General features: G+C 37.5%; 1 protein-coding gene and 1 non-coding gene across 2 annotated transcripts; both read left to right on the top strand.

Annotated features, from left to right (window-relative positions):
* The first annotated feature begins 26,230 nt into the window (after positions 1-26,230).
* Positions 26,231-27,836, top strand: LOC109003967 (protein PLANT CADMIUM RESISTANCE 2-like). The gene is made up of 4 exons (XM_018982310.2): positions 26,231-26,568; positions 26,686-26,757; positions 26,885-27,097; positions 27,401-27,836. Exons 1-4 carry the CDS (start codon positions 26,472-26,474, stop codon positions 27,475-27,477), a joined length of 459 nt encoding a protein of 152 aa, XP_018837855.1. The 5' UTR covers positions 26,231-26,471; the 3' UTR covers positions 27,478-27,836.
* Positions 27,837-55,359: 27,523 nt separating this feature from the next.
* On the top strand, positions 55,360-55,467 carry LOC118344390. The gene has a single exon (XR_004798162.1). It is a non-coding gene; the product is annotated as a small nucleolar RNA R71 (small nucleolar RNA).
* Positions 55,468-72,089: the final 16,622 nt, after the last annotated feature.

The following is a 72,089-nucleotide window of genomic DNA, read 5'->3' as shown; positions in this document are numbered from 1 at the left end:
TTTAAAAGCTTTGTAATTTTACTAAACTTTATGTTTATATGAAATCATAGTTGCATTTCTCTACTTTGTTTACGCATACATGCATATGGTCGGTTTAACCGCCTGTATAAAATTGTGCATACTCTGATCAGCCTATCTTATTCTTCTCTTCTTCTTCTTCAGTCTTGTTTCATTTCCATTGTTTTGGTATCAGAGTTAAATCATTTGTCATTTTACAACACGAGACACAATCTTGACTCCCTATCTGTCACTTTATGCCAAAAAGCAGCCACTCTCAGACAGCTGAAAGACATAAAGATGATGACAACTGAGCCTGTGCCTAAACAGTCCCTACTACTCTTCACTCACGGATTTACTTTTACTGTTTTACTTTAATCATTGTAAATAGGAATTCCTTGTGTTATAAAAGGAGAATCTTTGTTTAGAATTAGGGTAGCTATGATGAATAGGAGCAACAGGAGCAACCATATTTGAAGCTGTAGGTGATAAAGATGAATTTTCTTCTTCTTTATCTGCTTCTTCCTGTATGGGTTTACCACTAGAGGATTCACCCTCTTTGGTAGAATAATAAGCAGGAGTAACCTGAGAGGATGTAGAAAATCCTTTCAGTTTTAAAACAGGATTAACATGTTGGGCTGTTTGGACTGAATCTTCCAAACATTATTTGAGATGTTGGTCTCGTCTTATTGGATTTTCATAAACAGAACCAACAAAAGAAGATCTAAAGATAAGCCAAAGAAAAATTTGAAAATCATTGAAAAATCTTTGATTATTTTACCAGACAGTCGGCCAAAAATTGATTTTAAGGACTCACAGGCCAAGACACTGGATAAAATAGATCAAATGCTTGCTGATCTTAAAAAAGAACAACCATCTACCAATGCCTTAACTAGAATGAAAAGGAGATTGTTCTTGAAGAAACCTCAGAAGAATCATCTGATGATAATTCATCTGCTGAAAAGGGTTTTGATTTACTTGAAAGAAATTTTTAAGATTTTGATTTAAAACCTGAAATTGCTAGATTTTCTTCAAAAGGACCCAAACCAATGAAACAAGACTGAAGAAGAAGAGAAGAATAAGAGAGGCTGATAAGAGTTTTCATAATTTTATGCAGGCGGTTAAACCGACCATATGCATGTATGCATAAACAAAGTAGATAAATGCAAATATGGTTTCATATAAACATAAAGCTTAGTAAAATTACAAAGCTTTTAAAGCAGGTAGTGTAGTTTTGCACTTACAGAGATATGTGAGGAATAGGTTGAGAGCAGAATATGAGAAGAAGGGATAGAACGTAGAATTAGCTCTGCCCTAATTCTGAACAAAGGTTCTCCTTTTATAACACAAGGAGTTCCTATTTACAATGATTAAAGTAAAACAGTAAAAGTAAATTTGTGAGTGAACAGTAGTAGGGACTGTTTAGGCACGGGCTCAGTTGTCATCATCTTTATGTCTTTTAGCTGTTTGAGAGTGGCTGCTTTTTGGCATAAAGTGACAGATAGGGAGTCATGATTGTGTCTCTAGCATGGCATGGGTACGAGGGATTATGAATTATGGACTTTGAGTTAGGTGCAGCAAATTTTGAGGAAAATAATTTTTGAAAGGGGAGGGGATGTAACACTTAGGCCCAGCACTTGGCCCAAACCAAGCATGAGTTCTATAAATTTCTTTTTAGGTTAATATTTATTGAAAGCCCATTTGAGATCTATCAAAATTTTTTAATAGGCCACGGTCCCAAAATTTTATTATGATGAAATATAGATTTTTTTATTGGGCTTGAAAATTAGGTTAAAGCCATTTATTGTTTTATGGACTAAGTGGAATCGTTTTATTTGATAATTGGCCCAAAAATTTTATGTGATGAGTTGGGTTTTTTTTTTTAAAAAAAAAAAAATTGAGAAGAGGCCATTGGAAATTTTGGGAACTTGGCCCCTAAAAATATGGGCAAGATCGAGAGATTCTTAAATCAGTTAAAATGACCCAACTCCTTTCGAAACCCATAGACCCAGGAAAAGGCCCCAAGTCCAGTTACTCAACATCCAAATCTTTTTTCCTCTAGGGTTTTCAACTACATATATATTATATCCTTCTCACGCATGTAGAAATTTCACTGGGTTGCGGCAAATCACAAAATTTCATCAGGTTCCTTCCTCCTAATATCTCTCCTACGTACAAGCTCACGTGTTGAAAACTACCATTAACTTGTTAAGTAGTGGCAAACCACCCACAACCAACCACCACCCACGTAGGAAGCAAGCTTTAGCCCATTGATTAACCATGGCCCTAGAACCATGGTTTCAACTCTCTGTCCCTTTAACACCGCAACGAGTTAGGGCATACCAAATGTGAAGATCATTGCACCAACCCTATTCCATCGGGAAAGACTACGGACTAAAGCAGTCTTGTTTGTCCTCCACCATGAGCGAAGCCGCACCGAGAACCACCAAGCATGAAGCCAAGCCGTGTTCAACCAAAATAACTACGGCAAAATCTAGTCCATAGCCCCGTTGATCTCCTCACCGAAAAACCCGAACAGTAGCCCCTAACAATCACCATAGATGCATTACCGTAAACCCCATGAGTGATATCAAAGACCAATCCCTCACCCCACATTTGAGGACTCTCTCCCACGTCGAAAACTCCCCCCAACCACAACCACCAGCCTCCATCACATGAAAACACCTCCCCATGCAAACAACAACCACAACTTTTCCATGCACAACATAAACCACCATCATCGAGGCCCTGTGCTAAGCAAGAAAAACAGAGCAATGTTTCCCCCACCGTGAGCCACCCTCCTGTGCAGGTAGCCCCTCAATAAACCATGGAGACCGCCCTTGTTTTCCTTTGTTCGATTACTGGAAGAGAAGGTATTAATTGTGTGCATATTCCAATTAATTAATGAAATTAACTTCTAATAATTAGGTACATATTCAGAAATTTATTAGTTGATCCTATGGTTTTTTTTGTTATTGGCTGTTGTAGCGGGAGAGTGTGACAAATCTGGTTGATTTTTATAAAGAGAGTCGATGGTCGTGGAAGAAGGGAAAGTTCATGACAAATGTGACTGAAGATATCTATGTGAGTAACATTAAACAAACTGCCTCCAACATCGTTATATTGGATTCTAATTAACTAAGTCAGCCCAGATTTGTACTGGTTTTATATAATGAATGGTGATTAATACATTATCTTTGATTATTGTGAAAGAACAAAATGGTGGAGAAGCTGAATGTAATGGATCTAGAAGCTCGAACTAAGGAGGCAGCGGCAGTTGTCTTCAAGGAGGTGATGGGCAAATCACTTGGATATGTAAGGGATTTGGGTGGGACGGTTGTGTTAGAAACATCAGGAACAAAGGGAAATGGTGAAAGTGCAAGTGCATTGTCACATGATGCTCAGTTTTATAAGGACCAACTTGAAGCACTAAAAGCAAATGTTCAAGGAATTCTATTAAAACAAGACGAGTTCGAAAAATTCATGAGGTATTCAATGTCACAGCAGCAATCGGAAGGAGAGTCGCCAAGGGAGACTCAGTTTGCTGCCTAACTTTGGTTATGTTCCAATTTTTGGATTTTTTGAATTTTGGCAAACAACATATGGCAATATTTTGGTGGTCGGGTAGATGAAGAATGTTAGTGGCTTTGTTTTGGTCATGGATGGGTTTGTCTCAAGATTTTGAAAGATAATTGGTGGATTGTCAGAATTTTGTGATTCAGAATGTGAAGACAGACAAATATGGTTGCAATGGGCAGTTTTTGAATGTCATTGTACTAGCCATGGAGAATAGCTAAGTTGACAGCATTTGGCATACTTGTTGGGTAGCTACATGCCTTTTGAAAGTTGTGGGGCCACTCAAGATAAACAAGTACCTATTCAAATCTAATGTGTTCGTTGGAAATATAATATTTTGGGCTAGTTGGAATTAAAAATATTGTTATGTATTGTTGGTTGTTTATTATTGAATACTATTTTGAGTACTAACTACTCTTTCTAAATATATGTACTGCTGGCTGTTTATTATAACATAAGTTGAACATTTAGAGTAGCTTAAACATTTGCTCTTGTGATGGTACAAAAAAGTTACCTTTGATCCCTTTAATTACTTTTTTAACACGAGCCAATTCCATCGTAGCTAAGCAAATTTCATGCATGCATCTACTTTAGCATGTACTATAATCAAGCTTGAAGCTGTAAATCATGTAACATCTACGACCAAGTTTATTATGTTTTTAATTTTTGATCGGTCCTGAAAGTCATGCCATTTTAGATCTCCATTTGGTAACACAAACTAGAGAACATGCATGCCCTATAAATCACGTATAGGGGCATCAAAGTGATTAAATTCTTTTGTCATATGTTTTTTACCTTTTTTGTTTTTATTTTTCTCTTTGACTTCATAGTGCACACATACGTTTGTGATTACTAGCTAGTCCTATGATTTCTTGGGTTTGACAATATTCATTACCAAACAAAAATTCGCATGTATATAATGTAGAGAATGTCATAAAATTATACATGATTTAGTGTACATTGCAAAATTCTTGTGGCATATATCTGGCAATCTTTAATTTTCTATAGTAGGAGTGCACTACTGATCTTTATTAAACTGGAGGAATGGAAGAAATGACTTTAATTTTGCAACATCTAGATCTGGAGAAGTTAGATTTGGATTAAAAAGTTTGGATATAGAGGATCAAACCTTGATACTGTTGGGAAACCATGTAAATAACAGATGTATAAAATAGTAGTGGTACTGGTGGTATGGTGATAGTGTAGACGAAGACAGAGAAAAAGAAGAAAGGTATAGATGAATAGTTTAAGTAAAATGGTGGTTGGCGAACAAGGTGAATAAAATAGTCTTTAAATGTCCTTTTAATATTTCTCAATTTATTTAATTGTAAGAAAAAATCATGTATGCAGAAATTTTTTTTCTACCAATCACAAAGATGATGGATGATCGAGAAGACATTGGAGCCAAGCTTCTTGGGCAAAATCTGACTATGCTTCCATCAAGAACATTGTAAGAAGTTCTTCTAGTTTGCCACATATATAGCGTGCATAGCACATATTGAAGTTGCTTGCCAAATATGTAGTAGTAAACTTGTGTGTAAGAACATTGTAATTAAGAAGTTGCTTGACTTATGTTGTTTAGCTAGGCACATTATATGTAATATATGTCTATACTTTAGTTCACTCATCATGAGCACTAAGGGAAAAAAACACTACTCAATAGCTTTCTATGCATATATAGATGAAATGAACTCTAAGTGAAAGCAGTTTTATATTTCTAGTTCATATGGAATCTGTGTACATATTTTGATTTTTTTACTTGGCAAGCCAGTAGGATGTAATGATTGGTAATTGGACTTTTGAGTTTCCATGTAAACATATTTACATGTATCTGGAATGATTTTTTTATTTGAAAATCTTTTAAAAAAAATCATTTCAGGTTAATTAATTGAATTTTTTGTATAAATTCAAGGGAAACATTAATGTTTATTTAATCTATTTTATGGATTTAAAGTTCCTTCCTACAGTAAACATTTCCAGCATATTTATCAACGACCAAAAATTTAAATATTCTTATTTAAAAAAAAAAATATGCTATCTCACTAATAATTTATTTGCGGCCAAACCACATAATTTTAGCATCCAAAATATACTGCAGATAAACAGATTTTTGTATCCATTTCGAACCATTTATTTCATTACCGTGCAAAGAATGTGTGACACCAACGCAAATAACTTTTTGCTGCACTCTTTCTCAAATTTGCGACAACTTATATACTTGTTAAAATTCCTTTTGCGACCATACACATGTGCCGGTAATAAGATTTGAATTTTTTACGACACCATAACATCGTCGCAAAAATAGGGTTTTCTACCCTTTTTCTTTTTACGGAATAGGGTTTTCTTGAAAGGTTTCTTGGCCTTCACGTGAGGCTGCATGGCAGCCATAGATGGTGGCACCGGTCGGCCTTCCTTTGCCAACCTAGTGGCTGCCGTCCCTCAACCCATACCTAAGATGATGCTTGCGCCTAGACCTCCGAAGATGGTGGAAGGAGAGCTTTATTTTCAATTTACCAAAGAGGAGATCGCATGTTCAGCGGAGCCGTTCCGCTATTCAATCGTGCTAAAGTTTCTGAGGCAACGCCCATCGTTGGACTCCGTGTGTGCATTCATCCATAGTTGTTGGGGGCTTACAGCCACTCTAGTAGTATCTTCCATGAGGAGACCTAGTAACGTATTTGTTTGCATGACTAATGAAGTCGACTTTGCCAAGGCATTGTCACGGGAGGTCTGTGAAATTAATGGGATCTTTTATCGTGCATTTAGATGGTCACTAGAGTTTAATGAGGATGAAGAGTCTTCAAGGGTTCCGGTATGGGTTTCTTTACTGGGTCTCCCTCCAAACTTTTATCAAGAAGCTTTCTTGAATATCCTTATGGCACCTATTGGGATGTTCATTCATCGTGATAATCCGACTCATTGCACTACGAGAACGGATGGAGCAAGATTATGTGTGGAAGTTGATGTTACAAAACCCCCCAGACTCATTTTTGGATTGGGCCGCCGGGATTGCCTTTGAGTCACAAGAAAGAGATCGTCTATGAAACGCTCCCTGCATATTGTTCTTCTTGTAACATGTAGGGTCATAACTCGCAGACGTGTAAACTTGGGCAAGCGGCAAAGAATGGGAAACATTGAGCTGGTAAGAAAGGCCATTTGGAGACAAAGAAACTAGTTGAAGATCAGGGCATAGAGCCGAGTGCGTCTAATGTTGAATTCCCCCTCCTGTTGCTGTGGAAAATATTGCTATTGTGGAAAATATTATGAGAATAGGCATGGAAACAGGGGATGCAAGGGAGGAGGTGATGACTGAATTAATTTTTCATCGACATATCCTGTGGTGCAGGGGGTTTCTGAGAAGGCAGGTCATTCGATGCAGTTGGTAGACCATGTGGTGCAGTTGGAAGCTAAGAAGGAAGATCATTCGGTGCAGGTGATGTCTGACTTAATTTCTCCGGAACTAGAACACCATCCATAGGTTTTTTCCCAGGATAAAGAATGTCTTATAGAGTCTGAGGTGAATGAAGGTAAAAAGAGGTATAAGAAAAAGATGTTTATTAAAATGCGAAGCTCTTCTCGAGTTCTTGCCCGAAACTCTAATCTTGCGCAATGATTGATTCCATCTTGGTATGGAATATTAGAGGGGTTGGGACCTCTTAAAGTAGATAAAGATATTGGTTGGAAGATTGAAACCGAAAGTTGTTGTTTTATTAGAACCATTTCAGAATTTAGAGGGAGCTCATAAATTGGCAAGATCTCTAAATTTTGATAATTTTATTTCAAATGAGGTGGAAGGGGGAAAAATCCAGATTTTCTGGAGTAGTAATTATAAGGTGCAAGTTGCCAAGTTGGGAATGCAATTTATTTCTGTTATTGAAGGTGATGGTGCAGAGAAGTTCTTGCTATCTGTGATTTATGCCAACTGTTCATGGGCAGAAAGGCGTTACCTGTGGGAAGATCTTAGCATTAATAATTTGGGTTCAGAACCTTGTGTATGTGTGGGTGATTTATTATCTGGAATGATTTAGAAAGGAGAAGAGGTAGACCTCGGCCTAATGTTGCTATGGATGATTTTAATGATTGGGTTCATCAAGGGGGTCTTATGGAAGTGGCTACGAAAGGGAGTGTGTTCACTTGGTGTAATGGGCAGTCAAGTTTGGCATGCTCGTGGGCACGGCTTGATCGTGCTCTAATGGATAGTTCTTTCATTAATTTGTTTCCTAATGCTAATTATTCTTATTTGTCGCACTCCACTTCGGATCATGCCCCCATGTTCATTGAGCTAAAAAAAGATCCTTTCTCTTATGGGCTGGCTCCATTTCATTTCCAACAAATGTGGGTGGATCATCTTGGTTTCCTTGGATTATGTTCGGTTTGCTTGGAATTTATGGGTGGAAGGTTCTCCGTTACAAATCTAAGTAGGAAATTAAAAAAAACAAAGGTAATGCTTCGGGAATGGAGCAAAAGGGTATTTGGCCGCATTTTGGGTCGTATTGATGCCCTTGAAAAACAGGTTGAGGTGATTGAACAACAACTTCAAACGAATTGGGAGGTTAATTTGGAGAGAGAGCTACTTGAGGCAGTCTCAACTCTGGTTGGTTGGAGGCGTCGGGAAGAGATGAGATTGGCACAAAGGGCTAAGTTAAAATGGAAGGCGGAGGGCGATCGTAACTCAAAGTTTTTTCATGCATGTCTTGCTAACAAGAGAAGGAAAAGTTTGATGGAAATGAGATCAAATGGGGTGTTCCATGAGAGTCCGGAAAGCATACACCAAGGGGCGGTGGAGTTTTTTCAAACTTCACTTCAAGGGAATCCACCTGTTGAGCAACCTAGACTGGAAGGGATCATTGATTTGGTCAAACTAGTGGAGGAAAATGTCACCCTACTTCACCTGCCTACACTAGAGGAAGTTTTTAAGGCCTTGTCATCCATTCCGAATCACAGTACTCCGGGTCCTTATGGGTTTGGCTCAGGTTTTTATAAAAGTAGTTGGGAGGTGGTTAAAGTTGATGTGTGGAAGGCAGTATTGGAATTCTTTACAGTTAAGCACCTTCCTAAATTTTTTACTGCCTCATATTTGGTTCTTATACTAAAGATGGAGTCGCCCACAGGTTTTGATAAGTTCCATCCTATCAGTCTTTTTTCTGTGTTTTATAAATTTTGCACCAAGATTAGTGTCTCTCGATTAACATGTTTATTGCCTCGCCTAATTTCTTCAGAGCAAGGAGCCTTTATTCCTAGAAGGATTATTTTTGAGAACATTAGTCTCAGCCAAGAATTGGTGCATTCTATTAATAAAAGGATCCACGGGGGTAATTTTATGCTGAAAGTGGATATGGCGAAAGCTTATGATCGGGTGGATTGGAGGTTTTTGATTGCGGTCTTACGAAGGTTTGGTTTTTCCCCTCAATTTTGTGATTTGATTTATTCATGTATTTCTAGCCCTTGGTATTCGGTCATGATGAATGGTACCGTTAAGGGTTTCTTTCCGGGTGGTCGTGGTCTTCGTCAAGGTGATCCTCTGTCTCCATATTTGTTTATCATTTAACAAGAGGTCCTTTCTAGATTGATCCATAGGAGCATAAGAGAGAGTCAGTTTGGCCTTTTCTCTCTGGCTCGAGGTATGCCTATTGTCTCTCATTTAATGTTTGCTGATGATGTCATGATTTTTTTCTAATGGAAGTCAGAGGTACGTGCAGGTCTTGCAACAAATTCTGAGTCAATATGAGAAATGGTCGGGACAAACTATCAATGTTCAGAAATCTGCTTTGTATTGTTCAGATAAAATTCCTAATAGGCGCAAGCAACGGCTTTTACGTCAGACTGGATTTGTGGAGGGAAATTTTCCTTTCAAATATCTTGGAGTGCCGATAATTCGGGGGAGATTGAAATAGGCTCACTTAGAAGACATGGTGAATAAAGTGAGGCAAAAGATTAGTGGCTGGAAGATGAGACTACTCTCTACAGGAGGAAAACTTGTTCTTTTGAGGCATATTATATCCAGTATGACTATTCACCTATTTTCTATTTTACAGGTCCCTCAAGTTACTATTTCCAAGATTCAGAGATTGATGAGCTCATTCTTTTGGGGGGAAGCCAATGGGCGTGAGAAAAATAAATGGGTGTCCTGGAATCATATTTGTAAACCTATGGAAGAAGGGGGGCTTGGTGTACGGAGTCTTCAAGACACTCAGAAAGCCTTATAAATGCGTTTTGCTTGGAACCTTATTCAAGGTAATTCTTTATGAGCCAATTTTTTCAAAGCAAAATATTTGGATTGAAGCCGTGGTCTCTCATAGATACTAATAAAGGATCTAGATTTTGGAGAATGGTTGTTAATTGTATTCCGTTGTTGTTAAATAATTCTAAGTGGTAGCTTAGAGAGGGCGAGATCCTTTTTTGGCATGATAATTGGAGGGAGAGTGGCCTCTTGATTAATGATATGCCTTTAGTGGGTTCACCTTTGTTGAAAATTAAAGATTGCAGGTTGTCAGGTAGTTGGGATGTGGAGTTCATAGAGAATTTAGTAGGGCAAGATAAGGTGGATGAGATTGTAATCGCTTTATTTGGGCCGAATTATGGGAAGGATGTTTTGATTTGGACTCCTATAGATACATGTATTTTCTCTACAAAATCTGCATGGTATTCGTATCGGAGGTACTCCTATGGATTGGCATGCATGGATTTGGCATATTAGTCTTCCATTAAAAATGTCTATTCATTGTTGGAGGGCGTGGCATATGGCCTTAAGTGTGGATGATAGATTACGTCGTATTGGTATTCCTTTTGTTTCTAAATGTGATTGTTGTAATAATGGTCATATTGAAGACAAAAACCATATGCTTTTTTAGGGTGAATTTTCACAAAGAGTTTGGTCATTTTTTGGCAATCTTTTTGGTATCCCTCTTGGTAGATCTTGGAAACAGAATGCTGGGACTTGGTTTAGGCGTGCTAACTCCTCTTCGCAGGTGGGCATTATTGTTGGCATCATCCTAGTTATTGTTACTTGGCATTTATGGAGGAGGAAGTGTCTAGCTCGGATGGAAGGTATTCTGAAAACTCATAACTTTGTTCTTCATTCTATTTGTGTGTGGTTAGGATCTCTTTGATTGGCGGCTAAGCAATTCAAGAGTCTATCCCGTAGAGATGGCATGATCCTTGAGGCCCTGAGGATAAATCCGGTGGTTCCGAAAGTTCCACGCTGCAAAGTGGTAAAGTGTTTTAAACTGCTGTTGGGGTGGTATAAATTGAACTCGGATGGTAGTAGTATTGGTAATCCAGGTTCCTGTGGCATTGGCGGGGTTATTTGGGATGATTCAGGTGGGCTTGTCCAGGCTTACGCGTCTCATATTGGTTTTGATTCTAACAACAACGCGGAACTCATGGCACTCCTTCACGGCCCGAGAATTTGCAAATTGTTGAACATATTGAATGTGATAGTTGAAATGGATTCTATGGTGGTTATCTCTTGGTGGCTTAGAGGGAGATGTGGTGTGTGGTACCTAGAGGATTTCTGGATGGAAATTGTTGATTTATCCAGCACAATTTATTGTTGTTTCTAGCTGTTTTTCAAGAAAGTAATAGGGTGGCGGATTGGTTAGCCAAGGAAGGGGCATCATGTAATGAATTGGAATGTTTTGTTTTTTTGTTTTTTTTTTTTGTTTTGTTTTGTTTTGTTTTGTTTTTGTTTTTGTTTTTTTTGTTTTTTTTGTTTTTTTTGAATGTTTTGATGGTTGCTATTTCTTTGTTCCTTTCTAGCAACTAAATGGACAGAAACTCAAAATAAAAATGCATATTAAGTCCAATGAATCATCTATTTTATGGTTTTTTTTTACTCTCTTCTCCACATGGTTTTTTATTGGTGGTCAAGGAACATGTAGACTTTGATTTAAAAAATTAAATAAATAGAGTTTGAATGCTGTATCAACATTTTTTTAATGAAAAGATATTCATAACATGTATGCTTTGATTTAAAAAAAAAAGGGTGCAACTCGGAATTTGGGATCTGGGATCCGGGTTTTTAAGAACCGGTTTTAATCCGGGTTTCGGCCCTGTTTTGAAATCCTAGTTCCAGTCCAGATATACCCGAATTCCTGAGCTGGAACCCAGATGAACGGTTCTTAATTCACTTAAAAAACTCAACTAATTAAAAGTTGAAAACATTCACTTTTATTGCTTATATCTACATTTATTAGTGTTTATTTCTTTAAAACTATTTATTTTATGGCCCCACCTGCGCATGACTCTAATTACTTGACTATCAATTTTGTATTACTATTCATGAAGTGTGGGGATTACACCCTTTCGTTATTGTCAATGCATAAGATGGTTGATCGGGCCCTTTTCTATAGAGAAATTACAATTAGAATGATTATAATGAATACATTATACGGTTAGAAGTACTAATATGCAATAATGTTATACCACCTATACTTGTCGTGGAACTTCAATAAATAATTTTAAAAAATGAAACGAGAATTATTAAACTTTTTTATTTCCTTCCGAGGATATAAGAGATTCCATAGTTAAAAAAAACCTATTATATAAATTTAAAAGAGAGTTTGCAGCGGAATTCATTTAATTAAAATATATAGTCCTTTTACCAAATATTCTTTCATACATTACATAAACATGCCTAGGCTTTTGTAACCCTACCCTTGGGTCATATCTGTCCTAACACTTCATCCTCATTTTTTTCTTGGGAGGGGGAGAGACATACATAAAAATAAAATGAATCAAATACTCAGTAAGCATTACTTCATACAATAAAAATATTTTAATATAGGTTTTCTGATAGGTCCCTTATAATTGTAGATGACAAAACTCAAGTATATGTCCTCTTCGGGTGAGGATGTACCACAATTATTTGCTGGAATAATTTTTCTGCCCTTTCATTGATAACCCAAGGCTGCTTAAATAGCAGTCCATGTTCATAAAACTGAAAATACAAACTAAAAACAGAGTTGTCGAAAACAGAGAAATCACCTAGGGACACTACTAGTGACTGACGCCTAACCAATGAAATAATGAAATTTGACTCCACGTTCTAACGGAAATAGAAATGCAACAACAGAAAGATAACATTAACAGAAAATAGAAACTGACTTCAACAGCTACGACTGAGTCCATGCACGCATGCATGCCACTCCATGCACTACGTCCTTACTTCTGTTAGCCTTCGCACGTCTAACCTCCTCCCATATACTTGGGATTTGGTTTTAGGCCCCTCCCCGAACTTCATGGCCTATCATTTTCATTAATGCATTTAGCATTCCTCTACATAATTTACATAAAGCATTTATTTCCTTTTAAAACATTACAAGGTGGGGTTTTTCTTTAAAAAAATTTTCCTTCTTGCTAAACAATTTCCCACACCTTGTACACTCATTCATAAAGAAACTAAATCATTTATACATTCAATTGCTTTTATAACTTTTTCTCTAGCCAGTACACATTGTTACGCCCCATGTGTTAGGGTTAGTGATCTTTTGGACCCGGATTATGCTTGTGGTCACAAGTTGTGAATCATTTTCAGTTGGGGGGGAGTACTATGTGCACTACTAGTACTACTTATCCGACATTGCAATCTACCATGGCCATTGGTACCATCATTCATTCAATCATGACCGTTATGTGGCTTTATATATTAAATCATTCATTCATTTCCTTTCCTTTCAGTCATTTACTTTAGTCATTTACTTTCATTTCTTTCTTTCATTCATCATTCCATTACATTACATAAACATCACTTCATAGCATAAGCGTAAACATCATCAATAAATATCATTTCATAGCATCCTTTAAATATCGTTTCATAGCATCCTTTAAATATCGTTTCATAGCATCATTTAAACATCATTTCATAGTGACATTTAAACACCTTTCATAGCCTCGGTCATAAACATCATCATTTCATTTTCTTTCATTACATAAAAATAACATTTTTCATAAAAGCTTTCCATTTTCATATCATTAGAAAACTCTAAAAGAGTATGAACATAATATTTACCTGGACTCCAGGCCATTTTCATTTCATGCAAGCCATTCATATGTGTGTTATATGACAACTTACATGTATTCATAACTTAACGTCATTTTCTTTTCAACTGCGTAAGCAACTTAAACTCAAAACTTACATGAAACTACCGTTGAGTTAGACTTCCTTCACTTAAGCCCATTCAAGTCACACTTCCAATAAATGATATTCAACTTCATGTCCTTATACCTTAAAGTGAAGCACGAAACTTTAAAGGTTCAAGCACAATCCCATCAACTCCATCACCCCCTTCCTCCATTCATGCATAATTAACCAACACTTCATCATAATCCAAACCAAGAATAATATACAGTTTTAAGCCAACTTTGAGGCTTAAACATTGTATATTCATACTTAAGACAGACTATCCATTATATATGGTAAATTTGTCCATACATGCATGTGACGCCCTCAGATTCCGCTTGGGATCGGACGAACATGTGAAGCGTTAGGATATGCAGCCCAAGGTTACCTGCCCCCATTCATGACAAATAAATATGCAATGAATTGAGCATGCTTATAATAGTATATAATATTTGCAGTAGATAATTTTTTTTGAGCAATACTATGCACCAAACTAAAGATATCTCAAATACTTAAAACATAATCCATACCATGATTACAACACGAGTCCAAAAGGTCTGTAATCATAAGAGTACTAAATATCAAGCTCCTCAAGTACAAGCAGAAACTAAAGTAACTATTAGGTTAATCCTTTGAGTAGTTCATGCAACTCAATCAAGGATGAGATAATACTAATGATAAATCGGAGCATTGAGGCTATGAGTTCCACATTGTGCCTTCGTCGTCTAATCGACCGTCTTTAGTCGGTCAATCTCTGGTGCGCCTCCTGATCCTGACACGTAGGAATAGTAGTTGGGACTACCATGGTGAGATTTGATTATAAATCTTAGCAAGTTAACAGATAACTTAACATACAAGTCAAAGATGCATGCATGGCAATAAAAGCATGAATGCATACATGATCATAAATAAGTTTGACGTGACTTGACATTTAACATGGCATGAATTGACATGACTTGAACTTGATCATAGACTGAAGTGAAACTAAACTTGACATGACATGAACTTAACTAAGACTTGACTTGACATAACATAAACTTGAATGTGAACTGACTTGGACATGAACTTAAAAATGAACGTGAACATAAATTGAACTTGAACTTGATCATAGACTGAAGTGAAACTAAACTGGACATGACATGAACTTAACTAAGACTTGACTTGACATAACATAAACTTGAATGTGAATTGACTTGGACATGAACTTAAACATGAACGTGAACATTAATTGAACTTGAACTGAAACTGAATATGAACTTAACGTGAATTGAAACATAAACTGAATATGAACTTATAACATGACTGAACGTGAACTTGAAACAAGAACTGAATGTGTACTTGAGCTTGAATAACGTAACGCAAAATGAACTTGAATGTGAAATATATGAACTAGGAATCTTGTTCAATAAACTGAACTTGAGCATGAACATAAACATGAACGTGAACATGAACTTTGACAATCAAAATGATTTCGCCGATTGTTTCCTCAGGAATAGTGAACAATCAGAATGATTCTGCCCAACATGTTCCGCAAGAGATACTCAGACAGTCAGAATGATTATACCATGAGTATTTTAAATGAGATACCCTAACAATCATAATAATTATGCCAGGAGTACCTACTAATACTCTGACAATCATAATGATTATGCCACGAGCAATTGAGTAGAGGTATTTTAATAATCAAAATGATTACGCCATAAGTACATCGCGTGAATTATGAATGAAGATGCGTGGACAATCATAATGATTACATCACGAGTATCTCATGCATGATTGATTGAGAAAATATTGTTTTAGAGACACACTCTATACTTGAGACATGACGTGACATGAAGCAAAATGACAAATGACATGACATACGTAACGTGACATATGGAACCTAACTAATTATCAAGATTTACATTCCTCATGTAAATTTTGTCATAAACTCAAATATCAACTTAGAAAAATTAAAACCAAACAAAACTATGGAAAACATCATAGGGCCAAAACTTTCAAAGGCCATATCTCTTGATTTTTGCTGCAATTTTTTCCAACTCCAAAACTCATGATCAAACTGAAATATTGCTACAAAGGTCCTCATATCCTAAGTTTTAAAACATGCTTAAAAGATCCAACAAAATATACTTCTAATAGACACAAAACTTGAATCCAAACTTTTTAACAAAATACAAACTCTTGAATCTCAAGTTTTGACCTATTTCAAAACATTTCCAAGAACTCCAAAAATCCAAAAATTTCTTGTAACATGTTCATAACACATTTTTAAGAACTAATGTGCTTTTAATCAACACATAAAAGTTACAAAAAATCACAAAATCTCACTAGAAGTACTCGGCTCCAACACTTAGCCAAAAACATAATTGTTTTTTCTCAACTTGCCTTGATCAAACATTTGATCAGAGCATACCATGATGAGATCTTTAAACAAAAACATCATATGGTTTAAAAATATGTCCTAAAGTAGATCCAAGCATTAAATTTAAAATCACATGGCTAAAAATAAACCGAAACATGGATCTAGCCGAAATTATCAAACTTTTAACCTAACCGAGTATTCTCTTGCATAAAAAATTCATATTGTGAGGGGCTTTTCCCCCACTAAGCCCAAGAGGCCCATAAATGTAAGGAAAAAAGATCAAAAGCCCAGCCTGGGGTAACGAGCCCCTAACCTAGCCCATGGGAAAGCTCTTATGTACATAACCTGAAGGAGGAGGGATGGTGTTCTAAGGGATGAGACTCATCCATCTGAGGTCCCTTCGGCTAGGGATCTAATAGAAAAGGCATGAACGGACCTGTACGGAGATAGATTGAGAGAAGGAGGTCGGATAACCACGCTGCATTAATAGCTCCACCACCCAGACGACATGCCACTTTAATGACGCCGTCCTAGAGCCACACCACATTTATAGACTTGACACAAGGAACAGTACGTGGGACATTGATTTAACGGAAGCAGGCACTATTTGCTCCTCAGGCCTATAGTATGAATCGCAGATCCCAGGTATGAGAATCTCTCTCTGATCCCTAGACTCTCTTACTCATTGGCTACCCTCCAAGAATATTTACTAACTTTGGCATCGGAGGTTACCCGACCCCTAGGCCGCCCTCTCAAAGCCGCAGTTTTTCTACCTTGTGCAGGACCTATTTTCGAAGTCCTGAGTTGTTGGAGCTTGGCCCAAAGGTGTGTGAGACACGACGTTAACACATTTGTGAAACTAACACAAAAAATCCCCAAACTGATATCATAATATGTAGATAAAAGGTTTAGGATCATCAAATAAATTTATCAAAGCCATTGGAGTAAGAATGGACCACAAAAGATCTAAACTTTCTTAAAACTGAGACTGTTTTTCTCCTTCCAGTTTCTATGTTTGTAGATCTGAGAAACTATTTCATCAAAAGCTTTTATCATACAACTAATCTGCAACAAACATTCATATAAATTTGTTGAAAATACTTCATAAAAATCTTGGACCAAGATTTGTCCATTAGTTTGGTCAAAAACTCCAAAATACAACACACTATCTAGTTTATCACCCAGATTGACCTTTCCATGGTTAAAACAACTTTTGATTGACCATTGACTATGAAATAAAAAAAAAATACCCACAAAAACTAAACTCAAAGAGGAACAACTTTTATGAAATAATCATTGTGAGAAAATACTTACAAGGGTTCCACAAAGGGCACACAAAAAAGCTAAGAAAATGGCCGAAGAGAGCTTCTAAGTGTTCTCTCCAAGAACCGAAATGAAAAGGGTTGAAGTGAGTGAAATGATGACTTGCACACCTAATACATTTATGAAAATGGAAGTATGGGCTTGAGTGGCAACTTGATGGATGGTCATTAGGTCACAAAAAGGTGCAAAAATTGAGTGGGAATGGACTGCTTTTGCTGTCGTGTAGAAGGGAGGTGGTGAGGTGGATTTTCCTCTCACATCAAGGAAATATTTGGGGGCTGCCATGTGTAGATGTTGATCTATCATGGGTGGGGGAAACTTCCTCAGGAAGTTTTGCCAGGGTGGCCAAAATTCGTGAGCCTAATGGGCCTCAAACAAATGGGCTTCATTTTGGAGTTTAAAGAGGGTTGGTTTGAGTTTGAGGTGCTATCAAGCCTAATTCCAATTTTTCTTGGTCCAATCAAATTTCTAAAATTTAAAGGATTGGATAATGATGTCAATATATATATATATATATATATACTTGATATGCAAAATTTCGACATGTCACAATTAATTGAATAATACTAAATATAGTCATAGAATGTACAAGCTCCATCCACTACTTTTGAAAAAAGGTGGGGTCCATCATTAAAAAAATAATTTTTATATGAATAAAAGATTTACCTATTTTTCTAAAATAAGTGCACGAGATTTACACACCATAGGTGTTAGGTGCTGAGAAAAAGGATTGGAATTCTGAGTTGAGTCTGTGTAATTGAAGTTGGAAGAAGAAGGGAAGTTAAATGATGCGTATTGGGTAACGAAATTAATGGTCTGAGTTAGTATACGGTGCGCTTTGTATTCTTTAGTGGAACGGTGCGTTTTGATGAGTTTAGTTTACTGAGAAAGGCTAGTAGCAATACCGTGCTTTTTGTGTTTCTCTTACATTTCATCTGTATAAATAGGAGGGAAGAGTTCGTTGTTTAGTAGTTAATTGCTTGAGTTCATTCCGTGATTGTAAGGAGGTTTGAGGTTTTTCGAAAACCTTATTCAAGAATCAATCAAGTGATTCTTGGTTTCTTCTTCTCTTTCTTTCAGAATCTTCTCTCTTTTCATTCTTTTTTGTTCTTGGTTCTTGGCTGGAGTTGGTATCTGGATTGATACCTTACAATTGGTATCAAAGAGGCTGATCCTCTCATGGCAGATGGTACGCGGGGAAATCTAAAGTTGTAATTGGATGGGTCATAGAAGCAGCAAGAAGCTATTCAACGACAGTTGGAAGACCATCATCATTCAATTCACAATATTGCAGATAGGTTAGAACAACATTTTGATATGCTTAAATCCTTGGTTGAGACCAAGCAAGTTGTGCCTCCTGTTGATAATGTTCATGTTAGTGGTAGTGGGGGTGGAATCCCAGAAGATAAACCACTGTTGCCTCATGAGGTGCAGCTAGATTTTCCACACTTTGATGGAAGTGATCCTTCAGGTTGGATTTTTAAAGCTAGCCAATTCTTTGATTTTCAGCAAATCCCTTTAAATCAAAGGTTTTTAATGTCAGCGTATCATATGGAAGGAAAGGCCTTGGGTTGGTACAAAGATGCCTTGGATGTGGTAGTTTTTATGGGTGGGATACTTTTATCAAGGCTTTACAGGTCAGATTTGGCCCTACATCCTATGATGATCCTATGGAGGCTTTGATACACCTCAAGCAGATCACTTATGTGACTAGTTACAAGGCTCAATTTGAAGCATTATATAACAGGCTTAAAGGCTTGCTAGAAAGGCATAGATTGAGTTGTTTCTTGAGTGGGTTGAAGGATGAGATTCGGTTGCTAGTCCGAATGCTCAATCCCATTAACCTGAATGCAACCTTTGGATTAGTTAAGATCCAAGAAGAGTATGTACTAGCCACCAAGAAGTCAGTGAGGAGTCTGGGTGGAAATGTTGAAAGAATGCATTTCGATGCACACTATGACGTAAATAAGTTTTAGAGAACAACAACACCAGTGAGGAAGGTTTTTTTCTACACAAATGGATGAAAAGAGAAGGAAAGGGTTGTGTTACCACTGTGATGAAAAGTGGAACCCAACACGTGTGTAAAAAACCTAAAGTCTATGTGTTACATGGGGAAGGATGTGAAGATTCTGTGGTGCAAGAAGACAGTGAGGTGGAAGCTATACTAACTGAAAAGGGGGTTAATGAAGATGAAAGCATGGAACTATTCAAGCATTGTCAGGATGCATAAATAATAATTCTAAGAAGTTGTTGGGTAGAATTGGTGAATCTTTAGTAGAAATTTTAATGGACTCTGAGAGCACTCATAATTTCTTAGATCCACTAGTAGTCAAAGTACCAAAGTTGAAAGTGAAAGAAGGACCTAGCTTGCAAGTTAAGGTTGCTAATGGTGACACCATTCTGAGTCAGGGAAAATGTGAGGACACTCTTAAGATCCAAGGATATAAGTTTAAAATTCCTTTTCATATGTTGAGTTTGGGGGGATGTGATGTCGTGTTGGGAGTTCAGTGGTTGAGAACTTTGGGACCCATTAATTGGGATTTTTCATCTCTGACCATGAGCTTCAAAGTGGGGCAGTTTGTTGTTCCTTTGCAAGGGCTGAAAAATGTTGAGCTGGGGGTTCAGAATAGAGAAGGGTGCCTGAAGTCTTCTCTAGTGAATCGACATGGGTGGTTTCTGCAATCGGTAGGTCATGATTCTTAACAGGTAGTGAGTAAGGGGCTAGAGGAAGTTATTGCAGTCATTGAAGAATTTGCTGATGTATATGTTGAACCAGAGGGTTTACCTCCTAAAAGGAGTTTTGATCTTCAAATTCCTTTAAAGAAAACACGGGGCCATCTCAGTTTGGCCTTATAGATATCCACATTATCAAAAGACAGAAATAGAAAACATAGTGAAGGACTTACTAAAGTCAGGAGTGGTGAGGCCTAGCTAAAGTCCTTTTTCTTCACCTGTCTTGCTTGTTAAAAAAGCTGATGGATCATAGAGAATGTGTGTAGATTATCATGCCTTGAATCAAGAAACCATCAAGGACAAGTTTCCAATACCTGTCATTAATGAATTACTCGATGAGCTGTTTGGTGCACAATTTTTTTCAAAGTTAGACCTTAGATCATGGTACCATCAAATTAGAGTTAAGGAAGATGACATTGAAAAGACTACATTTAGAACTCATGAAGGCCATTATGAGTTCTTTGTAATGCCTTTTGGCCTTACTAATGCACATGCAACTTTTCAAGAGTTGATGAATGATATATTCAAGCTCTTCTTGAGAAAGTTTGTTTTGGTGTTCTTTGACTATATCCTCATTTACAACAGTTATTTATCTAACCATTTGAAGCATTTGAGGACTATTTTGGAGATACTAAGGCAGAATACTCTGTATTCAAAGATATCAAAATGTAGATTTGGGGTGGAGGAAATTGATTACTTGAGCCATCTAATTCCTGTTAAGGGAGTGAGAGCTGACCCTTCAAAATTAGCAACCATGCTTGATTGGCCAATTCTTGGTTTTTTGAAGGCATTGAGAGGCTTCCTTGGTCTGACTGGTTACTATAGGGGAAGTTTATTAAAAACTATGGCACTATTGTAGCTCCGTTAACTGATTTGTTGAAGAAGAATACCTTTGTTTGGAGTGACAATGCTACTCAGGCTTTTAATGAGTTGAAGAGGGCAGTTATTGAACCTCCTGTGTTGAGGTTACCTAATTTTTCCAAGACTTTGGGGGCTGTCTGGAATTGGTTTGGGGGCTGTCTTGATGCAGGAAGCTCAGCCAATTGTTTTCTACAACAAGGCCTTGAAGGGTAAGGCTCTTTGCTTTCCACATGAGAAAAAGCTCTTGGCTCGTGTCTGCTGTGAGCAAGTGGAGACCCTATTTGCTAGGTCAAGCCTTTAAGATCAAAACAGATTAACATGCCTTGAAGTACCTATTGGAGCAAAGGGTTGGAACAAAACTTCAGCAAAAGTGGCTTTCCAAGTTAATGGGCTATGACTTCACTATTGACTACAAAAAAGGCAAGAGAATGTTGTGGCAGATGGGTTATCTTGGAAGGCTGAAGTTGAACTTGCTACTTTGGCTTTAATTACTTTTCCTACCCTTATTTGGATTGAATAGTTGAAGGATAGTTATTAGCTGTCTCCTATTGTTAGTGGCATTATTTCTAAGCTTCGACAAGGCTTAGAGGGACCAAAGCATTTATGTATCCAGCAAAACCTATTATTGAGGAAAGGCAAATTGGTACTGGTTCCTAATTCTCCCTTTCAAGCAAAAGTTTTGCATCATGTTCAGTCCACAAACAGGACATGTTGGTTACAAAAAGACATTATAGAAAGCCAAGTTGGATTTCTTTTGGGAAGGCATGAGGAATGATATTAGGAAGCTTGTGAAAGAAAGTGTTATATGTCAGACAAGCAAGCATGAGATTTTGCACCTAACAGGGCTCTTGCAGCCTTTACCAATTCCTCATTCTCCATGGTTGGATATCTCCATGGATTTTATGGAGGGGCTTCCACTTTCTAATGGGTTTTTTGTTATATTCTCTGTGATTGACAGACTAACCAAGTTTGCTCATTTCTTTCCTTTGTCCCATCCATTCACAGCAAGCAAGGTGGCACAAGTGTTCTTTTCAGGGGTGTTTAAGTTGCATGGTATGCCCAAGACAGTGATGTCAGACCAAGATCCTATTTTCACAAGTTCATTTTGGAAAGAACTGTTTAAGCTTCAAGGCACTAATTAATTCTCTTCATTAATTAATTCTCTTCATTTAAGTTATGCCTATTACCCACAATCAGATGGACAAACTGGAATTTTGAACAAATCTGTGGAGTCATACCTGAGGTGTTACAAGAGTGATAAGCCAAAGGAGTGGAGCTCTAGGTTGACTATGGCTAAGTGGTGTTATAACACCACTTATCACACTTCAATTGGAATGTCTCCTTTTAAAGCCTTATATGGGTATGTGCCTCCCAAATTACTTACATGCATATGTTCCTAAAACAACTGCTAATGTAGTTGCGGATAGCCAGTTGAAGTCTAGAGATGAGCTGCTGATCTTGTTAAAAGAAAATTTGCAGAAGGCTCAGGAAAGGATGAAGTTCTATGCTAACATGAAAAGATCTAAGAGAGTTTTTGAGATTGGAGATTGGGTTTTCTTAAGGCTTCAATCTTATAGACAAAAAACAGTGGCTATGAGACATAATTTGAAGCTATCACCAAGATTTTATGGTCCATTCAAGTGCTTGAAAGGATTGGATCGGCTGCTTATAAGCTGGATTTACCAACATCCTCGAGAATACATCTTTTCTTCCTTGTCTCTTGCTTGAAAAAGAAGTTGGGCCAGGGTGTTTCTCCATTGCCAGTATTACCTTCAGTGGATGTTCAAGGAAGATTTCAATACGAGCTTGAAGTAGTATCGGAGAGAAGATTGAAGAAGGTGGGCAATCAAGCAGCAACATAAGTGTTGGTCAAATGGTGTGGGGCACCAGTGGAGGACTGCTCGTAGGAATTTTTGTGGAAGTTGAGGAATCTCTATCCACACCTTAGGTGCTGAGAAAAAGGAATGGAATTCCGAGTTGAGTTTGTGTAATTGAAGTTGGAAGAAAAAGGGAAGTTAAACGATTAGTATTGGGTAACGAAATTAATGGTCTGAGTTAGTATACGGTGCGTTTTGTATTCTTTAGTGGAATGGTGCGTTTTGATGAGTTTAGTTTTACTGAGAAAGGCTAGTAGCGATATGGTGCGTTTTGTGTTTCTCTTACATTTCATTTGTATAAATAGGAGGGAAGAGTTCGTTGTTTAGCAGTTAATTGCTTGAGTTCATTCCGTGATTGCACTACAAGGGGAATCACCTTTCTCGAAGATTTATTTTCGCTAGGAAAAGCAAGAAAATCGTAGCCTATCACCTTTCCAAATCGCTGGAGGTTCGCCGGTATTAAAACTCCACTTCTGATCTAGTCCAATAAATGATCCTTATTTTGCAAAATCAGCATGATAAACATATGTATATGCATTCACTCATCCAATATTGTTGCCTTCCATAAATCTGAAATCACTAAAGGTTCTTTGTCTCCCACATCTATCTTCAGCAAAACTACTTTCATGCATGCTAGCTAGCTGATCGCTAAGTTTAGACAAAAGAAAAAGTCACGATTTGATTGCTCTTGATGATCGATGAGATCCCATTAAGCAAAACAAAGCAAAGTGAAGCAAATTGCACATTGTGATAATAGGCATATTTGTAACTTCTAAAAAAGCCTGCACTTATTGATCTAAAAGCCATCAGTTACTGACTCCTTAAGACCAATCATGTTCATATTTAAGTGAAATCAGCTTTGGCTGTAGCCCTTTAAGTACTGGTAAATCACGGGAACCTTGGCCTACTCATGGTTATAAACCAATTGATTAACTTGAACCACTTGATCATGATCAGGCCAGGAAAATTACAAAAACCAAGTGTATTTTCACATAAAACTTTCATGCATGCAATCTATAGAAAAATATACAAGAAAAGTGTTCAATAATTTTATAATCCAGATCAATAGAACAATTGGAGGACCACCTAAATACAGGGCGTTTAATTAGGCCCTGAAATTATTATATTCCATATTAACGTTGTATTGTTTCAAAACTTATGTTATCATAGGATTTCCGTCGATAAAAAACACGTCCATAAATTCTACAAGAAAAAGCTTCTGATTCAGCAAAAACAAGCAATATTTGGTGTGTTAAAATTATCTAATGCCCACAACTGATTGAGCAGCTCAAACACAAGAGGCATATACATAGCGATAAAACTCAAATAGAGAAACATGCACATCAGTTTCACAGAGGAAAATAATGCATGTACAGAGAGGCTGAGTTGTGCTGAGAGGCTGAGAGTCTCAGCTTGCATTTTGGGTTATAATGGCTTCAACCTATGAAAGTGAACTTATAGGACCACTCTTCTTTTTTCCAGAAAAAAAAAAAAAACACAAAGCATTACCATATAGAGTCGTTTGAAGATAATGGAATTGGACAAGGATTCTTCCATACATTTCATTATAGAATTAGAGTCTATATATAGACTGTAACAAAAGAATCGAAAAGAATATCGTTGGTTATAGGCATAACAGAGAATAACAAACACTATGTTCTCTACAGTGCTTATTCTGGAGTCTATGATTGTTGTGTTGTGCGTGTGTTGTTGGTCTACAGAACTAACATAGGATTGTTTGTATTGATTTTAAAATAAAGTATAAGAATTCAACAGTTATATTAGACATACACAAACACATAGGCAATTTCTGCACAAATTGAAAGATTAAAACACCCCCTATTTCTACTTGACCGAAACGGTTTCATTAAGAACATAAAAAAAAAGAGAGTATTTTACCTTGGCCACTCGACTCCAACCGAGTGGAGGAGAATACGATGATGATGAACGGCAGCTTAGGGCATCTCAAAAATCGCACTTTTTTGAACTGGTTCCAACTCAGATGATGTGAGTGAAGATGAGGATGAGTGGGTTTTGCTTGCACGAAAATCTACTGGGGTGGAGTAGCTCCACTGTTAGGGGTATGATTTCGGTGGAAGGGACAGCCGTGTAGCAAAGAAATTTTGAGTGGGTTTTGAGTTTGATTTGCAGGTAGAGAGAAATGGAGAAGAAGGTGAAATCGGGGTTCGGGAGTGCACGGGAGAAATGTTAACAGGTGATGGGGGGAAATCTGATTTTTCTTGATTTTTGGCGCCTTTCACATTAAAAGGGTAATTGCAGCGAAACTGTCAGTCGCCACAAGTTTTCCACCTTTACCAGCGATTTTTTATGCCACAATTGCAGTTAAACTTGCTGCGAAAGATAAAATATTTGACCAGCGATTTTTTTACGCTGCAAGTGTGGTTAAAATTGTTGCAAAAGGTAAAACAAAAAACGCACGATTTGGAAGCAACGTTGACCACGAAATCGCCGAGAATAATGACTTATTACAGCGATATTATTTCCGTCCAACAATAATTCGTCGCAAAAGCCTATATTTCTTGTAGTGTTGTAAGGAGGTTTGAGGTTCCTCAAAAACAAGAATCAATAAAGTGATTCTTGGTTTCTTCTTCTCTTTCTTCGAGAATCTCCTCTCTTTTCATTATTTTATGTTCTTGGTTCTTGGCTGGAGTTGGTATCTCGATTGATACCTTACAATAGGCCTGTTAATAACATTTCTCTAATTAAATTGAGTGTCATGTGTCCGTTAAGGTTCTTATCATTTTTGAATAATTGGCCACTTATCAGTAATATGCGGTCCAACTCAGAAACCATTATAGCGCCCGAAGGACCACACTCTTTTAGGAGAGCCATCTCATTCAGTGCCATCATATCTCCTTTAGGAGAGCCACCACCATGGCACATAATTATAGTGTTTGTCCCAGTATTTTCCATGCACATAATTCTAATTGTTGTCTGAATTTTGATTTCGAAGGTTTGAAGTGAAAGAGAGAGAGAGAGAGAGATTCTGTAACAATTATTATTGCGCTTATAAACAACTCGAGTATTATATCTTCTGGCTTGCATGGAGCAAAAATCATAAAAAAATCTATAATAAAATCTTACACCATATACTTCTATCTAATCAATATTTAATTTCTTATTTTTATCATTTTATTTAAACACATATATTTAAACATTAAAATAGAGGGATAAAAATAATAAATTACATATTGATTAAGTTGATGTTTGTAATGTAAGGCTTTCACGTAACATTTTTCATTAAAAAGAAGGACAAGCTCGGTTTATTAAATGAACAAATGAGGCAATCTCGCCCTTCCATTATCGTACGTAGATTCGATGAATGGATACAGAGACAAAGAAACATGTATAAACAGACAAAGTCTTTGCTGATATTACCATGTATGCGTTCCTCACGGGCCATCTTCTCCTTCTATAAATACACTCCCAGTAATCAATCTCTTATATATAGCAGAGCCCAAAAACCAACTCTCTTATAGCAGAGCTCTCTCTTCTGTAGCTTTCCCCCATTTCTTTGCTTTGTTATATATTATATTGATACACACACCTACACACATCTGTAAAGACTCGACGGGACCGAGACAAGACTGCTAGCTCTAAAATGGCCAGCGTTCCAGTGCCTGCCCACCATGGTCAACCGACAAGTGAAGTTCGTTGGTCAACTGGTCTTTTTGACTGCTGCTCTGACATGCATAGCTGTAAATTCCTAATCTCTTTCGTTGCTTAGACAGGTTATAATTAATATTCTGTGTTAAATAATGTTAATGCCCACCATGGGGGGGGTTTAAAACTAAAGCTACGTACTTCTGTCACAGGTTGCTTGACATTTTGGTGTCCATGCGTTGCTTTCGGGCGGATCTCCGAAATTGCAGACAAAGGATCCTCCTGTAAGTAGGATAAAAGCACATATATACATATAAATACATAGACATATATTTGTGTTTATATATATATATATGTATGTATGTATATTCTACGATGTATGTAGCTTCAATTTGTGTTAATTTTCGTCAGCTTGCGGTGGAAATGGCTTGCTATATTTCCTCCTCCAGAGTTTAACAGGTTTTGGTTGTTTGTACTCGTGCATATACCGTACTAAACTTCGAAAACTCTATATGTTGGAGAAGAGCCCTTGTGGGGATTGTTGTGTTCATTGTTGGTGCGAGCCTTGTGCCTTGTGTCAAGAGTATCGTGAACTCCAAAACCAGGGCTTCGATGTGTCTGCCGGTAAATTAATATATATCTTTCTAGAATATATATATATATATATATATATATATATATCTATGTGAGTAATGCTAATTGCTAAGTACAAGTTCCAACTAAACAAGTCTCGTGCAATTGTTTTGTAAGAAAGTAAGATGCTTCACTAAAATAGAACTGATTTTTTCATATTTTTTCATATTGAGATCTACCTTTTAACAAAAAAAACAATTATACAAAATTGGTCTATTTAAAACTTGTACAAATCACCACATCTAATACATATATACACGCATAATCTTGTTCATGTTGAATATGCATATATAGGATGGGACGGGAACTCGCACAAGTACAATCAAGGAGTGGCAATGGCTCCAGTTGTGGAAGGAGGAATGAAGCGCTAGTACTGCAGAAGACGTCCTTTAAATGAAAATAAAGTTTAATTGGCAAGTGATGGAGAACGCTCTAGCATGATATGTTTAATAATAACTCTGAAGTCGTACGTACGTACGCTATCTCGTACGCAGAAAAATAATCATATGTATATATATATATATATATATATCCTACAATAATAACTAGCCAATTATTGGCACTTCTAATATATGTAATACTCCTCTTGTACGTTTCATGTAGTAGTGCTGTAATATGATATCGTTCTGAATGTAGTGTTGTAATATCATATCGTTCTGAATACAAGTACTATCTGTGTATTGAATTTCGCGAGTCAATAAGAGAGATCATGCATGCCTGCAAGCATTCATTCGGCTTGTGCGTTGTGAACAGACCGCTACGACTAAGATCAGCATGAACGTCGATGATAATTGCAATATTGTGACAATTAATAAAAGTGTAGAAGCTGCTGTGCAATTAATGTAGAAGCTGATAATGTTAATTAAGTCAATTTTAGTTAATTGTGTTTGTACGTTTGCTTGAAAGTTTAGCCACTTAAACAATTATAGCTAGTTGGCTGAAAATTCTCCTCAATCAACCAAGTAAGATAATAATAATAATAATATAGAAATTAATCTTTGATCTATCATATATATAAAATTATACATGTAGATTTATTATAAATTGATTTCTGTAATTATATTTGTAAGCCTAGATAGTCGTTCTTCTGATCTTTATAAATATAGTTGCGATTTGTTAATTCACTTAACAAAAAATATCAAAATTTACATTCCTCATATAAATTTTTTCCTAAACTCAAATATCAATTTAGAAAAAATGAAAACCAAATACAACTATGGAAAACATCATAGGGCCAAAACTTCCAAAGGCCATATGTCTTGTTGCAATTTCTTCCAACTCTAAAACTCATGATCAAACCGAAATATTGTAACAAAGATCTTCAAACCGAGCAAACAAGTAGGACAAGTCATCAGACTACCCGACCCCCCTCGGGATGAGTCAACAGGCGGGACAAGTCTTCAGACTGCTCGACCTCATTTATCCCTCTTCGAGAGTCAATAGGTGGGACAAGTCATTAGACTACCCAACCTCTCTCGTGATGAGGCAATAGGCAGGATAAGTCTTCAGACTGCCTAACCTCCCTTGTGATGAGCCAACAGGCGGGATATGTCTTCAGACTGCCCAACCTCATTTATTCATCGCTGAGAGTCAATAGGCGAGAGACAAGTCATCAGATTGCCCAACCTCCCTTGTGACAAACTAATAGGAGGGACAAGTCTTAAGACTGCCTGACCTTGTTTATTCATTGCCGAGAGTTAATAGGTGGGACAAGTCATCAGAATGCAAGACCTCCCTCATGACGAGCCAATAGGTGGGACAAGTCTTCAGATTGCCCGACCTCCCTCGTGATGAGCTAATAGGTGGGACAAGTCTTTAGATTGCCCAACCTCACTTATTCCTCGATGGAGGCCAATACACAGGACCAGTTCTTGGACTACCCAACCTCACTCATGCGAGGGATAAGTCCTCAAATTGCCCTGCCTCGCCCACACGCGCGCCAAAACAAAGATAGGTGACTCACAAGCATGAAATAAACATGGGAAATGATGACAAAAAGAGACAAGGCAAAAAGTCGGGTAAGAATGATTATCTATATACATAATGAGAGAATGTATTTACATCTTGTTTTCTTTATATACAAATAGAAAAATATTAAATTACAATATCAACCCACGGGCTCATCCGAGAAGGCATTCGACATTAGATCATTGCCTATAGAATTGTCATATTACAACGCCTCCCGGTCTAGCTGGAGAAGTCCTCTTGGGGGTTCTCCAGCAAATGATCTCTCAGCCTGTCCAGGCCCTCCTTGTAGCCGCAGTCCCAAGCTCGATTGCGGACGCCCTTGGCCACCAAGATTGGTATGGTAAGGGGAGCGACTCGCTCTTGGGCACTAGCCAAGTGAAACCTCAGATCCTCCACGTCCAAGTCGCAGGAAGTTAGCTCATCCCTAGAGCCTGCCAGCTCAGCCTCCAGCACCTACACTTGCAAGTCCAATGAATGTGCATCATCTCGGGTGACAACCACCTCATCCTCCAAGTCCTTCACCTGCTTGGTCCGAGATGTGAGGAGGGATGACTTGTGCTTCCAAGACTTATTAAGATTCATATAAGTCTTGTGAAGCTAGTTATGTGACCTCACGTCGAAGTCATGTTGTTTTGCCAACTACAAGCTCATGGCCTAAAGCTCGCAGCAAGACTTCCACAATTCATCCGACTCCTCTGTTTGGTGCTCTGACTGGTTGCGCATGTTATCTCGATCCTCCTTACAGAGTTTAGCCACGGGGTGGTACTAGCCGACTTCTTCTCGGGACTTGGCTAGATCCTACTAAAGGATGGTCTCTTCCTGGTGGAGCTTGGTGATCTTCTTCTTCTTCAATTGGCCTGAGTCCAACTTGAAAAGGACCTCCTCCACCTTGTCCATCTCCACCACCTCCTTGTTCACCTGATGAGCATACAGGCAAGTTAGGTTGGTAAGGAAACGCAGCGCCCAGACTTCCTCTTCCAGCGCTCCACTATCGCCCACAATAAGGTTTGACAATTGATCCACTCCTTGCCAAAATAGTGAGGTAAGAAAAAGGAAAAAAAAGGGTAGAGAAAGAGAAGAAAGAGAGAAAGGGAGGGGGAAAGAATCTTACCGAAGAAAAGAAAACCTTGAGCTTCTAAACCTCCTGGTTGATGGTTTCGATGATGGCCCTATTGAACCTTGAATCAACTCTTGGGGCCTCACTCTCGGGAACCCATACGTCCCAATTGCCAAGAGGGTAAGAAGGGTTCCCAAGAAAAAGGAACTGTCGAGTCTTTCGGCAAAGGATCAAGTGAGATCTCAATGCCGCCTGTAGTGACATCTCCCCATGGTTATTCGAGCGCACTCACAGCTTCTACATTGCCCTCCTCCAAGGCAGGAGTTGATGTGCGCATGGCCTAGAAGCCATTAGCGGCCCTATCTTGAAGTTCCAGCTCGGATACCAACTCTTTGGGGACTGTGGCGCCCCTCACATCCCCTCTGGTCACTGACCCCTAAGAAGCCTCCACCTCGCCTATAGTGCTATGTGTCAAAACTTGCTCGGATGAACAAGCATATCCATCATCGCCAGATAGCTAGGCCTCACAGCCAGTGCTGACCTCTAACTCGAGCATCCCCACAGCCTGATGCTAGACCTCAACATTCGAAGCCAAAGATGCCTCGCCCCCAAGTGCGACCACTTCGGCCGTTGGCTACGATGTTGAGGCCACTCTGGCCCCCGTTGGCTTTGAGTCTCCCAAGCGTTGCCCGCCACCATCCTACTGATTTCCCAAGGTCCCTACCTTGATCAGGGGAACTTCATCCCGAGGCACCTCCAACGAAACGATCTCGGGCTCCTGGGATTCTCTCAGAGTCGGATCTAGGAATGTCAGGAAGAAAGCCATCTCTAGCTCCTCTCCTCGACTAAGGATCTCGGCCTTTCTCTCATGGCCTGATGGGGCAGGGGACGACACTAGCCGAGGTGCAGGAGTGGGGGCAATCGATGAAGGGGCTCCCACTAAACCAAGAGCGAGTTGTCGCCCCCAGGATGTCTCCATGACACTTGAAGAAGACTGCCTCATGTTGCCAAGTTGAGTAGAAGAAGGCATGGTCCAAGAACCAAAAGGTGGGAGAGTGGGCAAAGAGGCTTCCTTCGAGTTAGAGGACAACCCCGACTAAGGAGCCTCAGAAGGAGAGGTGCGCGAGGGGCCACCCGACGAACCTGAAGTGGGCTGCCCATACCAAGAAGACTGCCTTGGGGGAGGCATCTAGGGAAAGTTAGAGCTACAATCGCTAGATTCCTTAGCAAGAGGTTTCTTCCCCTTCCCCACCAATGGTGGGCTAGGGGGTCTCTTTCAATCTTGGCACATAGGGGACCTTATTGGAATACTATAGCCTTCGAAGTGTGTGTAGACCGAGGGGGCCAAGAATCTACCTATGTTGGTGTCGAATAGCAAGGTGTCGATGTGGACTCCTCTAGGTGCGACTTCACCTAGCATAGATAGTGGCAATGTGAGCCTTCTTCTCCCCGGTCGAAGTCAAGGAAAACTCCTTGTCATCCAACAAGACCCCCAAACCACACAGACAGGAAATTGGCGACACACGGCCTTCGGGGCAGGAAACTCCCAACCCTTGCCCGATACGAAGCAGGGAGAGAAGCATTCTTAGGTCCCATTGGGAGAAATAGGGGGTCTGGTTGAAGAAGACAACGGAAGGAAAGAGAGCATGGAGGCAGGTAGCACACAAGAGATTCAAAAGGATTGAGAGGGTAGGAAAGAACGTAAACTGAAAGGGATGGAGTCCAGGTATAAATGGACACCGACGTTGGATGGACTTACCCAGATGAAGGAGTGACATGTGTTGCAAAAGGATAACCAATGGAGAACAGATCTTATGGTGCGCGCTACATGATGAGACATGGGAAATGAACCTTTACATGCCATCCAGACATGGGAAGACAAACAGGGGTACATAACAGCAGCTCATCAATAAGACATAACAGACAATGCGTCAATCAAATGTTACAATCTGCTAGGATGTCAAAAAAGAAAGAGAGAGAGAGAGAGAGAGAGAGAGAGAGAAGAAGAAGAAGAAGAAGAAGAAGAAGAAGAAGAAGGATATCATTCTAAGTTGATCACATTCTACACCATCAAATAAAGATATCATTTCCAATAGTTTGCTATATTTATATCCTTAGATTCGATAATAATCATTTGTCCAAAAATATGCATAGTCCATATCCAAGTCTGAAAAAAATTAGTGCTTAAGGCCAGCAAAATTTATAACCTAAGATTCGATCTAACATAGGTGTTAAAATCTACGTACTCAATAACATCATACTTGATCAAAATCACGTATCAAAGTCTCTAGTTTGTATAACCTTTAATCTGATAAACCATAGTTTGCAGAATCTAAATCCATAAATCTTATAAAAATCATTCTCCTAATGTCCGCAAAATGTATAACCTTAAATATCACATTTATTATTTCCCAAAAACTACAAAATCCAAATCTCAAACCTTATCGAAATCACTTCTTAAAGTTTGTGGAATCTAAATTTATAAATCTCGTAAATGTCATTTATTGAGGTTTGCAAAATCCACAACCTCAATTGTCCAACTCATATAATAAAGTCTACAAAATTGAACACATTAACTCTCATCACAATCAATCTTAAAATCTACAGAATGCAAAATCTAATTTCATTAAGTATGTAGAATTTGAAACCTTAACTCTCATCAAAATCATATGTTACAGCTCGCATAATTCTAAAACCTTAGATCTCACCCAAATCATTTTTAAAGTCAGCAGAATCTCAAACCTTAAATATCAACAAAATTATCTCTTGAAGCCCACAAAATTTTAAGCATCAAATCTGAAAATTATTTATTGAAGTCCACAGAAATCCAAAACCTCATATATTAAATGCTATAGAACCTCAAACCTGACTCTGATACCAATTGTAACACCCCATACCCAGAGGGTCAGAGAGTTACTTCCTATTACCAAAAATCATCTCCCAACAACACAACACATATAGTCCAAATTTTCTATAAAACATAAAACTCATTTTTCCGAATCAACTACTCCAATATAATTAATCTAAGACATAACAAAGTTTCAAAATAAGTGTCAACCTTCCAAAATACTAATAACAAAATAAATCTACTAAATAAAATTCTCTAATAATCAAAGTACCATCTTTGTACTTAATCCATTATACTCACATAACCTTACCCATGCTTCCTATTCTGAATTCTTAGTTGAAAACATCCAAAACATCTTAAAATATTGTGGAGATAAGGGATGAGTTATCAACAACTCAATAAGTAGAGAACATATATTAATATGTAAACATGAGCTATTTATAGAGTACGCAATGCAAAACAAAAGAATTTCCTTTTCAGAATTCAAAACAAAACATGTTATCAAAATATCAGAGCGACAGTTTCAGAAGTATTCATATACAAAAGTCCTTTGACATAGCATAACTGAACATCATCATATCATATCATATCAGAACAGAGATCATGCTTAACTCTCATGGTAGGGTTATGCTATTCTTGATTGCTAAACTGGACAAAAACATAAGTGAATCTTTCCTATAACATTCTCGGAGCCCAAATTGTGCACACATGAAAGACCACAAAGAAAACCACTTTGCTTCCAAAGTGGGTGCACTCATAAACAAAAAAGTTGGTAGCAACTCAAATAGAGGTCACAGTTTTAAACCCATGGTAAGGTCAGAACAAAACAAAAATAGAATCAAAATATCATGCCAAATGTGTTCAGATACCACAACATATCATATCAGAGAACTAAACAGATTCAGATCATTTTCACATATTCAAAACCGACTCTTCATATAACTATGTAAAAATTTTCAGATTTCAGATTTGCTTTTTTTATGCCACTCAGAGTAGAATGTCAAGATTTGCTCATGTCTACACCAGTCATGAAAAAAAATACTTTTCTCTTTAATACAGATTTCATGAATAATGCAGATCAAATAACCAAGGTTGTTTCAAGTTTCTTTTTATAACAAAACATGAATATTTTTCATAAATCAACCTTGGTCCATTTGTTTCTATATAAAGTCTAGCATAAGAACCCAACTTTCCTAGACTTTTTAATTGTTCAAAATTTTTTCACAATTGTACCGAACAAATATCAATTGTCACCTATAAAATAGACACATAACTTACATAAATTTCCAATAGTACGTAATTATCTTATTATGCACGTGCTTTCTCATTAAAACCCTAAATACTTAAATAACCCAGACTTCATTTAGCCTATAATCATAACAAAAAAAAAAAAGAGAGAAAAAGAAATCATCACTCCCCAAATACTTTAAATTTTCATATAATTTCTCCAAATAATTTCACGATTAATTTCTAAAATCATAGTAACTCCATAATATTGACATTAAAGTCATAAGTCTAGTGTTCATGTGTCCAACTTAATTTCCCAATGTTCTATCAATTTTCCTAACATAGTCTAACCTTTGATACATTGATACTTCTGGTGAAAACTCAACTCAAACACAAGCCCAATTTACATCAAGCCTAGACCAACATAAAATACTAAAAAAAAAAATATTGTTTTAAATAAGAATAAGCCCATGTGAGAGCAAGCACACTTAAAAGTATTAAGAAGGCACTTTGTTAACTTGACCTAAGGAGCTTGCGGCCTAAGGCTTATCTCCAATTTAAAGGAGTAGGAACTCTCTTGAACACAAAGGGAGGTGCTTAAGAGAGGGAGAGACTGTGTGACACTCACTGTGGGAGGTGCAACGACGAATCTGGGTGGTCGGATTGAATTGCCAATCACGGTGCTTTCTTCTGTGTGCTGGAGTCCTACGAGAGACAATGGCACCTTGGTCTCAGCCCGAGAGCAACGGAGTGGAGGGAGAAAGTTTCCAATGGGGGACCTAGGGGGAGGACATGTGGCGGGGTCAGTTTGGACATGCATGACAATAACTGAGCATTGTGGTGAGAGGCTAACTCTGGTGGTTCCAATGTGAGGTAATGCCTTGCTGGGTGGTTTAAGGGTGCAGTGGGTGCTCTATTATAGCTTGCCTAAGATAAAGGTCTTTGTGCCTGAGTTGGGCCTTGCGTGTGACGCCCTTAGATTTGGCTTGGGATCGGACGGACTCTAAAGTTTCAGGACATGCAACACAAGATTACATTCTCACGTTCATGACAATTAAGGATGCAATACACCTAGCATGTATCTAGCAATATGCAGTATGCACAACGAGTAATTGTTTTCTTTGAGCAATACATAAAGTACCAGAATGCTAATCCCAAACTTAACTATTTATCCATAACTATTCACATATATTGAATTCACATAAACCATTCAGAGACTAGTTTAAACCAAGCATGAAAACAATTAGGGTCCTTACAATATAGGCCCTCTCGAACCTCAAAACAATAGTACTTAGTACATATTATAATATCTTAACCCCCATCCTATACTTTCCAAAATTTCTACGATCTCCTCCAAAATTCCTGCGATATCCTTCACTAGCAATATAGTAATATTCTTGTAGCAGCCGATCAGTCAGAAGTGATCGCCTAAAGTAATATCATCACTACTCGATTTTGGCCATGCCAATCTTAGCCTGGTTTAGTTTGGTTCCATTGATCCATGTCACATGGTCTACCATTTTAGGGAGAATTGTGGTTGAAACTACCAATGTGAGATTTGATTATAAATCGTAACAAGTTAACAAACAACTTAAACTGACAGTTTAAAGGTGCATGTATGACACTAAAAGCATGAATGCAAAACGTAATCATAAATAAGCATGACGTGACATGACAAATAATATGACATGTGCTAACATGACTTGAACTGACATGAAAATAATTGAATTGACATGATACAAACATGACATAAAGCTGAACGTGAAACTGAACATGAATTGAACTTGAACTAAACGTGAACTGAACTGAGACTGAACATGAATTGAACTGAAACTAAACATGAATTGAACTTGAAATGAACGTTAAATACCATAAACATGAATGTGAAGTACATGAACTTGGAATCCTGTTCAATAATAAAGGATGATTAACAAAAGTGATCATATGGGTGCTACACGGTTCCCCTTGAGCCGCGTGTTCCTGTCGATTACCATATCACAACACAGGTATCTGCACTAGTTGTGAGTACATTAACATACATATCAGTTTACAATCATCTACACCTACTATGAAAAACATAAAGTGTGTATCCCGTGATAGGTATCTACACCAACACGAGTACTTATAACATGAAGTAGAAAGTGTGGAAGACACCATTGGCGTTATTTTCTAACTTCACTAATGTGACCAGCTAATTAGACCCCATTTGAATCCTGTTGATCTTTACCTTCTTAACCCAAAGAATTTCACACTCATTTAGACACTCCAACGTAAACAAAAGAGTTCTAGTAGGATATTACCCGATCTTAGCACTTAGGGTCATGATATATATAAACAAACTTGACTTGACGTGGAAAAACTATTTTCGAGACACACTCGGTACTCGAGACATTACGTGACATGAAATGAAAGGACAACTGACCTTACGTAACGTAATGTGACATGTATGTGAGAGAAATGACATGTTATAACATGAAATAGACAAACATGAAATGACATGTCATGTCATAACATGTAACATATAAATATTTCATGACATAATTAAATGTATAAAAAATAAACATGTAGTGATATGACATAGTATGGCATAGGCAAGAAAATAAGAAGATGAACATTTGTTCTCTTACCAACATACATACACAATAATCTAATAGTAAATTAGAAGCTAATTTACATTGATCATTGCGTGGCGACTTAAAAGCGCAAAATATAAAAATTTGTAAGGAGAGATTACTAAACGTTTGAAACTCCTCACTAAAAGTTTTAGAAATATAAAAATACCGACTTAGAATAAAATAACCGTTTTACCCCTTTGCATGTGGAAAAATGATCATTTTACCCCTATCTTAAGGATTTCACATCCTAATTTTAAAACTCACCATAATTTACATTCCTCATGTAAATTTTATCCTAAATTCTAATATCTAATTAGTAAAATTTAAAACACATCACAACTAGGCCAAACATTCATGATCTGAAACATGCATAGGCCGAAACCCTTAATTTTTGTTGCAATTCCATCAAACCTCATTTCTTATGCTTAAACTAAAATATTGCAACATACAAATCATATCCTATGCCCATATAACATACTAAAACAACCAACAAAACTCACATCATAAAAATCACAATTTTTTTGACACAACTTCAAGTTTTATTATCTCTTTTCACAACAACTCCAAGAACTCCAAAAGTTCAATAACATACTCTTCATACCTTCATAACACATTCCAAAGTATCATACTTTGAATCATCAAGCCAAAACTACAAAAGCCACAAAATCCAACTCAAAACCTTTGGCCATCACACTTTCACCAAAAATGCAATCTATGTGGTTTGGTTTCGATCAAACCACTAGATCCAAAACTTACCATCAAACAAATCACAAGTCACAAATGAACAACATCATATGGTTAATAATCAAGTCCTAGAATAGATCTAAGCATCAAAACGTAGATCACATGACAAAATATGCATCAAAACGTAGATCTACCCAAAAATTTCAAATATAAGACCCATCCGAACCTTTGATGTATAACATTCATATGTGAATATTAAAGTCATTGGACCATGCTTTCTCAAAAAAAGATTTAAGCTTAGTCAAAACAGAATCTGTTTTTAACCTTCCATTTTTCAACGTTTTAGACGTAAGTAAAATTCTCATCAAAACCTTATAACATGCAACGAATCTTCGTCAAACTTATATATTAGCATGTTAGAGATACTCCATAAGACAATCAGACCAAGATCTTGCCAATAACTTGGTCAAAATCATCAAAACATCTCACACTGTCCAAACTATCTCCTAGAATGACCTCTACATGCTTAAACCAACTTTTTACCCATCAAATGACCACTAAGATTACCATAAAACAGATCAACGGCTTTTTTGAAGAGTAATTTTTGCGGAAACACTTACAACAACTTCAAAAAGATCAAGAAATGTAAGCTAGAAAAATTGTCTGAGAGGTCCTCTCGTTTTCTCTCTAAGAAAATGGTTGGAAACTGACTAAATGCAAGGGAAATGGACATGGAAGACTCTTAAATATCTAGATGGGTGATAGGAGGTGTGTGAAAGACACATTGTGTGATAGGGTGTCAACCAAAACCAGGGGCAAAACCAACCCATGGTTTTATGCCGACAGCTGCCATGTGAGAGGGAGCCGTGAGGTGGCTCTTGGCCTTCCCATCAATTACTGTTTGGGGCTTCTTTGGGAAGTGAAAGGACTTCCATGTTAGGGTGAAAACTTCCTTCAAAACCCTACTTTGGTGGCTCAATTTCTTTGGCCTTAATGGGCCTTAATTGAATGGGCTTCCATTTAGGGTTTCAATGGGATTTTGTTGGGGTAATGATGCTATCAAGCCTAAATTCAATTTTTCTTAGACGAATAAAATTATGAAGGTTTAAAAGAATAAATAAGCGTATAATAACATGAATTTGAGTGGTTAATAGCATGTGAAAGTGATTTAATCAATTGATTAAACACTAAACTAAAATTGAGTTCAATTAGGATTTGGAGACAGACTTTGGGGTTTGGGAAAATCATTTGAGGTTTAGTTTTCTCCAAGATTTTGGGCTTTCAATTGAACTTCAAGTGTTTAGGATTTCTCTAGGGTTGAAACCCTTCCTAGTTTAGCACAAATTGTATGATTGGATGGAGTAGGGTTTTGATTAGGTGGCATGATCACAAAACTTCATTTCCCTCACATTTCCATCTCATGGTTCATCTTGGTCTCAAATGTCCAACACTATTCACCAAGTGTGCGTATGATATTGCCAAGGGTCCAAATAAAACTTTTCTAACCTAATTTGGATATTCCACACTACGATTTTGAAAACACTCATCTAGATGCTAACATCGAGGCTACTATTCACTCCGAAAAAATGAAAAATAAATTTTACATTGTAAAATTTTAAATAATCATACTAACCTCAAAGTGCAAATCATTTGTCAAAATGCAACTCTGAAGTACCTTGAAAAACCCAAAACATGTTTTTGAACAAGTGTTATTCCTGAAATCATAAATTTTATTGTCCCATAAAATCCTAAATATTCCTCTAAGCCTAATGGCCCAGACCGTTTCTCATTCTAGTGCGTCTAAGTACCTGAAATAAGTAAAATCACATTTCTGACACCATAGAGTAGCAAAACTATCTATGCTGATAGACTAAAACCTGCCCAATTGATTTATTCTTGAAAATTCTGGTTTTCACAAGATTCCTAAAGCCTAAAGAACTTCATCTATTGAATTACTATCAAGATATGACGTTGCGCCTAGGATGTTTTCATGGTTGTTCAAGGCTAGGCTACGCTGAGTAGAGGTTTCCATTCTAGGTTGTTTGCGGTTGGATTGGGTCCGTGGTTATGCGGCGTAGCAGGACAATGAGGTTTAGGTGCTTTGCATGATGGTGATAACTGATAAGGAGTAGATGGGCTACTGTGGTGGTGGTGAGGCTCACGATGGTGTTGCCGTGAAAAGTGTGATGGGACTGGGCATAGGCATTGGTGGAGGAACCGAAGGTCTGGAGTGGTGGGGCAATCGGCTTGGTTATGCAGGTCGCTATGCGACACTTGTGTTTGGGTTTTCAGATACAAAGAGAGAGAGGGGGGGGAGGGGGGGGAGAGAAAGAGAGAGAGCAAGGGAAGGAGGAAAATAGAATTTGTGGGGGGAGTGGGAGGACTGATCTTTTTGTGATTTATATTTAACATGCTAATATACATTTGAATGTAAAAAAAAAATTTATAAGATTTTTCCATAAATCTAAAATGTTGAAAACGGGGAGTATGAAAACATATTATGTTTTGAATAGGCTAACATTTTCTGCTATAAAAGCATGCTCCAATGGCTTTGATATTCACATAGGATGATCTTGGGACTTTGAGCTCATGTTAGAATGTTATTTTGAGGATTTATGGTGTTGATTTAAAAGATATGAATTTTCATGCGTGCAAAGGTCTGGATAGGTCTTGTGTTTGAGGTTATTGGATGGATCGATGCTTTTATGGAATTTTTGTCATTTGATCTTAGGTTTGATGCTTATATCTATTTTAGAACTTGATTATTAAGCATATGATGTTGTCCATTTATGATTTACTTCATGATAAGCTTTGGATCTAATGGTTTGATCAAGGCCAAACCACATAGCTTTTAGTTTTGGAGTAAGGGTGAAAGCTGGTTGTGTTGAGTTTGATTTTGTGACTTTTGTGGTTTTAGCTTAAGGATTCAAAGTATGATAATTCTTAGAAATGTTTTATTAATGTATTGAGAGTATGTTATTGAACTTTTGGAGTTTTTTGAGTTGTTCTATAAAGAGTTAGCCATGAACATCAAGGGGTGTTCTTCAAGTCAAAGTACTTGAAGTTTGTTTTGAAGAAATTTGTGATTTTTGTGATGTAAGTTTTGTTGGTTATTCTAGTATGTTATTTAAGCATAGGATGTGATTTTGTATGTTGCATATTTTTGTTTTAGCATGAGAGATGTTCTTATGTTCTTATACATTTCATACTATGTGATGTCACAATATGTATATCTGTTACAAATTATACTATCTCACGAAATGGATATCTGTTACACATTATACTATGTCACCAAATATTTATCTGTTATACAATATGCTATGTCACGAAATGTTATTTGTTACACGTAATGTCATGTCACAAAATGTTATATGTTTCTTGTTATGCCATGCCATTCGTCTCATGTACATGTCACATTACGTTATGTCATGTCATCTGGCATTTCATTTCACGTCACGTCATGTCTCGAGTTTGGAATATGTCTCTAAGAATGTAACACCTGGCCCAATACGAAACTTGCATTCGATTTTTTTATTATTATATATAAAGCCCACTTGAAATTTATCGAGTGATTTTAGAATTAGGTTTCGGACCCAAAGTTTATTATGATGGAATATGGACTCTTATTCAGTTTTTGGCTCGACAAAGTCATGGAATGAGTTAGGTTAGTTTGGAATGTGAGTCGAGGCCCAATAGTATTTATGATATACTTGACCCATGAGAAAGAATGCAAGTAAGCTAAATATTTTTGGATTGTTCTAACCGGCCTAATTTATTTACGAGAACCCAGCCCTTGATTTGTTTTTGTTTTTGTTTTTTTTTTTTTAATGTTTGTTATCAATTTCAAATGGATTAAGGTTACAACTCTAGAGTCTTGTTCCCATTAAAATCTTTAAACCTATTATATAGCCTTGTGTATTATGGTAGACGTTTTATTTTCAAACACTGGTTAGTTCTTGGTTGCCGTCACCACATTCATCACACATGCACGTCTCTCATGCACTTCCCAAGCTATGCACATTCCTATTCCCATGGCCCCTACAAACAATGCAGATGTATATTCATTGCAACAACCCCTATTATATATAGAAAAAACTACAGGGTACAACCGGCACGTACAAACGTGGGGTAACCGGCTAGCCTACGTGGAAGTGAAAAAAATAAAAAAAGTAAAAATGAACTTAAAAAGCAAATAAAGAAAAAAGTAGGAAGGAAAAAAGCTGAGTTTTTCTTCTTCAAGTTCTAGTAAACCAGAGCAAGAGGGCATTCCCCCATAGTTGATCTCAAGTAGCTAGCTTTTTCTAAAGGCCTACATGAGAGTGGATCAAAAAGGGCCTTTCCTTTCCTCTTTAATAGCTGGTCATTGGGCGATTCCTCCTATTTCTCTCATCTCTTAACAATGGAATAAAGTGAGGTCTTTGAGCGGATTTGGCTCAAGATAGAACAAGAGAATGGTTGAGGGAGCTGCCTATCAATAGAAATGAACTTGGTACATTGAAGCATTTCTCCACCAAGAAAAAAAAATTCCATCTTTTAGATTTCATCATTAACATATTTTTTTCAAACCCATTTCCTAATTTTTTTAACAAACCCATATCCAGATTTTTGCCAAACCCATTTCCTAGATTTTTCCCGAACTCATTTTCAACGTATTTCTATTGTTTCTTTTTTTATCTTTCCAAATAAATCATTGTTCGTTGATGATGGTTGGCTGTGAGTGCTCCCAAACCCAAAATGGTTGTTTAGAACAGAGTAAGTGTATCATGTATTTTTGGAAAAACCCACTTCAGTCAACCATATAATGCAAGCAAACAATTTGTGAAAAATACCCATTAGAATCAAAATCCAATGACTATGTAGAAGACGAAGACTAGGCTACGGCGGGCTATGGCTTCGTGGGGTGGTGACTTCGTGGAGAAGACGATGGGGCTTCATGGGGAGGTAGAAGACGAAGACGAAGATAATGAAAAGAATAGTTTTCGTGAGGATTGGGGCAAAATGGGAAATGAGGCCACAAGAGCCCCTTCTATCTTCGAGGGAACAGAAATGATGTCGTTGTATTTGCCACGTTAGACACGATGCCGCGGGGGTTCCCCAGGGCTGTTGCAAGTAGCATTTTTCATATATAGAACACGTACAAGTTAGATATCATATTCATCTGCTTCCTCTAGACTAGGGTTGTCGTTGCACCACCTTAAGGTAGCCTCTGCTCAGTTCATGCATGGAACCTCATTCACCCAAACTCCTTAAGAGTTCACCACTCCAGTCATGAACCACCTACCCACTTCACCTCCACGTAGCTATCGCTAGCCACTGCCCAATTCTTTGTTGTCCCGTAGCACCACCACCTCCACCTCAAGAAAATCGCCTACCCAAGGCCTAGCATATTGCTCCATAGCTCTCCCTCTACCATCAACAACCATCACCCAAGCTAGAGCCCCACCATGCACCATGCAAAACAAAGCAAGCTTGTTACGTTAGGTGACACTAGCCATGGCACAGTGAACTCAGAGACGTCATTAGCCCTCCACGTTGTCATCGCCTGTGCAAAAAGTGTCGTCAAGCACCTCTCGTCACCCACATTGTTGTTCCACTCAGTAAGCCCACGGTCGTTGGTTGCTTCTCCTCTCTGTCTCTCCTCCTTTCTCTCACCGTGTTCTCTCATCATCATCATCTCTCTCTCTCTCTCTCTTTCTATCATTTCATGCTCTGTCAGCTAGAACATCCACCACCTCTCACCCACGCCGGAGGTCCATGGTCAAACCCATGACTCATGTTGCATGCCCTTTTCGTAAGCCTCTGATCTAGTGATTTGTTCCACTTATGGTTTTAGTTTTAGATATTGCATTTGTAAACTTCAACTTCAGCCCATTGCATTTTATAGTTTTTCCTAAAATACCCTGCCTTTAGGTGGGTTTGTATTAGGTTTAAACGAAATTTCACTTTTCTACCTTAATAGATTTTATTATAATTATATTATCTAGTATTAGATTTTATAGTTACACTTCAATGGTAAATAAGTTAGAATTTAATGTCTCAGTCGGAGAAATTAAGTGGATATCAATGAATTGTGGGAAGTGATGGTATTTTACGATTATGAGAATTTTAGATTTTGAGGATATAAAATAGGTCAATTTAGCATTTTAGGTTTAAATATTGAAAATACGTGTTCGATTGAAAATTTACGGGAGTTACGTGACTATTTTATAGGTGACGATTAATAATTGTTTGGCATGGTTGAGAAAAATTTCTTAAAGGCTAAGAAGTCCAAATAAGCGGAATTCCTATGCTAGACTTTGCATAAAATAAAATGAATTGAGACTGATTTTTGAAAAATATGCATGTTTTATTATGAAAATAATTATGAAAATAAATTTTAAACAATCCCAATTATTTATTCTACATTACTCATGAAATTTTGTATAAAAAGAAAGTATTTTTGTCATGATTAGTGTAGACATGAGCTTATTTTTAGTATTCTGTTTCTGAACTATGCAAAAAGAGCGAATATGAAATTTATGAAAATTTGTGCGTAAATTATATTTTTGTGATCTAATTTTGTTATGTTTTGAAGATGTTATGCACTATGATATGATAGAATATGATGTGATTTCTGAAACCTCTGGCATGACATTCTGTTTTCATTCCGTTCTGACCTTACCACGGGTGTAAAACTATGGCCTCTGTTCGGTTTGGTACCAAATTTTCTATTTCCGATGCACTCAATTTGGAAACATGTTCACCCATACTAGTATGTAAACATGTTATGATTCTGTATTCTGAAAATGAAAATATTTTGTTATGCATTATGTAATCTATAAATGCTCATGTTTACATACTAGTATATGTTCTTTGCTTACTGAGTTGTTGATAACTCACCCCTTATCTCCACAATATTTTTCAAATAATTTAGATATTTCTGCTGAGAATCAAGATTATGAGGTATGGGTGAGATGATTTAAGCATAGTAGATTAAGTATAGAAAGTTTGTATGAGTATTGATGAGTTTTATTAAGAAATTTTGTTGTGTACTATGACTTGACATTTTGGGAGATTGATTAAATTGAGAAAATTAGTTTGAATCAAAATTTTTATATGATATTGGCAATTTGGAGTCTATAAATATATTGTTAGAATGTGAGTTTAAGTAATAAGATGTAACTCTCCGACCCCATGCAGGACCGGGGTGTTACATTATTTTCCAAGTCTAGTCATGTACAATCAAGCTATTATTCAAGTCATTATTATTTTGTAACATTGTGGTAACCCTATGAGACAAGACTACACTATCATGAAAACCCCATCAGACAAGACTACACTATCATGGTAACTCAATGAGATAAGACTACATTATCATGGTAACCCCATGAGACAAGATTACACTACCATGGTAACCCTATGAGACAAAACTACACTATCAAGAAAACCTCATGAGACAAGAATATCATGGCAACTCCATGAGAGAAGGACATTGTGGTAACCCCCCATGAGACAAGAAAACAGTTCAATTCATGTTCAGTTTCTCGTTCATTTAATGTTCTGTTTCACGTTCAGTTCATGTTCAGTTTCACCTTCAATTCATGTTCAATTTCATATTCAGTTCATGCTTAGTTTTTGTTCACTTCATGTTTATTTCATGATCAATCTAGTTTCAAGTTCAGTTCATGTCAGTTAATGTTATGTCAGCGCATGTCATGTTATTTGCCAAGTTATGTAACGATCATTTATGTACACGTCAACATTCATGTCTTTTACTTTCATGCATGCATTTATATACTGTTAGCTTATGTTGGTTATTAACTTGCTGTGATTTGTAATAAAATTTTACTTGGTAGTTCCAATTACCATTCCCCCCAGATTGGTAGATCAAGTGTCAGGACCTGGAGAATCGGCAAAAGATATCCTAGACGAGGTCGATTAGGCCATGAGGCGACGACGAGGAGCTCATCGCTTCAATGCTCCAATTTATAGATAGGATTGTGGCTATACTGGCCAAGTTGTGCGAGCTACTCCTTAGGCTAGCCTAGTAGTTATAATGTTCGTTTGATTATGTACATGAGTTGCTCTGTATCGAGTACTAGTAATGTTGCAGATATTATGGACAAAGCATTGTAACCTTTGGATATCAGTTATCATGTGACTTTTATGAAGTATGCTTATGTTAATTTGAGATATATTTTATCTAGTACATAGCATTGTTCAAAGAAAAAAATTATATGTTGCTAACATTGCATATTATTTAGATGTCTGCTAGTGCATTGCATCTTTATTTATCATGAATGAGGGTATATAACCTTGTGTTGCATATCCCGACGCTTCAGACTCCGCCAAATCCCAAGCAAAAATATGGGGTCGTCATAGCAAACAACATTTGAGTAGCTTTTCAAGTGAGTATTGAGTCATGAATGGTTGCCATTTGGTTTAGCTTGAGCAGAAAATGAAGTGAGGGTTGAATGGGCATAGGTTTAGCCAAAATGAGCACATGGTCTACCACCAAGGTGTCCCATCGGTTTTAATCATTGTTTGGGCAAGAACCTAAGGTGTCATGATGGTGATTTTATGAAATGATTCTAGAGCTAGAGATGATGCTAAGGGCATGTGAAGAGGGCTGAGTTTCCCACATAAAATATTTTGAAAACCATTGGAGAGTTCGACTAGCATTCTTCACCTCCTAAGTGGAATAGTTTCCTATTTGGAGTAATTATGGGAGTTTTTCTTGGCTCCACATTAGGTCTGGGTTTTTCAAGTTTAGGTGACAAGATAAAGGTTGAATCAATTGAGGAAAACTTCTTAAGAAAGTTGTTGAATGGCCCAAATTTCAATGTCTTATTCTAGGAGTGCATCAGTTGCACTTAGTGCATCGATTAGTGAGTTTCAATGGCATTGACATGCCTTTCTTAACATGACATGAGCTGGATTTGATCTACTATTCTAAGGTTGCATAAAATTGTGACAAAACAATAAGGAAAGACGAAAATAAAAAATCATGAAGAGAGCTAGAAGAAACTTGGCAAGTCATGATGTTCAAGTTGCTATACATGGAAACGATGAGGGGTTTTGGAAATATAAACTTAAACAAGGCTAACCATGGTTGAAGAATACACCCTAGGGGCAAGTGGGAGGGTTGCAAGAGAGAGAAAATGATTTGCTTGATGGTAGTTTGTCCTATTTGCAATAGTGATGAGAAATCCATTGTGGGCCTTGAAATGGTCTTTTCTTTGGGCCATGTCTAGATTTTATTTGGCCTTTCCTTGGGCCTCAATAGCTCACTAAGTTGGGCCTTAGTCTTCGGTCTTACTAAGTTGGCCCTCTATCTTTTTAAGCTTGGACCCTTATTTTAACCAACTCTTGGGCCTTCTTCAAATCCATCTAATATTTTAACCAAGTTACTTAGCCGACCAAGGTAACAAGTCTCCAACATGCCACTTGTCACCCTACAAGTGGTCTCTTGGTATTTTCAAAAATTAACAATGCTCTAGAATTCTCTAGAAATACTAACTAAATCAAAGGTGTAAGTCATTTTGCCAACTCATGATCCAAATGTTTCCTCTTCTTAAGGATCATAACTTCCACTCGACTAGGGTCATGGGTTACTATTATCAAGTTCTAAGGTGTTTTAAGTGGGATGTTACATCCTCCCCACCATAAAAGAAGATTTCTTCCTTTGAAATTGAGTTATAAGTTAGCATATAATAAAAATACACACAATTGTGTGTGTGTGTGTGTGTATCGATAGATAGATAGATAGATAGATAGATAGAGAAAGAGAGAGAGAGAGAGAGAGAGAGAGAGAGAGAGAGCTTTCCAGAGAATCTATGGTTCTAAGCTAGATGAAGAGTTGATGGTGAGTGGGTCAACATCCTCATCCTCAGAGACTTTGTCCTGGGTAAAGTATAAAAGGTCATCCTAATATGGGTCATAGTACATGTTGACCTGCTTTGCTAACTCCCTCCATTGTTGTGTTGCCTCATCCTCGATTTCTAGTAATCCTTCCTCTTGATATCGATTGTGGTGAATAAAGGAATCATATGACTCTGAGATTTCTAGGGAAGCAATTTTGGGAATCAGTGGCTCTCGAGTTGCTTGTCATAGCTCGATTACATGGCTTGATTCTAGTTGATCATATAAAGGGTTGTTGGTTCAGTAGAGATTTTTGGGCTTTAGACATCTCTCTTTTTGGCATCTAAGCCAACGGGTTCGTGTTTCACTTGCCCAAATGATCAAGTCTTAGGGTGGTTGACGTTCCTCATATGGTAATGCCCTTCTCATCCTTATATTTCCCTACCCATCATAATCCAGCACGTGTCGTATGATACTCCAACTTCTCTCTTTGTTGCTAATATGAGGCAACAAAATTGTCCAATCCTACGTTCCTCCCTCCGTCTCCTCACCTGCCTAAGAGATAGAGCAAATCGTTGCAACTCTCTTGGTTCATGCCATATCAAACTGAAAGAATAGATAAAGGGGATCGAATTATGCACATGTAGAAAGGTTAATATTTCAAAAGCTTTCCATTGATTGGATGCCATGATTACATGCATGGATGCGAATGTCAAGGAGAATGATGCAATGAAAAACATGTTACAACCCAAACAAATAAGTGTACTTGGCTTTCATTCCATCCTCCTTTTCCCAAGTGGCTTCTTTGTAATGTTCGTCCTTATGGTGGGACTTTAGAAAATAATGTAAGGAATTGATACAGGAATTACAGAACTTTTTAAAACTTTTTTCTTTCCTTCCTAGGATATAAAAGATTTTATATTTAAAATTAAAACATACTCTATAAATTAAAAGAGAGTTTACAACGAAAATCATTAAATTAAATTAAAAAGTCATTTTCCAAAAATCTACTTTCATACATTACATAAAGTGTGTCTAGGCTTCTGTCACTCTTCCCTTCGGCCATGTCTGTCCGGACGCTTCTTACTCATTTTGTTCCTGAGAGGGGGAGGGATATATATAAAAATAAAATGAGTCAAATACTCAATAAGCATTACTTCATACTGTAAAAATTTACTAACATAGGTTTTTATTCATGCATTTGACATTCATCTACATACTTTACATAAAGTATTCACTTCCTTTGAAAACATTACAAGGTGAGATTTTTTTTTAAAAGGATTTTCATTTCTCATAAAACAGTTCTCACTCCTTATACATTCATTCATAAAGAAACTAATCATTCATACATTCAATTACTCTTTTTCACTTTTCCTTTAGCCAGTATACATTGTTACACCCTATGTTGTGGTTAGCGATCTTTTGGACCTGGAGACCGCCTGTGATCACAGGTTGGAAATCCCTTTCAGTCAGGGGATAGCTCTGGGTGCACTACCATTACTACTTACCCGGCATTGCAATCTATCCAGTCCATTGTTACCATCATTCATTCATTCAGTCATGGTCGTTATGTATTTTCAAACATTCACATTCATTCATTTCCTTTCCTTTCATTCATTCCTTTCAGTCCTTTCCTTTTCATTTCTTTCATTCATCATTCCATTTCATTTCATAAACATCATTTCAAATCATAAGCTTAAACATCATCATTTAAACACCATTTTCATAGCATCCATTAAACATCTTTTCATAGCATCATTTAAAATTCATTTCATAGCCTCAGATAAATATCTTTTCATAGCGTCATTTAAATACACTTTCATCACTTCAATTAAATATCATTTCTTAGCATCAAGCATAAACCTCAATATTTCATTTCATAGAAAATAAAGACAATAGATACTGCATATAACATCCATTCACATGTATAGAACTATTACTTTGGGTCATAAATAGGGGCTACAAAAGAAGGACTTTACATACGTATACCTTTAAACATTAATACTTTAAAACATCATTTCATTTGATTCATTGCATAAAAGAATATTTTTCATAAAAAATTTTCATTTTCATTTTATATCATTTAGAACTCTATAAGAGTATGAACATAATACTTACTTGGACTCCATGCTATATTCATTTCATGACGTCCATTCATATGCGTGTCAGATGACAACCTACATGCATACATAACTTTACATCATTCCTTTTTCTCAAGTACATAAGCAACTAAAACTTAGAAATGCATAAAACTACCATTGACTTAGACTTCCTTCATTTAGACATACTCTACTATCCAATTCCATCAATCATACTTTCCTTTATCACTCTTCTCTAAATTCTCAAACCCGTACCTTGGTACCCACTTGACGTCACCTTCCCAACACATAGCATTCTACTTAAAGTCCTTATCCTTTAAAGGGAACCTCCTTGATTCACTTTAAAGATTAAGATACATTATCACTTTCATCACAGTCTTCCTACCAAACCATCTATTCCGATACATAACTTGAACCAACCAAGTTATACATCTCAATTCTAGTCAATACATACATCTCTTCCTCCATTCATAATCTTACCAAAACTTCATCATAATCCAAACCAAGCATAATACACGCCTTCAAACCAATCTTGAAGCTTAAACATCGTGTACTCATGCTTAAGACAGACTATCCATTACATATGGTAAATCTATTTGATACATGCATCCAACTAATTCATACATGTATCCTACCCCTTTATCACCTAAGATCAACATATAGTCTACCCAAACACCCACTTGCTTTTACAGGCTTCCTACTAGCCATTACAATCCCAACCAACACATCATTTCACACCATACATCTTAACTACATCGCTTATCCCGACACCTCACACGACATGCAACCACATCATAAACTTCACATTTAATCCCGTCTTTAGAACATACCGCGATATCACCAATTACATCACAACTGCACAATAATGCCCATCACTTCAACTACACATCCACATCACAAACTACTCCATTCACAATTCATAGTTCACAACACCGCATATTCACAATACACAATGTACCACACAACACATTCCACAACATCAATTGAGCTTCACAAACACAACTGTTCTAAAGGTAAGGGATGGAAAATATAACATAAATCGGGGACTGAAATTGTTGTGTTGCTTTCCATTCGACATGGTCTCGCAGTGGTTGCTTCAGATGTGCAAAAAGGGCTGGGTTGAGGCTTGGTGATTACTATCGTGACTATGGGTGTTCCTACTGACTCGGGTGGTTGAGCATGGAGGTTTGGTGTTCTAATTTTAGTGCAGGGGCAGTGATGGGGCTACGGTGGAGGCTAGCCATGAACGATGGTAATGGGTTAAGGAGTAAAGGACTATGGTAGTCCTTGGTGGCTGGAGCTAGGGTTTCGCAGCTATGAATGGGTTACAATGGTTGTTGGACTACAGTGGGAAGGTTTGTGCTATGGTCGTTTGGCCGTGGACGATGGTGAGAGAGAGCTAGAGAGAGGTTGGCTTACGAGAAAGGAGAGGGAGGAAGGTGGAGGTGGCGTGGAAGGGCTTTGCAGAGGGAGGCATTGGGGCTTGAGGGCTTGAAGGCTTGAGGCATCGCTATCGATTCTTCATGACAGTTGGTGGTGGAGGAGATCATGGTGGCGTTGGATGGTGAGAAATAGAGATGAGGATAGACACACACACACACAGAGAGAGAGAGAGAGAGAGAGAGAGAGAGAGAAGATCTAAGAGGGGGAGCCAGTCAAGAGGAAGGTTCTGTTGGGGAAGAAACCACGGTGATTCGTGGTGGTGCTTGTAGGTCAAGGCAGTGCTAGTTCGAATACTGAGAGAGGAACAAAAAAGCAAAGGGAGTGGGATGTGGACGGGGAGGTTTGGGTGTGTGGTGGCACCCCTGAGTGGAGCGGTAGCCCATGGAAGTGCAGTGTCGAGATCTGAGTGGAGCTGTTACGGCGGTGGGCAGAAACCCAAGGGAGAGTAAAGAGAGATCGAGAGGGAGATGCCGAGAGAGAGACAGGCCAACAACAAGAGAGTGAGGGGCTGAGGGAGAGGAAAGGGTGGTTGGCCGGCGATGACATGCTCGCAGAAGGGGTGCTGCCAACGGCGAACGAGAAGAGTAGAGATTGGGGAGGAAGGGGGGACAACGCTAGTGTTGGGGAGAGAGAGAGAGAGAGGGAGAGATAGGAGAAATTAGGATTTTTGACAAGTGATCCTAGCCTTACATCTTAGGGTTCCTAACCTAGATCTAACGGCGGAGATTAAACATGGAAAAATAAACTAACTAAATAATAGGAAGATGAAATAGAAATGCAATGGGACTAAATTTAAAATCAGACTTTGTTTTATTGATCTAAAATAATATTTTTTCATCATAAAATAAAATAATAAAGTTTACTAAATATTTTTAAGAGAAATAAAATCATCTAGATAAGAAGACTTTTTAACCTAAAATAAAATAATGAATATTAATTAACACTCTTAAGGAAATAAAATCATTTAAATAAAATGATTTTCTAAAACTATATTATTTCTATGGCTCCAAAATACAAAGAGGCTTACTTGAAATATGGACTTGGTTCAATAATACTAACCCCATTTAAAATAATTTTAGACCTTTAAAATATTTCGAGGATTTTAAAATACTCGGCTCACTTTAAAAATCATATGCTAAATTTAAAACACAACTTCAACATTTAAAATGCAAAGGCTAGACTCGTGACCAATCAAGAGAAAAATGAGCAGTTGGTCACATTTTTGGACATCGAGATTTTGCCAGAGTACCTTTACCAAAGGAATCTTCTGCTTCCTAAGTTCCTGTTCATGCCTTCCCACCAAAATTGTTGCTACAAATCTTGGTACATTTTCGTACGAAGTTGGATTCGCTTCCTTCAATATCTTGTCCTTAACCTCAGTATAAGTTGGGATTTTCTTCTGATCCTTGAAGTACAATAAACTATCTTCTCCGATCTTGAATCCTTCTGGCCATTCCTTTCTTTCCACCCTCCATCTGATCTCTAACAATTTGTTATCTTCCATCTGATGCTCCTTCATCTCTTCCCGTTCTAATGGTATGATCTCTTATACTGCAGCAAGGGTTGCATCTTGATGGAGAGTTCTAATTATCAAGTTTCTCATGCTATTCCAAAGAGACTCCATTTATGGGGTGGGTTTTGAAGTACCTTCCATTTTTGTTTTATGACTTAATGCGTCAGCCAAGACGTTAGCTTTACCAAAATGATATTTAATCTCACACTGGTAGTCAATTAATGTTTCTAACCATCTCCTTTACCACAGATTCTTCTGGCTGAACAAATACTTGAGGCTCTTATGGTTAGTGAATATCTTGCAAGTATTACCATACAAATAATGCCTCCATATGTTCAAGGCTAAAATCACGGTAGCTAGTTCTAAGTTGTGGGTGGGTTAATTCTGCCTATGGTTCTTTAATCGACAGAAGCGTAGGCAACAATTCATCTTTCTTGCATAAGCACGCATCCAAGTTCTGATTTAGATGCATTGCTATAAACCACATAAGGCTTATGAGGTTCGCGTATTGCTAATACTAGTGCGGTGTTCAACCTTTTCTTAAGCTCCAGAAAACTTTGGTCACACTTCTCTGTCCAAACCTACTTGAAATTCTTTTTGCTTAGGGTAGTGAGCGGCCCTGAAAGTTTGGAAAGTCCTTCCACAAACCTTTGATAATATCAGGCCAGACCTAGAAACTTCTGGATCTCATGAACATTGGTAGGGCATTGCCAATTCACATGCCTTAAAGATTTTACTTTCTTGAGCCAAAATTCACACTTCCTAAACTTGGCATACAACCTATGTTCCTTTAATCTTTCTAGCACGAAGTTGAGGTGTTTCTTAGTAGGTTATTCACTAGCCATTTAGAATGCATTCTCACAGGAAGTAGCATACTCATGTTGCCTGCTTTCGTTCCTTTCATCTCGAAGGCCGGTTCAGTAATAGTTCAAATACTTCTAACTGGCTAGTGCATTAAGGTGGCATGTCTTACTCTGGGCCAGCAGTGAACGAAGTGTTAAAGTAGAGAGAGCTAGCCTCATCACTTCTTGAATAGATTAGTATGTTGTCAATGAATACGACAACAAGCTATCCAAATAGGGTCTAAATACTATGTTCTTCATATCCATGAATGTGGCAGGAGATTTAGTTAATCCCAAGGGCATCACTAGGAACTCGTAGTGCCCATATCATGTCTGAAAGTCCTTCTTAGGGATATCCTGCTCCCTAATCTTAAGTCGATGGTATCTCGACCTTGAATCTATTTTCGAGAATACCAACACTCCCTACAACTGATCTAATTGGTCATCAATAGTGGTAATGGATACTAGTTCTTTATCGTTACCTTGTTCAATTACCTATAGTCAATACACATCCTCATTGACTCGTCTTTCTTCTTTACAAATAATACTAGTGCACCCCATGGTGAAGAACTAGGATGAGTAAATCCTTTCTCCAAAAGTTCATCTATCTGAACCTTTCAACTCCTTTAATTCTAATGGGGTCATAAGGTATGGTACTCTATGAATGGGAGTTGTGGCAATTTCCAACTATATAATGAACTATGTTTCCCTATTGGGGGTAACCCTGGTAAATCGTCTGTTAATACCTTAAGAAAATCCTCAACTATAGGTATCCCCTGAATTTCCTCATCCCTACCAAACTCCTCAACTACCAAAGCCAAATAAGTTATAGCACCGTTAGTAATGCAATTCTTAACTTGCAAAGCCAAAATTAATGAGAGAATAGCCTTTACAGTTCCTCCCATATAACAAATCCTACCAACTTCAGGTGAGTCAAACACAATCTCCTTGCCCCAACAAGCTATCTTGGCATAGTGCAGGTATGGGACATGCATCATTATTTGGATCTAAAATGCTTGACTCACCACTAACTAAAGGAGGGTTAGCTTTCCTACCTGAATTTCCTGCACTTTGGGCAGGGATATCCACAACCTTACCATTCCTCAAAGTTATAATGGCTTTCACTGATTTCACATTGGCCCATTCACCATTATTCTGATATGGTTGACCTTGCCCTTGTGGATTGGGTTGGGGTTGAGTTGGGAATTTGCCCTTCTCTTGGTTACTTAGAGTAGTAGTTACTCTAGTGAGGGTCCCTCTGATCTCGTTCATGGCATGGCTATTTTGGTTGTAGATCGTGGTCTGACTTTGCATAAACTGTTGTAGGCTAACAGTTAGTTGCTGAATGGAGTCTTCCACTCCCTTTTTCTACATTGGAGGGGGTTGATTTGCAAAATAAGAAGGTCCCAAGCCTTGGTTAGCTGCTGCATAAGGGGAGTACTGACTTTGTCATTGTGTAGATGGCCCAGATTGTTCATTTTTTCAGCTGAAATTTGGATGATTTCTCCAACCTACATTGTAAGTATTAGAATAAGGTCCAAAAAAATTCTTAGCAATCATATGCACATGGTTGGATTGATCAAGCAATACTTCCTTAAAAGCAGGGATTGTTGGGCATGCATTAGTCGCATGCCCTGGATCCTCACATATGCTGCATTTTTTAGAAATTGATGGTAAAACATGCATTTCATTGACGTTCTTAAGCTCTAAAGACTCTAACTTTTTAGATATTTGTAAATCATCAGATTCTTTCAAGTGGTATTTGCCACCCCCACTAACACATTTTTTATTTTCAGAGCTATCATACAAGTCAGAAACATCCCAAGAATGGGCATTTTCAACCAAATAGTCAAAATATTCAAAGGCTTCATCGAGCCCTTTGTTGAAGAACTCACCATTGCACATGGTTTCTACTGTGTTGTTTGGATTCGAAGATGAGTTGAGATGGGTTATGAATAGTAGTGAGATAAGTTATGAATAGTAGTAAAATTTGTGAGTTAAAGTTGCTGAATAGTAGTGAGATGAGTTGAAATGAGTTGTGAATACAAACGAGAACTAAATGCCTTATTTTTTGTTGTAAACCCTCGTAGAAAAAGCTTATGATCCTCCAATTCTCATATCCATGATGAAGGCATGCATTTAAAAGGTCTTTGAATCGTTCCCAACAATAATAAAATGTTTCCACATCCTTTTGGCAAAAATTCATGATTTGTCTTTTCAAGGCATTGGTTCTATGCATGGGAAAAAATTTCTTTAAAAATTCAATTAAGACCAAGTCCCAATGGATCTTGGTCTTAAGGAATTCAACCATGTCTTAACCTTGTTTTTTAAGGAAAATGGAAATAATTTTAATCTTATGACCTCTTCAGTGCATGTTCTATCCATAAATGTGGAACAAATTTATTCAAACTCTTTGATATGCAAGTTGGGATTTTTGAATTCTATGCCATGAAAATGTGGTAGCAATGGAATCATCTCAGGTTTAAAATTAAAAGTATTTGCATTAAGAGGCAAAATGATGCAAGAATGGGTGCTAGTCCTAACATGCTGTAGATACTCTCTAAGTGTCCTGTTTTGATTTATTATTTCCCTATCATGATGTTCATCTTCAGCCATGGTGCTATCAGTGTCAGATGATGCTTCAAGAGATAGTTATGCAGAGTTAAAAGATGCCAACGATTCTGTCCTAACCAGCCGAGATGTTTGGTCTCTAGACCAACCAGTCATACACACAAGTGCAGAAAATCAAAGACAATGAAAAATAAACAGAGAAAAGGGAAAAAGATCAGATATCACCAAACGTCCTTTTAGCAGTAGAGGAATGCTCTGACAAGCACCAATTGTCCCCGGCAACAGCACCAAAAACATGACTAGGTCTAAAATGTGCTTCTAAGTGTATAAGTGTCAAGTCATATTAAAGATAAGTCCAGGATCGTATTCCACAAGGACAAAGGATTAACAAAGCATTTGTAAAATTTAATTGGAAAGTATGATGATGCATGATAAGTGTGAAGAAGTAAAATGAAGTATAAAATTCTTTCTTTGTGTATTCTTTTTTACGTATGTATAACCAATGAGCAAAATGGATTTTAATATATTCACAAAGAAAGATTTAATGAAAACGGAATATATGGTCATGCTTTGAGGATCTCGATTTTGTAAATCTTAAAAAGATGGATTAAATCATAAAAGGAATAGCTGCTGAAAATTTAATATTCTAAATGATGAAAAACTGTAATTCCAATTCTTACAAGTAACAAACAGAATTTTTAAATATAAAGCTGAAAATAACAATTCAAAAAAAAATAATTTAACAAACACTTGGGTTGGGGATGGGACTCCTTTTGTTTTGGTGCCTAGAAAATTTCCTCGATTAACAAACAGGTCAAGGCATTGATAAACAGAAGATAAAAAGTTTTGCTCAAGTTTTGCAATATTTTCCTAAGGGTTTCACAACCTTAATAACCAAACACTCATTAACAATCAACTGATAGAAGCCTTGATAATTTTCAAGTTTTTGTTGTGCCTTATGTCAACAACAAATCAAGTTTCATTCCACAACCCAAGCTTCAGAAATTAGCTACACATGGTATTTCTAGCAACAAAAATTCATCTCAGCAAAATCATATTAAAATCTGAGAAAAAAAATCCTAAATGAGATAAACCCTCAAGTACAAAACAAATGGTCTCTGAAAAATACCCAGCAGTTCAAACGGCGCCAATCCCAAAAATAATAAACCTCCTACCAAGCATAAAAGCAAGAGAAATAAAATCAAAGGAAATCCACCGAAAGGAAATGAAAATACACTACCCAAAAAGCCGGGAAAATAAAAACCAAAGAAAAATAACCCAGCTAAAACTGCAGCTCCAGGAACAAGTAAAACCAAAAATAATGAGGAGCCCCCCCTTCACGATTTTTCTTTTCCCTTTTATATCTCTCTCACTGAAAAATTCCTCCAGTCCATTCCAGCCTGCTGCACATCCAGCCAATAGCTCCTTCTAGTCCATCGGCATGTTTTCTGCTTTGTCCGTAACTTGCATTTCGTGCTAGCGACCTAGCAACTCAAATGTTCATGTCGTAGCCTTCCAACCTATCCCCTTTTCAGCACGCAACAATTGGTCCCCTCATAGGTTGTGTAATCGGTGAAGACTTTCCAAGAATGCCCCTCTGTTGCAATGTCTCTCTATTCTCAAAAAGGGATGTCAGCAGTTATGTATTTCTTTCTAAAAAAATAAATGTTCTACAACATATAGGCATGATAAGAGAGTAGTAAAGTTGGGGTATTTATTGTGATGTGGAACAATTGCAATATAAATCTTTTTAAGTGCAAAAATATCAGAATGTATCAATTGACTCAAGTATCATAATCTACTACATAATTAAGTGCTTAAATGATTTTTAGTTAAACAATTTATTCACCTAAGCAACTTGATGATGCAGTTTTAACACTTCATCAGTTGCTCCAAATCACATGCTCCTCCCACATTCGCTAACCCAACGACAAAGCCATGCACTACCCCAGCAAGGCACCATACCTCCTCCATGGAAGAGCAAACCATGGAAGCCACCTCGCAAGGTGCGGCCTCACGCCAGAACCACCATGAAAACAACCCAGGCACACGGCCTAACTCATGCACAAACCCCTGTTTTAGACAACCCAAAACCTAGCAACAAGAATGCATCTTAGACAACCACCCCTCATCCACACTGTGAGTTACACCATCCACGATAAGACCTCCACGCAGCACCAGAAGTCATCCCAGGTTCCTCAATATCTATACACCACCGAGCTCCCCTTCGTTGCCCGTCACCCTCCCCGTGACCACCTCATCCCACTGCATAAGCCTCACCAGCCGCGACACCCAACTCTATAAACCACCACTCATGGACGTCCTCGCTAGAAGAACAAGGACGGTGCTCCTCCCATAGCCACGACCATTGCCATTGCCCCTCGGTTGTTCCCATGGAAAAACTCTCTCTCTCTCTCACGTCTGTTTTTCTCAAATGAGAAGACATTTATCCCTCTCGTAATCCTAGCATCTACAATGGTAAATCTAATTATCAAGATGCCCATGCCCATTTATGATGTTTCCCAAAATGCTCATACAATAGGCTGCGTTTTGTGGGCTGGGGTTAGTTTTAAAATGTGCTTGTTTTTAAAATTGGGTTGGGTTTGAGTTTATTATAATTCATAAATTTTTAGAACATTTTAAATGGGCTAACTTCATGTGAGTTTGGTGTTTAAATTGGGTTTGTTGTACTTTACAGAAACTGTGTTAGAGATTTTAAATGGGCTTTATTTTATTGTATTAAGAAACTAATATATTATTTTAATTTGAGTTGTGTTTAGTATTTTAAAATTAGGCATAGTTTTACTCAGATAAATATATTAGCCCATAAACTTGACTTCACAGAAAATAATTAAAGGCCTTAATTATATTATTTAGCATTAATTTTACAATTAGATTTTGGTAGTCAATTGTAAGTATTTCATCTTTTATTTTAAACACTTTAAGCCTATTATGTGAAATAAATCTTTGATGGTTTTAAATTAGACATCATTAGTAGTTTAAAATGATTTTTAATATACGTATGATTAAGGATATTTAATGAACTACAATTGCATACAAAATTTACGATTTCCAACTACATTACATGTTAGTAGTATTAAATTATGATTTCATTAATAGTTTATAAACATATGAGTTTTAAATATAATTAAGTTAACTTTCGAAATGAATTTAACTTGTTTTGAAATATTTGATAAAATTATCTTATAATAAGTTAAGAATATATTTAATGATGATAGTATTTATTAGATTTCTGATAACTAAATAATTATTAAAGCTATTTCCGTAGTTTGAATTTAAGTAAATGGAGAATTTTAGCAAGTCCTTTAGAAATTTAGTAACGTTTAGTATTCTGTATAGGTGACGATTGATATTCATTTGGCACATTTGTGAAAGATTCAAAAAACTTAAAAAGTCCAGATAAGCGAAATTCCTATACTAGACTTTGCATAAAAAAAAATGAACTGAAGTTGATTTGTAAAAAATATGCATGTTATGTTTTGAAAAAAAATGTGAAAACAACCTCAGTTATGTGTTTTGTATTACTCATGAAATCTGTAGAAAATAGAAACTATTTTTTTACAGTATTTTTTTACATGATCAGTGTAGACATGAGCAAAAAAGTTTAACATTCTATTTCTGAATTGTGCAAAAAGAGCGAATCTAAAATCTAAAATGTTGTGCTAGTTATATGAAGATGCTCCAAATCTAAAATCTATTTTGATTATATAAAGATGCTCGGAATCTATTTTTGACATTGTGAAAATTATATGAATCTGTTCAGTACTCTGTTTTGATATGATGTGGCATTGGAAAAACCTTTGGCGTGACATTCTAATTATGTTCTGATTTTGTATCTGATTCAATTTCTAGTTCTGATCCGGTGGTTTTGGTTTTGTTACATGGTTGTACCAAGATCTATGTTCTGGGTGCACCCACTTTGGAAACAAGTGATTTTCCTACGTGGTCTTTTCTGTGTGCACATATTGGGCTTCAAAAATGAATAAAGGAAATATTTATATTTAATATTGTCTAGTTTTGCCGCCGAGATAGCACAACCCTACCACGAGAATTAAACATGGTCTCCGATATGATATGATAAAATGATATGAAGATGATATTCAGTCATGTTATGACAAAGGGGTTTTTATAATGAACAGTTGGTTCATTTTTTAATATGAACAGTTTGAAATGTTGCTCTAATATTCTGATAACACATTTTGAGATCTGCATATTGAAACTGAAATGATTTGTTACTGCATTCTAAACTCTCTAAAAAGACTTATGTTTATAACTCACTCCTTATCTCCACAATATTTCCAGATGTATTTGAATGTTTCAGTTGAGAACCAAGATTATAAAGCATGGGTGAGATTATTTAAGAATAGTGAATTAAGCACAAAAGAATGCCACTATTATTGGAGAATGTTATTCAATAAAATTGTCGTGGTCTGATGACATGGTATGTTGAGAGGTTGACATTTTTATTAAGACTTTGTGATGTGTTTAGTTAATTATTTTAGAATAGTTGGTTTAAATCATTGAGATCTATGTGTAATTCAGAAATTAGAATTTATATTTGTACTGTAAGATACGGTTTTATAGGGAAGGAAATAAAGTTGCTGACTGGTTGGCTCGGAGCGGGGAGGCTGGTCTTAACACGAAATGGAATATTATTGGGGATTTGCCTAGGATCCTTTGAGGATTAATTCGGTTGGAAAAACTTGGTTTACCATCTTTGTATTGCTGTTAGAATCATCCCTCATGTGGATTTTGGTCATTGCGTTGGTTTGGTAAGATTTTATTATCTATTTTTGTTGTGCTAACGTTTTTTTTGCAGGTGGGTTTTTTTGCTTTTTTTTTTTTTTTTTTTTGGTTTGTTGTTTTTTGGACAGCAAAATCTAGGCTATTTTGATGCCTAGTTTTGGAACTTTACATTATATCTCCAGGTATTGGTCTGTAACTATAGTTTTCCTCCACCATAAGTGAGGGTTTATTAATAAAATTCAGACGGGATCACTAGTGGACAGGTGATTCTCGGTTCTTTAAAAAAAAAAAGGTAACTCTCCGATCCATCCGAGATCGGAATGTTACATTTGGGCCACCCACCAGGCCTCCTTTCTTTATGCACATGTCCCAGTTCAGCTGACTCGGTAAAGTTTCATTATTTGGGATTAGAATTGGGCCAAACATAGATGAAAGGTAAACAAAACTAAACAGATTCGGCTTGGAATCCTCTTGATTTTCAATCCATATCAACATGGATGAAGTAGCTAACCAACACGAAAAGTAACTCAAACCTGCCTCTAACAAATCATGTATTTTCAAATCTATTTTCCATTTTGCTACAGTGTTCAGCTACATATAGCGTGAACTGTACACAAATGTAAAAATATTTTATTTATTTTTTCTCTTTTCATATACTTTGTCTCTCACAATAGTTTCGCTCTCCTTATACTATTTTTCCAACAAACTATTAAATAATATAACATTTAAATGATGTAAAGAAAAAATAGATAAATTAATGAATGGTATATTATAAAAATCAATATATAAAATAAAAAAATAGATTTTAGTGATATATTTTAAAGGATAGGATACATATCAACTCAATTAAAGTAGAATTTTAGTCGTTCACACTCACTCGCTCGTTTTCCACGTCTTTCATTATCATTGTTCCAGACAGTTGTGCTCTGCTGTCTTTGTTTGTTTCTCCTAGAGTCTATTTTGATTGCACTTCCTACCCATTTAGTTTTAGTTTCCCTTCTCAAACAATCTCACTCTTAAACACTTCTAAACCCTCCATCCTCCAAGATCCATATACATGATCAACCCAACTTCTTGCTTTCAAGGTCTTACTTTCAACTTCTTGCACTGATCCATTTGTTGATCATTCCTCGAGCGAGGTCCCATGGTCCACTGGCCTCTTTGGCTGCTTCTCTGATCTCCCAAATTGTAAGTTTCTTACTCTTGGATCATCAAATGCGCAAGGTGCTGGGATGAAAATTGTAAAGTTCTACACTTGGATCCTTTACTCCTTTTTTCTCAGTGCCACACATGAATGGGAAATCTTAGTTCTTTGCTTTCATCACAGGTTGGACAACCTTCTGTTGTCGATCATGGCTTCCTTTTGGACAGATCTCAAACATCGTAGACAAAACTAAATGGAGGGTTGTGCGTGGATAAAAGGATAAAACCTCTATAGTGGACAATAAAAATTGTAGATATATAGTGATGTTAAATATATATATACATGAAATAAAATTGGCCTTTTTATTAAGTGTGGGTGGATTTTTTTTTTTTTTTTTTTTGTTGCAATTTGTGCGTTGAATGCAACGGTTTATGCTATAATCAACTATTTCACATGCTGTGGATGCATGTTTGCTCTTTCTTTCTGTTAATTTTTTTATTTTTTTATTTTATAAACTGCAACATATTTCATTACTTCAAATAGTCATAGACTCATATACAAAACATTTCAGAAACAACCAAGTCCTCTATCACAGAAGGACCCTCTTCTAACCAAATTTTACAACCATCCATAGATAAAGCTTGCTTAGCTAACAAATGAGCTGCCCCATTACCAGACCTATGAATAGAAGGTGCTTGCCAATGTATGTGAAGCTGCAAAAACTGCTTGACATCCTCTAGCACTTGCCCATACCAGGTCCAAAGTTCTTCATCTTTGTTTAAATCATTCACAATTACTGGAGCATCTCCTTCAAATTGCACCTTATTAAGGCCTAAATCAGAACATAATTGCACAACTTTCCTCAAAGCCTAGCTCTCAGCCATTGCAGAATCTGATACTAGCTGCACTTGATCACTACATGCTGCCACAATCTGGCCTTTCCAGTCTCTGATGATTACTCCCAGTCCAACAAGCTTCTTTTGATCATCAATAGCAACATCAAAATTTGCTTTGAAATTCCCTTCTGTTGGCTTCCTCCACCTCTATAGGTCTGTTCCTTCTCCTCCTTCAGCAACTAATCTCCCACCATTCCTTTCTTGAGCTTCTTTATATTCCTTTAGCTATAATAAAACACCTTTGACTACCTGTGAAGGATTAAGAAACAGGTTATTAAACAGATACTTATTCCTTCTATGCCAAATAACCCTTACGATTGAAGAAGTTACTTTTCTTTATTTAGATGGCTGCACAGCTTGTGCCATAGATCCAGAAAATTACTTCCAGTGACTCTCGATTTCTGCAGAACACTACCAGATTCAGTCCAAACATCATTAGTTGCAGGACATTGCCATAACACATGCATAATAGTGTCTTTAGCATTGCCACATATCGAGCATTTAGAATCTTCACAAATTTGCCTCTTACACAAAAATGCTTTAGTATGCAAAGCATCATTGTTTGATCTCCACAGAAACTGCTTAACAACATTTGGGACTTGCAAATTTCATATTTTTCTCCAATTTTCATAAACATTTTTCGTGTTTGAGCACTCTCCCTTGTTCCTCCTTCTCTCTTGCAACATATAATAAGTACTTCGAATAGAAAATTCTCCCTCCTTACTCCAATTCCAGATCAGTTTATCTTCCCCGGTTACTAATAGGTAGATTACAGATTATTGCAGCCTCTTCTTCATGAAAATGAACTCGGGTAGTCTCTTCCTTCCTTTGATGAACCTCCTCTTCAATGAGATCAAAAACTTTTGCCTCAACTCCAAGAGATGAAATTGGAGATTGAACACTGAAACTTGAGGGCTTTGGCAACCACATGTGTCCCCATATGCTAATCTATTTGCCATTACCAACACGCCAAATTAAGCCTTCTTTTAACACTTCTCTAGCCATCCAAATGTTGTATGATGGGGAATTATCTAACTTTGCATCAAGAATACTCTCTTTGCTAATATATTTACTTTTAAAGACCATGGTAGCAAAAGGATATGGATTCTGCAGAAATCTCCAACTGTTTTTTGCAAGCAGTGCTAAATTGAAATCTTCCAAATCTCATCCCACCCCAATTCTCAACCTTTCCCATAAAACTCTAGCCTTTCCAATGCACCCCTCTCCTATCCTTTTTCCCCCACCAGAAGTTAGCCAACATGGCAGAAATTTCATGACAAAGCCTCTTGGGATTGAAAACATTCATTGTGTAGGTTGGAATGGCTTGCAAAACAGCTTTTATTAAAATTTCCTTACCAACAGTAGTTAAAAAGTTGTTCTTCCAGCAAGAAATTATGCTCCATATACGATCTTTAATGCATCTAAAGGAATTATACTTTGATTTACCAATCATAGATGGCAATCCCAAATACCTTTCATAGCTCGCACATGCTACTACTCCGACTTCATTCACAATCTGTTGCTTAAAACTTGCAACTATATTTGTATTGAAGATACTGAAGTCTTGTTCCTATTTAACTTCTAACCAAATGATATTTCAAATGTCCTTAAGAGATGTTGTAAATTAGCCCAATCTGAACTCCTTGCTCTGCAAAATAAGACACAGTCATCTGCAAAAAGCAGATGACTAATTATTGGGCTCCCCCTAGCAACACTCACACCCTTAATCAGACCCTTAAACTCTACCATATTAATTAGAGAAGTCAAACCTTCAGCACAAATTATGAATAAGTAGGGAGATAAGGGATCTCCCTGTCTCAATCCACAACTTGGAACAATCTCACCAGTAGGAGTCCCATTCACTAGGACTGAATAATTCACTGAATTCACACACATCATCGCCAAAGAAATAAATTTATGCTCAAAACCAAGTTTAACCATTATAGCCTCCAAATAATTCCATTCGATCCTATCATAAGCTTTTGAAATATCAAGTTTTAAAGTCATACTCCCCACTTTCCTTTTTTGTTTAATTAGTTCTCATAGAAAGAAGACCCTCGAAAGCAACTATTATATTATTAGAGATCCATGTTCTCAATTAAGCGCCTACCGCTCCAAACTTAGGCGGCAATATAAGTTGGCTGAATGCCCTTGTGGCGACTGTTTGGTGCAGTACTTCTGCTGTGAGACATGTGCTTTGTGTCAAGAATATCGTGAGCTCAAGAACCACGGCTAAGACATGTCTATCAGTGAAGTATTTAAACAACACTTATCGACGTAGGATGGGAAGGGAATCTGGAGAGACAAAATCAGGAAGTGGCAATGGCTCCGCCTGTGGAACTAGGACAAGGGATGAGCCACTAGCTAGTATGGAACATGTGGTTGTATTGTTGAATAGTAAAAAAATGCAAGTTCGAGGGATAAGAAGTTATTGTTCAAATGGAAATAAGAGTGACACATGAAATGATATGGTATTTACTGTTGTTTATGTATAAATATTTTGAGCAACATTAAATGAGTAATAAATGATGAAGGATTTACTTCATGTGTTACTCTTTTTCTCTTTTCCTTAAAACCCTCGGAGTTTGAACAAAAATTTGAATAAAGATTTTTCTGCACCACATGTCTTGCATATTTTTCGTGGAGTAATGTTAGGTACAGTCTCTATTTGGGGACTGTAATATAAGTTTAGGCTATTTTAACTTTAAAATTTTTTAAAATTATAAAATTATCCCTCATTAAATGATGTTTTCTCTCATTTAATAACGTGTCTGCACATGCAGTCCTCACTTGAGGACTGTAACTAGAATTTCTCTTTTCTGTCACATTTACTTGAAAAATTAAAAGAATAACTAATTACATGTTGCAAAGGGATGTAAAAGTAGAAGTAGAATGGTATAAATGGATTAAATTGAAGTAGTTTAATTGTTGAATAGATGAAAGACTAAGCGAAGTCACAAACGGGGACTATAAATGGTCAAATCAAGGTTCCATAACCTGGCACTGAATTTTAAATGTTAATCATAGTTGTATATGCAAGAGTTTAACGCCAGTGGTCCCAACATATGTTGTGGAAGAAAATGAGACACGTGGCTCGTCAAGTCATTCTCGAGGCACTCCCTTGTCCGTATGCTTCATATAAACGAGGTTAATTCGTTTCAAAACATGGAGAATATTCCACTACGTTGTGTAAATTTTTTTTTTCCCGATACGAAGGCAATTACATTAGGTTCTTCTTTTTTTTTTTTTTTTTTTTTTTGAGCTTAACTTTAAACCGGATGGGTGAACAAGCAGGATTTACACCTTCCAATAAAATATTGACACGTCTGCATTCTAAGTAGGAAATAATGAACCGCACACCAAATAAGCAAGTCCCACGCAATCACCCACATCTCTCTCTCTCTGCTTGTTGTTCATGCTCTTTTCTCTCTTCTCACTTTTTCTCACCCCTCAGGCACTCTCCCCGCAACGAATATTATTGCTTCGTCATCGATTGCTTTGTATTATTTGTTTTGTTGATTACAGAGTGCATGCCATGGCATTGTAGTGGTTTTATTGTTTAGGTGTGTGAAGAATCCTATGCAGGCACTGGAGGCTTAATTCCTGATTTGAATATTTCGCCGAGGAACTGGGTAGGTATTAATTGAAGGCTTTTGTGCTTGTTGCGGATGAATTAGTTGCACTTTGTTTGGTTATTGCCAAGGCAGTCACTCTCAAGCTCTCTCTTCTCAAACTCTCTCTCCCTCTCAGTCGATCTCAAGCTCTCTCTCTACTCACGCTATCTCTCCCCTCTCTCTCTCTCTCTCTCTCTCTAAGCTCAAGCTCTCTCTCTCCTCTCAATCTCTCAAGCTCTCTCTCCTGTCAAGAATCTCCAAAGCTTGTTGTAGCTTTCCATCTTTACAGAGTCATGAATTAAGGTGGGTCGGTATTATACAAAATCTTGCTTCTTAGATTGTTTATTATCCAAAAAGGTAATAGATTTGAGCTTTATGAGAGTTGTATAGTGATGAAAGGGAGAGGGAAGAAAGAGCCAAAGCGACTGGGGGATTTGTTTGTGTGAGATTTGTTCAACTGATGTGCAGTTTCATTGTTTCCTTCTTAGAATGTAAACGTGTCAAAATTTCATTGCCAAGGTATAAATCCCACTTTTTCACCTGACCGGCCCCTATCCTCACTCTTTTTTTTAATGAAAATAGACTTCATTTCATTCAATGAAATCAAAGTTAAAACTATAACTTATCAATATAAGAAAAAACCGGAATACAAGCCAAACTACGCATCTACTCTAAGGCATCCCTACACACAAATTTCTTTGTGACGAGTAGGGGTGTAAACTCAAACCGGAAAACCGGACCGGACCGGTTTTACCGGTTTTGAACCGGTCCGGTCCGGAACCGGTTTTTAAAACGTAAAAACCGGCCGGTTCCGGTCCGGTTCCGGTTCCGGAATTTTTTGGACCGGACCGGACCGGTTGATTAAAAAAAATAAAAAATAATATTTTTATATATAAGTTTTATACAAAATATTTTATATATATTAAATATTAATATATATAAGTTTTATATATAATGTATAATTATAAATTTTTATGTGAAATTTTATATATAACATATATATTCATATATGAAATAATTTCTTATTATAATTTATAAATTATTACATAAAATGTTAATACTAAATCACTAAAAGTTTATAACTAATACTAATATATAACTTATAACTATACCAATAGTCTAATATTAATACTATTATATAGTCTAATATATTAATAAAAGTATAAAACAGTTTTTTTTAAATCAATTTTTTTTTTTATAAACAAATTTTTAATGACAAATTGTGAAATTTATATTTTTAAAAAACCGGAAAACCGGACCGGACCGGACCGGAAACCGGTAAAACCGGAAGTACCGGTTTAGGAGGGTAACTGGTGCGTAATCGGTTTTGAAAAATATAAAACCGGTACATACCGGTTCGGTCCTAGATTTTATCCAAAACCGGACCGGACCGGACCGGTTACACCCCTAGTGACGAGTATTATCTTAACTTCTATAAACTTCTATAAAATCAGAACTAAACGACCTTTCTTTCAAAAGAAGAGAAGTACTATCACCCTCCATCCTCCCAATGAGGAGGAGTACTCTCTCCGTCTCCTCTCAAAAGAGGAACGAGACTCTGTTGCTATAGACACCAAGTCCAATAGCCTATTTCTTTTTAATTTTACCTAAAACAAAACAACAAAAACTGCAAATACATAAAAAGAAAAAGAAACACATGGGCTCATCCTGTTTGCAAATGGGAGCTTAGGGCTTCATCACTTTCTTTGCCCGCTACCCCCTTCCTCTTTCTTTTTTTTTTCTTGCTTCTTCCTGCGTCCGCCCAACCCCCCTCCCCATCTGCGTCTTCCTCCTTTGCCCTAAGCTCTTCTGCATGACCCCCTCTCTTCTACGTCCACCACCCACCTCCTCTGCACAAGCACCGGCTTCTCTTCGGTGTCCACCGCCCACCTCCTCTGCATGAGCACCAGCTTCGCCCACCTCTTGCCCATCTCTTGCCCCAGATGGCACACTGAAGCTATGTTGTCCACCACTACACAGGCGGCCCACCCATTCCAGACCGGCGTGCGTGCTTCTTGGTCCATCGCGCAGGTGGCTCATCACCTAACTATTTGATGGTCAAAGAGAGAGGATGAAGGAAAAGGTCATCATCCCGCTAAAATATAGAAGAAGAAATGTAGAAGAAGAACAGAGGCGAAAATAATGTTGAGACTGGGATCACCGGAAAGTGTTCCTCCTTTATTAGACTTAAAAAAAACACACAAAAATAAAAATAAAACACAGGCTGAAAATATGGGCAGAAGGGAAGTGAGGGGGGAGGAAGAGCTTTAAGCTAGTTTCGGATTGGTTGAATTTTAGAAAGAAGTTGGAGATTCTCTCACTAAAAGTTTGTATAAATATCGATCATCATTCACATCACTTAATTACATTAGATTCTAAAGAGAAATATTTTATTTATAAAAATACTTTATAGTAAATTTATAAAATGACGGAGGTTAATGTATTATATGAGATTATAAAATTTATTTTATTAAAAAATAGATCTAACAGGTCACATGAAACTACATCAATTTGTGACTTTATTTTTATTAAATATATTTGTGAATTTAACACTTCTCTCGATAAAAAAAGGCTTACAAGCGGGTTGGTTATAGGCCTAAACATACAACACCACAAAAATTGCTTATGGTTAAACATAGAGTTTCGACCTCGTTTGTTTTTACAACTCATCTCATCTCATCTCATCTAATCATTACAACCGTCTCAAATTTTCACAAAAAATAAAATAAACAATTCAAGTTTTTCAAATCCCAAAAGAAAAATAATATTAAAAAATATATTCTAACAATATTGTATTCAACTTTTAACTTTAATCTTAACTCATCTCATCTCCGAAAACAAACGATACCAAATACAAAATCGTTCAACATAGACTCAATGCCCAAGGAAAATGGGACAATAACTCTTCTATCATTATTCAGAATGAGAGGAGGCTACTAAAGCAATGTGAGCACAAGGTACACTTGCCTATTCATTACTCTTCATGAAAAATCGTAAAAATTTTCACGAACCGAGCGATCAAATAGGTTTTAATCTATCAACATGGTCGGATTCAGACCTACTATGATGACAAAGTTGCCTTTTTATTTCTTTGAGGTAGTTAGGAATATAAGTTGATGAAACTAATTGCACCATTAGTTTTAAATAAATATTTAAGATTTTACGATGTAATAATAAGTTTCCCACTTTTCAAATGAATAGTATTTGGGAGTGCCTTTTGATTTAATCGAGACACTTAGGAGATAAATTTTGCAGAATGAATTATACTGCTAAACTCATATGATTATTTAAGATTTTATGGTGCAATATTAATTTTTGCAATTTTTGGATGAATAGTCAGGATATCACCACGTAGCACTTTGTCAAGACCCCAAGGAAAGTGGCCCATGACCAAGCTGCCAACGATGCCATGCCTTGATACTACTGCTGACATGTCTTGACAACCCCATGAGCCATGCCTTGACAATGCCGCTAACATGCTTTGATAGCCCCACAAGCCATGTCTTGACACTGTCGCTAACAAGCCTTGACAGCCCCATGACCTATGCCATGACAACCCCACAGGCACCCAGCAAGGTTAGCCACGGCCTAGCCATGACAATGCCATGGTCATGCCATGAAGTGCTCTAGCGCGCACCACAGCAGCATGCGCAGCAACAACCGACACCTAGGCCCATGCCTCGGCTAAGACAGCCCCATGCACGCAGCAATAGTCAATCACGTCGCCTTGGCCTTTCGCCCAGAGGGGAATCGACCTGGTCGGCCCACTTCCCCCTGGTAAAGGTGGAGTAAAATTTGTTGTAGTAGCTGTGGACTATTTCACCAAGTGGGTTGAGACCGAGGCCTTAGCAACCATCACGACGAACAATATTACGTGGTTCCTATGGAAGACGGTGGTTTGTAGGTTTGGCATCCCGCGCACTATCATAGATAACAAGAGACAATTTGATTCTGATCACTATTGTAATTGGTGCCAGGAATTGAGGATCGACTTCTGATACTCATCCCCAGGACACCCCCAGTCTAACAGGCAAGTGGAGGCAACCAACAAAATGTTGATGGGAATGCTCAAGAAGCGACTTGACGACAGAAAGGGGGCATGGCAGAAGAACTCCCTGCTGTCTTGGGGCCTACCGGGTCATAGTGAAAATGCCGACTGGGGAAACTCCTTTTACCCTCACTTATGGCCACGAGGCGATGCTGCCAGTAAAGATCGGAATCCCCACCTACAGAGTTCAGCACTTCGAGCAAGAATCCAATGATAGGCGGCTGGAGGAACAGCTTGATTTGCTGGAAGAAGTCAGACTAGAAGCCAAAATAAGAACTGCGGCCAACAAAAGAAGGATCAAGAGATGCTTCAACAAGCGGGTGCGCCCGAGAACATTAAAGATCAAGGAGACAGGAACAACCACGTGGGACAAAGGAAAATTAGGCCCCCGATGGGAGGGCTCTTACGTGGTCACCGCCACAAACCACCTAGGCTCCTACCAGCTCCGAGACTCTCAAGGGAATGAGCTGCCACATCCCTAGAACAAAACGCCGAACATCTACAAAATTTTATTGCTAAGATAATTCATTGTTGTAAATTTATGTATTTTCGTGCATACGCTACAAGCCCTAATAAAAGAAGTGTTGTATTTCAATGGAAAATTTCAAGAACATAACGTGACCCACCAATGAACTCTCTCTGCTAACAAAATCATCTCCATCAGCGAAGTCAACTCCATCAATGTGATCTACATCAGCAAAATTAATGAAATCTCCATCAGCAACTTACCTTCCCGCGAGGCGCAAGGGGCAAGTGTAATGCCTAAGGCTACTCTACCCCTCTTGCGGAGGAGTGCGAGTCAACCCTTGGCCACTCATAGAAAAAAAAAATTTACCTTCCTCGTAAGCATCAATAGGCGGGAGCGAGTTCAGTAACTAACTACTCAAACGACTTACCTCCCTACGGGATACCATAGGGAAAGGTAGGCCTAAAGGTTGCCTTGCTCCTCCCGCAGTGGAGAGCGGGTTCAGCCCCATGGCTACTCGAATAATTTACCCTGATCTCCGCTATGACGAAGTGTGGGATCAGCGACAGCCTAAAAACTTACCCTTCCCTGCGATGTCAACAGGTGGGAGCGGGTCTAGTTCCAAACTACCCGCACAACTTACCTCCCCCATGAAGGATGAAAGGTGAGAAGGTGGCTCAACCTCCTCGTCTAGGAGAGCGGGACCAGCCATCCGGTGGCCCGAATAACTTACTCAAACCCCCATCACAGCGAAGGAGCGGACCAGCCACATCGCTGTCATAAATACCTCTCCCGCCAAGCACCAAAGGGAAAGGTAGGCCTCAAGGTTGCCTTATCCCTCCCTCGGCGGAGTGTGGGTCAGTCATCAGCTACCTGAAGAAAAATAATTTTACCTTCCTCGTAAGCATCAACAGGCGGGAGCAGATCCAATAACAGATTGCCCAAATGGCTTACCTCCCTGCGGGATACCATACGAAAAGGTAGGCGTAAAGGTTGCATTGTCCCTCTCGCAGCAAAGAGCAGGTTCATCCCCACGACTGCCTAGATAACTTACCCAAACCTCTACTACGACAAACTGTGGGATCAGCACCAACCTGATCAAAACTTACCCTTTCCTACAGTGTCAACGGACAGGATCGAGTCTAGATACAGACTACCCAAACAACCTACTTTCCGCAAGGAACAAAGGGACGGGATGAGCCAAAGGCTACCTTGACCCTCCCGCGAAGGAGAGCGGGTTCAACCCCGAGGCTGCCCGAATACTTACCCTAGCCCCCACCGCTATGAAGCTGCAGACCAGCCATATTGTTGTCCGAATTACCTCCCCGAGAAACAAAGAGG

The sequence above is a fragment of the Juglans regia genome, chromosome 13 (assembly GCF_001411555.2).
Source record: "Juglans regia cultivar Chandler chromosome 13, Walnut 2.0, whole genome shotgun sequence".
Classification (NCBI taxonomy): domain Eukaryota; kingdom Viridiplantae; phylum Streptophyta; class Magnoliopsida; order Fagales; family Juglandaceae; genus Juglans; species Juglans regia.
Note: the sequence above shows the minus strand (reverse complement) of the source record. Positions and strands in the feature narration are given on the sequence as shown.

Coding starts and splice junctions, on each gene's coding strand:
- LOC109003967 (XM_018982310.2), top strand. CDS start 26,472: ATGGCCAGCGTTCCAGTGCCTGCCCACCATGGTCAACCGACAAGTGAA. Junction 26,758..26,884: donor TGCAGACAAAGGATCCTCCT/GTAAGTAGGATA, acceptor AATTTTCGTCAG/CTTGCGGTGGAAATGGCTTG. Junction 27,098..27,400: donor GGGCTTCGATGTGTCTGCCG/GTAAATTAATAT, acceptor ATGCATATATAG/GATGGGACGGGAACTCGCAC.